At 53.3% G+C, this 68,262-nt stretch overlaps 3 protein-coding genes across 8 annotated transcripts; 1 reads left to right on the forward strand and 2 right to left on the reverse strand.

Annotated features, from left to right (window-relative positions):
- Window positions 1–995: 995 nt before the first annotated feature.
- Window positions 996–9,361, reverse strand: DNAJC27 (DnaJ heat shock protein family (Hsp40) member C27). 2 transcript variants are annotated; one of them, XM_062618604.1, is made up of 7 exons: window positions 9,088–9,361; window positions 7,740–7,822; window positions 7,112–7,181; window positions 6,012–6,176; window positions 5,448–5,570; window positions 4,737–4,897; window positions 996–3,435 (listed from the first exon to the last, which is right to left on the reverse strand). In XM_062618604.1, exons 1-7 carry the CDS (start codon window positions 9,172–9,174, stop codon window positions 3,303–3,305), a joined length of 822 nt encoding a protein of 273 aa, XP_062474588.1. In that variant the 5' UTR covers window positions 9,175–9,361; the 3' UTR covers window positions 996–3,302. The 2 variants fall into 2 exon arrangements, with proteins under 2 accessions (XP_062474588.1, XP_062474589.1); XM_062618605.1 differs by lacking the exon at window positions 9,088–9,361 and adding an exon at window positions 8,274–8,654.
- A 7,863-nt stretch (window positions 9,362–17,224) lies between these two features.
- On the forward strand, window positions 17,225–57,846 carry EFR3B (EFR3 homolog B). 5 transcript variants are annotated; one of them, XM_062618613.1, is made up of 23 exons: window positions 17,225–17,338; window positions 29,870–29,946; window positions 30,946–31,073; window positions 34,584–34,734; window positions 39,720–39,841; window positions 42,835–42,984; window positions 44,239–44,373; window positions 44,719–44,797; window positions 46,398–46,533; window positions 47,053–47,214; window positions 47,832–47,943; window positions 49,752–49,803; window positions 50,004–50,176; window positions 50,856–50,931; window positions 51,735–51,896; window positions 52,231–52,362; window positions 52,474–52,541; window positions 52,874–53,001; window positions 53,408–53,499; window positions 54,035–54,083; window positions 54,420–54,526; window positions 54,715–54,764; window positions 55,086–57,846. In XM_062618613.1, exons 1-23 carry the CDS (start codon window positions 17,332–17,334, stop codon window positions 55,189–55,191), a joined length of 2,454 nt encoding a protein of 817 aa, XP_062474597.1. In that variant the 5' UTR covers window positions 17,225–17,331; the 3' UTR covers window positions 55,192–57,846. The 5 variants fall into 5 exon arrangements, with proteins under 5 accessions (XP_062474597.1, XP_062474598.1, XP_062474596.1 ...); XM_062618614.1 differs by lacking the exon at window positions 17,225–17,338 and adding an exon at window positions 18,458–18,606; XM_062618612.1 differs by lacking the exon at window positions 17,225–17,338 and adding an exon at window positions 26,189–26,661.
- Window positions 57,847–59,825: 1,979 nt separating this feature from the next.
- POMC (proopiomelanocortin) lies at window positions 59,826–63,234 on the reverse strand. Its single transcript, XM_062618525.1, has 3 exons — window positions 63,180–63,234; window positions 61,341–61,529; window positions 59,826–60,687 (listed from the first exon to the last, which is right to left on the reverse strand). The coding sequence occupies exons 2-3, from the start codon at window positions 61,467–61,469 to the stop codon at window positions 60,064–60,066; spliced, it is 753 nt and encodes a 250-aa protein (XP_062474509.1). The 5' UTR covers window positions 61,470–61,529; window positions 63,180–63,234; the 3' UTR covers window positions 59,826–60,063.
- Window positions 63,235–68,262: the final 5,028 nt, after the last annotated feature.

Below are 68,262 nucleotides of genomic sequence, written 5' to 3' on the forward strand. Positions count from 1 at the left end.
CGCAGGCAAGTGGGGTGCATGCAGGGGCTTCTGTTGCCCAGCCTTGCTCGTGCCTTGGCCAGCACGAGACAGGGACAGGAGTGCTGGTCACCCACCCTGGGACATGTTCTACCATGGGGAGCCCAGGCCAACCCATTCCAGGCTCCCCATGGATAGGGCACCCTGGTTGGGAAGGTTAACTGGTCTGAAGGCCAGCAAGGGGACCTTGCTGGTTTGTGAAGCAGGATGAGTGTAGCCTTGTTCCAGAGGAGGGTTAATTCCTGGACACATTACAGGGTGAACGCGCCTAGAGCGGCAGCAAGGAGCAGACAGCGGCGGCTGGGCATGGGCCAGACCAGAAATCCTTGTGTCCTCCCTGCCTGTCGGCTCCATTGAGTGCTGAGGGGCAGGCAGAACACAGGCAGGGCAGCACCTCTAGCACATTGAGGGAGGTTTCTCATTCCACAGATCTTCAGGGGTGGCTCCTGGTTGCATTTCCGGATGCTGAACGGGAAGCGCCTTCATCTGGATTCAGATCCTGGTGCTTTCACAGCAGGACACATGCTTCAGAAGTAGGACTTGCTCTTTGCATGAGGCAGAAGGACACAGGACTCTTGGGCCTGAGGCAGAGCCTAGATGGTGGCAGCTTTGCTGCAAGGACCTTGAGCTTGGGGTCCTGATGGAGCTGGCACGGAGTAAGCGTGCTACAGGGGCTGCTGGTGCAGAGGCGTGTGTGCATGGAGCAAGGATGGTGCTACCCTTTTGCCTCCCCTGCCCACAGCCAGGCTCTAGCACAGCTGGGTGCATCCCACATCACATCCCTGTGGAACTCCCAGGCCTGCACAGATCTCTTACCCAGCTCCCACTTCTGTGGAGTTGATTCACAACCTCCATCATCACCCTCGAGGGCAGCTCTTCACCACCAGCCTTGGCCAGACCCAGCTGGGGAGGAGAGAAATGAGTCAAAGGGCAATTAAACATTAACAGCAGGCGGGAGGACAGCTCACAGGGCTTCCTTTGTTCCAAAGGGGGGGTTTAATTTATAAAAATAACACAACTCAGAAGGTCACTGACATGGCTTGATGTGACATGCATGTGTAATGGTCTCCAAAGGTCCAGTCAGCTCTGTAAACAGACAGCAGAAACCCCAAGACTAACAGGCAGAGTCACCTGAGGAGCAAATAGGAGCGACCATGCATAGCACAAAAGACCTGGAGAGCCCCTGAGCAGCAGGAAGCCTTTAAACCACTCCAGGCACTGAGATCTCACCCTCGAAATGAAGTGCACCATTCAGCAAAAGGATTATTTACCTTTCTCAATGGGGGAAAAAAATACAGAGAAATAGGTCTGAAGCCAGTATTAAGTGGTTTCCTCCACCAGACAAGCAGGGAGGTTTCCAGTGAACTCCAGAGCATTACAAAATGTGTGGAACGAGACCCTGTCAGCGTAACTTGCCACAGCTGCAGTGCCTGCCCTGCTGACCTCCCCCAGTCCAGCTTTTTATGCATCTAGGAGAGGGAAAATGGAGCTATTTTAAACATTAATCTCTTGTAGTAACATATCCCCTTGGTCATTTTTACACTGGAGGAGCAAAAAGTGTTTCCCAGCAGGATAGCTTACTTCTTCCCAACGCCAGAAACCAGAGCAAGAGCAAAATGATACTGGCTTTAAAGTCCATTAATGTTTGCTGTCAAAAAGTGTGTGTGGGATCTACTGTTGATTTCTGATGTATTTTGAAGGGGAAACACAGAAAAGCTGCCTTGAAGTGGAAAAAAACAAACCAAAACATATTGCACTGACCACAGGAGAAAACACTTGAACAGGGTATCTGTGGGGTGAGGTAAGGACACACATAGACACACTGAGTGACTTTCATTTCATGGCTTTGTGTCCTGACCATACCTGCCAAGCTCATGCGGCAGCAAGGAGATAAAACTGGGTCCTGAAAAAAACACTGAAGCCCAAGGAATCTCCCATTTGGTCTCTCCTAAGAGCCTGGCAGCCTTCACAGCTCTCACCTCCCTCAGGATCACAGCAGCCGGGTCTCAAGCCTCTGCAAGCCCTTATTGGGGTGACCAGCAATGCTCCCATCTAAATCAACAAGACTATTCAAATCAAACAGCAGCTGTGACAACAAGGGGGCAACCTGCACCTACCTGCTGATCGGCAACCTGTAAGACAACCAGCAAAGCAGGGTGATATGCTACTGTGAGAAGAGAGGGTTGGGGGAGGACACAGCCCTTCCACCCCTCACTTAACATGAGAGTGACATGATGCCAAGTGAGCAGGCAGCTTGCAGACACCCACACAGCTCTGCAGTGTGGGTGAAGCTCAGGAGATGAAGTTGGCCAAGGGGAGGAAGGGCAGAGCTGACAGGCAACCAAGTGGAGGGTGAACTGCCTCCCCCTTGGGGTGGAACTCTCCTCCTGCCTGCAAATACCCAGGACCACCCACAGCTGAGGACAGTCACCCATAGGAGGTGGTGGCACCTACCCAGAGCTCGCTGGCATGGTGTGAACAGAGGGATGGGAGAGAGGGAGCAGTTGCTTGAGGAAGAGCCTTAGGGGCTCTTCCTGAGGAGTTGAGCTCAGGGAGGTGGAAGGACACAGTGGCAGGAGACTCTGTGTTGTGTGGTAAGTAGGTGGAAGAGCTCCAGTCCAGCCAAAGGGACTGTCCTTGGCACCACAACAGCTTGGGGAGGAAGGGGAAAAGGACACTCTGGGAGCCAGTTTCTCCCTGCAGTAAGCAGGAGCAACCTGCCCTTCTCCTCACTGTCAAAAGCAGTACTGTTGGATGTCAGCTGGCAGAAGACAGCTTTGCCCAGGATGCTGAAGCGCCCTAGTGCTTGGCAAGTGCATCCCAACACTTCCAACCTTGCAGAGGTGGCTCTAGGAGAACCCACGACTGACAATTCACTGCTCTCCTGGGCATCCTCCTAGGTATCCTCCACCCATGACACTGATGCTTTCAAATCAGATCTCTGCCCCTGCTGCATCCACAGCTTAGTCACGCACCCAAACTTCTCCATGGCTGGTAACTCCCTTGAGGTGTAACACAGTAGAGAAGGTGGGAACCTCACTGTTTTCAGCACTTACACCAACCACAACCTGGGGCCATGGATGCAGGGAGGGCTCTGGGGTGCCTCTGCCCTCCTCAGCACTCTGCCCCTTTCCAGCACATCGCAAGGGTGCTACAGCTGATGCAGTCCTGCTGCCACGGCTGGTGCTGGGAGAGCCCGCGTCCATGCCAGAAGTAAGCAGGAGGAGGAAAGAGGTGCCCCATGGGAAGAGGGGAAAGTTTCCAGCTCTGAGCAGCTCTGTTCCCTACTTGATGTTCTTGAGAAGCGCAGTCCGGGCATTCACCACTGCTTTGAAGGCATCCTCACTGCCAGGAGCCACACACTTATCAGGATGGAGCAGCACAGCCAGCTTCCGATAGGCTTTGTTCACTTCATCCCTAGGAGACAGGGCAAAAGTGAGGAGACCCACATGACACACAGCCGGGCTCAGCCTTGTCTCTGCTGGCAGAGCACAGCAGGACCAGGAGCTCCCCTGGTGCTCAACAGCCCTGTGGAGATGCTTTTGAACCTTTCCCTGAATGGCACTAAAGACCTCTGGGCTTTTGAGCTGTTGCTATGAAGAAAGAGCTGCAGAGAAGCACACAGGGCACTTCTTGCTGTGGCTTGAGCAGAGGATGGGCAGCACTCCTCTCCTGGGGCAGATACACCCCCTCCACCACGGGACTATGTGAGCACAAACGCTCCCATCATGCCAGACATGTGCCTGTGACACATGTCCTGGTGTGCTGAGCCTCTGGCACCAGGAAAGCAGAAAGCTGGGAGACAGCGTGGGGGCACATGCACCCTGACTCAGCTTCACATCAAACCGCCTACACGCTCTGGGCGAAGGCATTGCACATCATTTCAGCCCTTTAAGCCTTGGGTGTCTGGTCCAAGGCAGACAGCTCCAGCTGCAGGCTGTGGAGAGAGGAGAGCACAAACTGTCCTGCAGAGCTGCTGATCTCTCCTCATGGATGACAGGGGGCTGGAGGAGTGGTTAGATTTAACATCTACATTTCAGAGAGCCAACAGGAGGAACTGTGAGTCCTGAACGATATGTTATCCCCAGATCTCCTCTCTAGTCCCACTGCATGGAGTACACAAGGGTAGTCCTCATGTTTCTGAGAGCAAGGCATAGCTCTGGAAGCTTGTTTCAGCTGCTCAAGTCAAACAGCAGAACTGGGAGATTCAATATCCAAACTCTTACACCGGCAATGACCACTTCCACCTGGGTAGAGGTCCTCTGAGAAAGACAAGAGAAAGCTTGATTTTGGGAGTACCATTTCCAGGTGGAAGAGCTTTTTAATCAATCTCTTCTTGACATGTGGGCAGCAGCCTTTACAGCAGCCCAAAAGCTTCTCCAGACTGGAGAGCAGGGAAAGGAACTGCTCCAAACACATCTGGCAAGGGAGTGACCAGAGATAGTTTGGCCTGAAGGCAGGATGCAGGCCTGAGGTTCTCATGTTCATCATTTCCCCTTTCCTCCAGCCTGGCTTGTCTGTTAAAAGGAAATTTGGTGCTCAGGACCAAGGGGCTCTTTTGCATTGCCTTAATTTTGTGGCTAGATATTTGTGCCCATTTGCTATATAAACCAACATGAGCTTATCAGCAGGTAGGTCACTAAAAGATCACAGATGGCACCAGCCTGCCAGGTCAGAAAGATTACAGACAGCCAGTCAAATGCTGCAATTTTCCTCACCTCGTGGCTCCAGGTTTGACCCCCAGCATGTCCCAGCTGTCCTTGCTGTTGCGGATCCTGCGGATGGCATCTGCCTGCTCTTTGGTGAAGCCAACACCCATGCTGGAAGGCGGGCGCTTCCCGCCGTTGTCACACAGGTCGATGATGGCAGAGTAAAAAGTCTGCAGACACAGGGAGGAGTTAGCAGGAAGGAATGGTCCCCAAAGGTGGTGGCAGTGCATAGATCCCACTGCCCTTGCTGACTGCAGGCTCATCCTCTGAAGCCTGGGGGAGCATTTGTGCGACTGATGAATGTTCAATTCTCACTGCCTGGGCCGTGTGGAGCTGAGACTCCCAGTTTGGAAGGATCCACTCCTTGCAAGGACTGTGGGACAGACTGAGGAGGCTAAGCCCTACATTTATCTCAAACCCACTTAAGAACAGTGCTAGACCTGAGCAGGTGATATAAGCATCTCTGCTTCGTGTTCCCAGTGCAGCAAGTGGGATCATTAGTTCTGAACAACAAAATGCTAGGGGCAGCTCAGGTCTTGGAGGACCAATACTAATCCTGAGCTAAGCAGCTATAGCTTTCTCAGGGCAACATTTCATTGGGAAGACACCTCTGGGGCAAAGCGCCAAAAGGTTTTGTAGGAAACAATTCAGGGGATACCCTGCCATCACATCCCAGCTCAGTGTGGTGTTTGTGCCCTCCCCACCTTCATTACCCCTCACCTGAAACATCTCATTGATTCCTTCTCCTGTTTGTGCTGATGTCTCAAAGTACAGAAAGCCCCGGCTCTCCGCCCAGAGCCGCCCCTCGCTCTCATCCACGCTGCGGTGCTTGGTACTGTCAATCTAGACCAGGAGAAAAGGCAGAGATGAGAGACCAGCCAGGGTATGCAGCGGCAGCTGGAGGAACACAGCTACAAGGATGATCATCTAACAGCAGGTAAGAGGCCTGTCTGTTTGGAGAGGCTGTTTGCTTACCCTGAAGGGATGGAGGCAGCGTGGGAAGAAAACACAGAAAATACAAGTGAAGAGGGCCTTTGAGTTTAGTCCAGAGACAATGTCACCTCTACTTGATCCCTTCCTGACATGTGGCCACCACATTCTCAAAACCCTTCTGAAATGTGGTCTCCAGTGCTCCTCACACACACATCTGGTTCTTAGGTCTTTCCTACAACCTAACATTTCCCTTGCTGTAGCTCAACAGCTTGGGCTCAGGTAGGAACACAACAAGCCCTGAGGGCTGTTGATCAGGACCACACAGCAGCCTGGCTTCCCCCCACAGCCCACCTTGTTCGCACAGACAACGAAGACAATGTTCTCCATGTTTCCATGGGGGCCCAGCTCCTGCTTCATCTCAGCCAGCCACGTGTCCAGTGCATCAAAAGACTCCTTTTGTCCAACATCATAGACCAGGATGACTCCCTGTGTGTCCTTATAAAACTCATTCCTCACCTGTGGGGACAAAGGCAGGGCACGGGCATTGGTGACAGCCAGGATGAGTGCACAGGGCCTGGTAGGTTTGGGTGATCATCATTTACCTGGCACCTATGTGGCTCTCTGACAAAAATCTCATCTCCTCACAAACAGAAGAGTGAATAAAAATGACAGATGGGGAACCCATCTAACACCTTGAGCACACTGCCCTCAGGCCCACCACAACTGTGACCAACCCATAAAAGATTCATCTCCACAAACACACAAAAGCAGAGGCACAACGGCAGACAAGGTGTCAGACCAGCTCCTGGGGAGACTGGAAGGTCTGTGAGCCCACCAAGAGGCTCGCTGGCATGTGTGTAATACCCTGTGTGTCATAGGCTGTGTGTCAGCAGCAGGGCAAAGCAAAGATCCAGGAGCCAGCCACCTGACCTACTGACTACATGTCTAAGCCCAGCTACTGGAGGGACCTGCAACATGTCTCTGTGCATGCAGGTGTGCATAAGGGGGTCTGTACCAGCAGCTGGAGTGGGGCTGCAGCCTCTGTGGCTTGTATGCCCAGTGCCAGCAACTGGGGAGTCCAAAGACCCCCAGGACAGCTGCTAGAATAGTGTTTACAGTCAGCTACAGGACCCATCAACTCTCCCCCTCTGCTCTGCTGAGAACCCCCTTGGAGTACTGACTAGTTCTGCAGCCCCAACACAGGGACTTGAAGCTGCTGGAGTGAGTGCAGAGGAGGCCACAAAGATGCTCCAAGGGCTGGAACACCTCTGCTATGGAGACAGGCTGAGAGAGCTGGGCTTGTTTAGCCTGGAGAAATATATTTTCAAGTTTCCCACCCCCAAACCCAATTGCAGGCAGATCTGAGGAAAGCTGAGGGGTGCCAAACGCTTCTGAGATGGGTCCGCTGAGAGTAGCCTTGTGGTGTGCTCCCAAGGCCAGGTCTGCCTCACCTCATAGAAGAACGGGTGTCCCGCCATGTCAAAGATGTTCACCTTGATCTCTCTGTCTCTGACCTGCACTCTGAAAGAGAAGCGGGAAATGCTTGAGAAAGGATCTTCCTCAGCCCTTGCACAGTCTGTGTCCCCACAGGAACACCCCTTATGGCTGCCAGCCCTCTGCAGAGAAAGAGCTGGGTGATCAGGGACAGAAAAATCATAGAATCAGAATCATTTGGGCTGGAAGGGACCTTAAAGCTCATCCAGTTCCAATCCCTGCCGTGGGCAGGGACACCTTCCACTAGACCAGGTTGCTCCAAGCCCCATCCAACCTGGCTTTAACACTGCCAGAGATGGGGCAGCCACAGCTTCTCTGGGTAACTTAAGCCAGGGCCTCAACATCCTCAGTAAATTCAGTAGGAAGATCTGAGTGCCAGGGCAGAAAAGAACCCCTAGAGCCTTTCATACAAGGTGGATACCACCAGCTCTGGATGTAACATGGTACTGGGCAGCTGTGCTATCAGAGGAATGCTGATTATGCAGATTATTTTACCAATAGGGCAAAAATTCAGATTATGCTGTGGAAACCAAGGAGCCTTGGCAGAGCCAAGCACTTGCTGCTCCTCACCACAAAGGTACGTACTTTGTGACGCCGTAGTCGATGCCGATAGTTGCCAGGTATTTGGAAACGAACCTCTTCTCACAGTAACGCTTTATAATGCAGCTCTGGGTGAAAAGAAAAGGGACCCTCAGCAGGATGGCAGAATAGACCATAATATTCACATTAACATGGATTTTGCTGACAGCCTCCATCAGCTGGATGGCTGCAAAGACATCAACTCTGTCCTAAGTCCCTAAATGAGCTAATTAACCCACAACCAAAGGACCAATGTTTACCAGGAGCAGTTTTCTTTCTGCAAAAAGAAGGGGAAGCCACTGGTTATCAGTTATTCCTTACCTGTTTGCAAACTGGGAGTGCCAAGAACTCTAATTTATTCCCCTACAGAAAACATCCAGCCTGAAGGAGTCGTGTATTTAGGGGGTCCCTCCAGCCCTGGTTCTGCCCCTGACTGGCAGAGATACCGTTTAGTGCAAGCAGAGGAGTTGGCTGCTATCAGCCATCAGGATATAAATGCTGTAAGGATAAATGTCACCTGCAACCTCTTTGCCCATTCACTCTGTTCTGCAAGATCATTCTGGATTTGCTTGCCATCCGTGAGGCATTTGTCTGCCCCAAGGGAGTCCTTGTGCTGTCGGCATTTGTTTAGCAAATGAAAAGAGCAGCACTTCAGAACAGAACCTGGCTGGGAGAAAGAACAACATCTGGAGAAGAGCCGGGTCATCCACCACCGCAGGAGGAAAGGGGGGTCTTGGTGAACCCCTGACTAAAGGTGAGCAGGGCAGGGCTGGGTCAACCCCAGCAACCTCCGGCTGCCCCGAGGAGGGCACTAAGGGCCGGATGCACGCTTCCTGCCCTCAGGCGCTGCACTACGCCTGCTGTGGCTGCAGCACGGTGACGGGGGCTCCCTCTGAAGGGAGCCGACACAGGAACGAGTGCTCCTCAGCTGGCAGATAGCGGAGAAACCCAACCCCACAGAGAGGGATCGCGGGCCGGGCCCTGCCCGCCCATGCCGGTATGGAGGGGCCCGGAAGGGTACCCCGAGCCCCGCACCGGGCCTGCCGCGGGCACGCAGGAGACCACGCAGGGAAGAGGCCGCCACCATGCCACCCACCGCCAACTCCCCGCCCCATTGCCATGCAGCCAATAAACATCGGCGTTACGGCGCGAGGCCCCGCCCCCAGAGCTCTCAAGCAGCCACTCACCCCCACCTCCCGCCTCGCACCGCAGGGCGAAGCCTGCCGTTGATTGGTTCCCGCCGCCGGCACAGCCACCAATCCGAGGCCTCTCTAGCAGCGCAGAAGGCGGCACCCAGCTCGCCATTGGATAACTATCCTGCCCCCACCGCCCACCCACCAATCGCAGCGCCTACCTTGCCCACCTCCGCGTTGCCCATGGAGATGACTTTAACCCGCAGCGACTTGCGCGTTTCCTTCCGCTTGGGCGGATTCGTTTCCATGGCGGGCCGGGGCGGTGTGGGCCGGGCCGGGCCGGGCCGGGCCCTGTTGAGGCGGCTGAAGAAGGGATGGCGGGAGGGATCCAGGGACGGAGGGAGGGAGAGCAGCGGGCCCGGGGCCGCCTCAGCGCTCTGAGCCTCCGCTCACGCGAGACTTCGCTAACCCCCCTCAAACCTCAGGTGGAGGTTCTCGCGAGATTTGGCTCTGGCAGGTGTTGTTAACGTCCCGCAGGGGGCGGTAGTGAGGTGCGGGCGGGGGCATGGATGTGGTGTAGGCCAGGGTGTCAGCCTTACTTCCTTCCCTCTTTCTTTCCTTCCCTCTTCTCTCCCTAACCTACTTGCCTTGCCCTGGGGTTCGGCAGTGAGGTGCCATGTGAAGGGCATCCTGGCCTAGGGCCCCCTTCCCGCCCCGGGCAGCCACCCCCGCACACCTGCCAGGGCCTGTCCTCAGGTACTGCCTTCAGCAGCACGTCCCCAGCCGCTCCAGGGGCTCCAAAGCAGCACCGTATAGCCTAGTATGGTCCTGGGTGTTCCCAGGGCATCCCACTGTCCTTGAAGGCTGAGCTGGAAGGGTCTGTGTGGCCCTGGAGGGCTGCAGGTAGAGCAGTTACATCTCTTGTTGCCCATGACTTGCTGTGGGAGGTGTTTCACCCCAGCCTGGAGCCTCTGTTGCTTCAGCTGTGTCAGTGGAGGATAGAGAATAGGCCAGGTTGGGGAGGTTGGGTGGCCTGCAGCTCACAACCTGGGGGGGGAGTTGGATGGGAGATGCTGTTTTGGTCTTGGTTATGAGCTATTTGGGTTGGTGTTGAATCAGTTCTTGGAGGGGTAAGTGAACCCCCCTAAAGGATGAGCCCCTTGTGAAAAAGGTTCTTAAGGGGAGGATGCTGCTTATTGCTGGGACAGGGGGCCTTTGGTGACACCAGAGCTAGCAGTGGTCCCGTGGTATCTTGGGACAGGGTCTGAGTACAGGGGGCCCATCACTGTGCAGGGGGTAGCCTGCAACAGGGCCATCCATAGGGACCCTTGTAAGTAATGTCCTAATTTGCTTTCTGTAGTCCAGCAAGATTGTATGAAGAAGGGGAACCTTTGCCTCATGCTTTGGACACAGGGTTTTAGGAGGGGATACACAGGTGAGGTTTTTGAGGTCCTCTTTGCAGGGTGGTCACAGCCACCTCTTGGCAGGGCCTGTGTAGTTTGAGCACTTGCTGGCTCTGAGGACTTCACTATCAAGATAGAGATGGATATGGGAGGGGCTTCCTCTGTCCTCAGCTTGGGGAGCCTATGGCCTCCCCCCATACACACATGTCCTGCTGGGAGCACTGGGTGTTGAGAGGCCCTGTCTGGAGGTGGAGGTGGCTGAAGTGGGTGCTGCAGATGTGTGGGGTCACTAATCTGCTATGGACTGGGGACACTGGCTGTTGGTTCTTTATCACCTCTTCTGGCTTTCTCCTGAATGGCAACCAGATGCTGCTTTTTGACAGGTCTGTTACGGGCTGTTTGGGATCTTCTGCCTCATTATCTGGTCTCATAAATCTTTGCCAAAAGAGTCTCGCCATTATCCATCTCTGGGTGTTTTATGGCTCCAGCTCTGTTCTTCATCTTCATGTCACCTTATCTTCAGCTTTGTTCTCCTTTCTTATCTTCGATTTGTTCTTCATCTTCCTGCTGTCTGGTTGCTTGATGAAACCAGGCACATGCCTCTGTGCCAGTTTAAGCTGATACTTTTAACCCTTCCTCCACTGGTCCTATGCACCCTTGATCAGACAATCCTGGTTGTACGGGTGTTACTGTTTTTTACAAATCCATCTGGAAGCTGATGTGGTGAATTTGGCTTTTTCTCCTCCTTGGGATGCTACTGGGGACATCTCTGGGCAGCTCTTCACCTTGTCCCCCCTTGCAAGCCATCAGGGATCCTACCCACTCAGCAGTAGCGTGGGAACGGGCTTGTAATTCCCACTGCCATGCAGGAGTCAAACGTTGTCCTGCCCTGATCCCAGCGGTGTTAGGGAGATGAAGTGAAGGTTTTCTTTGGGCATTTCTTTCTGGGTCAAGTGTGTCCTTTAGTTTGTTTGGAAAAGAGGAGAAAGGAAGAAGGTAATTTATTTCGTCTCTGTTATGCTATCATATATAAAGCCCCCTGTGGGGTTTTGTCTGGGCTGGGAGGAACAGAGCCCCTCTGTGCTTGGACAGGAGGGTGAGGGGGATATATTAGCACTGTGCTGATTTCTTCACTGAGTTTGGGCAGTGAAAGGGCTTACAGCAGCCCTGCTGACTTGTAGGTTTGGGATATGGCAGACACCAGACCAGCAGCTTTAGGGATAAACAATTTCAATCTCTAAATAACAGTACAGTTATAAATACAGATCAGTAGTGCAATTATCCAGGTCATAATGACAACAAATCCTGTAATTCACTAATGCAGAACTGGACTTAATATCTGAGCATGCAAAGACTGACATGGCGGCAGATACCAGGCAGGCAGGGAGCAGGGCATGGCTTCTTCTCCATACAGGAAACTTGGACCAGCCTGAGGAATCCCAAATTCCCTGATAGAACCATCATTTTTAATTGTTGTGTTGCAGAAGCACCATCTGGGCTTGTTAACCTCTCGTCACCTCCCACCTCCATTCTATGTCTGTGCCAGTTCTGTCTTTCGTATGCACAGGGTCTGGAAATAATGTATGAGGCAGAGCTAGCCTTGCATTTCATCCCTTATTTGGTAGGGGAAAAGGTTATTGTCTTGTCATGGTGGTATAAGGCCAAGACCCACCTCTATCCCTGGGGGTGTCAGACTGAAACCAAAGTACTAATATGTACTGAGGTAACTGAAATTTGGTGGCCTTCTATGATGGGGCCACACTGTTGGTGGATAAGGGAACAGTGACTGAAGTCATCTTCCTGGACTTGTGAATAGCATTTGACACTGTCTCACATGACATGCTTGTCTCTAAATTGGAGAGGTATGTATATGATGGATGGACCACTTGGTGGATAAGGAATTGGCTAGATGGTCACACTCAAAGAGCTGTGGTCAACAGCTCAGTGTCCAAGTGGAGACCAGTTACAAGTGGTGTTCCTCAGGGGTCGGTGTTGGAATGGATCCTATTCAACATCTTTGTCATGACATGGACAGTGGGATCAAGGGCACCCTCAGCAAGTTTGCTGATGACACTGAGCTATGTGGTACGATTGACATGCTGGAGGGATGTAATCCAGAGGGACATGGACAGGCTGGACAGGTGGGACAGTGCAAACCTCATGGAGTTCGACAAGGCCGAGGGCAAGGTTCTGCACATGGCTCAGGGCAGTCTCAAGCACACATAAGGCTGGGCAGAGACTGGATTGAGAGCAGCCCTGAGGAGAGAGACTTGGGGATGTTGGTCAATGCGAAGCGCACCATGACCCAGCTGTGTGTGCTTGAGCCCAGAAACCAACCGTGTCCTGGGATGCATCACCAGCAGGTCAAGGGAGGGGATTCTCCCCCTCTGCTCCACCCTGATGAGACCCCTCCCCACTCTGCAGTCCTGTGTCCAGCTGTGGGGCCCAACATAAGAAGGATGTGGAGCTATTGGAGTGAGTCCAGAGGCGGCCACAAGGATGCTCCAAGGGTTGGAGCACCTCTGCTATAGAGACAGGCTGAGAGAGATGGGCTTGTTCAGCCTGGAGAAGAGAAGGCACCAGGGAGACCATATCCCCAAGTTCCAGTATTTAAAGGATAGCTGCAAAGACAGAGATTCCCTTTTTGCAAGGGGTCCCATGGAAAAGACAGGGGGTGATTGGCAAAAGTTACTCTGGGGGAGATTCTGGTTGGATGCTTTCACTATGACGAAGGACAATTTTTCACTATGAGAACAGTCAGCTGTTGGAATAATCTCCTCAGGGAAGTGGTGACTCTGCAGCACTGGACCCTGTTAAAACTCATCTAGACAGGTGCTAGGACATCTAGACTAGGTCATGTTTTGCAAAGAAAGGTTGGACCAGATGATCCCTGAAGTCCCTTCCAACCTGGGATTGTAGGATTCTCTGTGACACTGCTATCAGCAGAAGCTAGCTCCATGTCAGCCCAGAGCATCAAGGAGATGTGTCTCAGGCTCAGGTGACCTGTTGATTTGCCTGCAGTGTTTTCTGGACCTGGGGTATCTCGGGATGATACCCTTGGAAACACCAGTGTTCCCAGCAGAGATAACCACAGATGCACTCCTTGCAGCCCCTGGCTTTTCAGTGGAGCTTCTCCATGGACTGCTGCTGCAAGTGAGCCACATGCAGGCAGCATCACCTTGCGCTGTGACAGGTCCTCGTTCCTCCTGTGCCACACATGTGCAAGAAATGGATCCTTGTGCAAGAAGTAACACAGAGACTTGTGAGAGGTGGCACGCTCCATGTGTCAGGGCATAGGAAGAGCCCATCCCTGAGAATCATGCAGTGACATGGCTGGCACCAGAGTGGACACAGGTGTGTGCGTGAGCTGGAGCAAACACCCTAAGGCCAGGTGCTGGTATGTAGGAGCAGCTGTGGGAGTAGCCCGGGTTTTGGTTCCATCCCGGGTGGGTGGCTGGAGGAGGGATGCACGGCTCAGTGGTGAAGACCCTGCTGCAGTTGCTGCAGTTGCTGCAGCAGCTCTGTGGCCATGGAAACAGCTGCAGGAGAGCAGGGGGGATGCGAGGAAGGAGGGAGCAGATGGACCAGGGATGGACGTGTCTAACAAAGGAGGTGCCCATGGTGAGCAGCTCCATGCTGTCCCACCGGTGTGATTGTCACAGTTCTGGCTGCTTCCATGTTGCTGCCTTCCCCCTGTGCCCACCATCCAGCTTCCCTTGAGCCATCCCAGAGAGGGATCCCAGGGCTCAGTGGCCAGTCTTGGTGCCCCATGTACCCACCCTGTCCACCATGCTGAGCTCCACACAACATTCCTGAGCCCTAAGCAGGGACACATCCATGTGTCCCCAGAGCATCCCAGGCCACGAGTGATTCAGCAGCCCCCTTAGCTGCTGGAGAGATGAGGGGGAGTGTGCTTTGATCCCTCTGGGCAAGGCCAAAGCATGTTGGTGTCCCTTTTGTGGCGATGACAGGTAGGGGCTATGGGGCAGCAGTGGTGATGGGCAGATTTTAACTGTACACGTTGTCTTACACCATGAATCAGGAGGAACCACGTGCTAAGGGTAGCCTCAACCTCCTCGCCAACCACTGTGGATCCATCCTGACCCTGGGCAGGGATTCCCATGTCCTTCCTTGCTCTTTGAGGGCAGTGATTATGCTGGGCTTTGCCAGTGGCAACAACTTTTGGGTTTCAAACCAGCCCTACGTGGTTTGGGTGTGGGCCAGGTGGGGGGGGTGTGGGGGTCAGGGATTGTTGATGATGGTGGTTTTGGTGCTGGCTGGCCCCAGATCTCTTCTCCTTGGCTGCCCTGCAGCACCATCCTGATAACTGCTGTGTCCGATGGCCTTGCAAATCCCTGTGAGCAAGGGGATGAGGGCTTCTGAGCTGGGAGGGATTTGCCATGTCTGTTTCAGATCCTTCCCTCATCATCAGATTTTACTCTGAGGCTTTTAATCCACAATAAAAAGGACTTTATGACTGCTTCTGAATCTGGACCTGACCAGAGATGCTCAGGAGCCCATCCCTTGGCTGTGGCTGCTGCCATGTCCCCCTTGAAAGCCCCGCAGTCCCTTGGGAACATGACTTGTCATGCGGCTGCTCTGCCACCCGGGGAATCAGCAACCAAATTAACTTCCCAAATGTTTTAATTAAAACGTCATTTTCCTGCGAAGAGGATTGTGAGGCACCAGCTATTGCCTAATTAGACGATCCAGCCCGGGGGGCTTTGCTGTGTGGGAAGAGATGCAGCAAAAAGCCCAGGGAGGAGGAGATCTCCAGCATACTGGTGCCAGCACCTCCCTGGTCCCCTGTCCCTCCCTGGTCGAAGTACCCTGTCACCTCGAGCCTTATCCCCAGCCATGTCCAGGGGCAGCATCTTTTCTTCACTGTGTCACTCATGCTTGTAATGGAGTCTGGCACAGGAAGGGCTCAGGTTTTGCAGTGGTGTCAGTCTTGCCATACGTGGGACATGCTGTGGCTGTGGGGCAGCTGTGGGAGGTACATGCGGCTCCAGGGCATGACAGGCTCCAGCACAAAGTCTCTGTGTTGGTCTGTACAGCAGGGAATAGAGATGGGATGGGTCCAAATGGTGGGATGTAAAGGAGAAGAGCTGGTGCTGTGCCTTGATGTGCTGTGCCATGGCCTTGGGATTCTCTGCCGTGCTGGGCATTGCTGTGTAGTACTCTGCAGTGACACACTGCATTGTGTCATGCAGTGCTGTGCCATGGTGTGTGGCTTATGCCAAACTATGCCAGATTTCCTGTGGCAGGCTGTGCTGTGCTGAAACATGCTGTGCCACAACGTAGTGTGCCGTGAAACACCATGTTGAGTCAGGCTGTGTGATATTGTGCTGCGCTGTGCTATGCTTCTTCCCTATCCTCCCTGCTTGGGGTGTTGGGCAGGCTGGCATCCCACACTGGCATTTGTGGTCTCAAGTGGGAGTTACAGGTTTTGGGAGGTGACAACAACAATGGCACAGCCAGGTGAAATGTGGGAAGTGATCAGTGCTAACCTCCATGGCCCGCAGCTATGCACTTGCACACTGGGAACACCAGGGCAGTGCCTGTGGTGCGGCCAGAGCTGCCAGAGCCTGGACAGGTTGGCTCCCTGCCTCAGTTTCCCCTTCAGCAGCAGGGCATGGCTGCATTGTTTCGCTGCTGCTCAGGGCACTGCAGCAGTAATGAAAACTGAAAGCACCTCGGGGAGGAATTGTCCTTGCTCTGCACCTCCTCCAAGTGCTCCCAGGGCTTTCCCTGGTGTCCCTGCCTCCCCAGGCCTGTCCAAGCTTCCCCATCTTGCTCTCCGGGACTTTCTAGAAGCAGCCAAGCTGACCCAGATCTGTCTGCAGCCCTCATTGCTGGCAGCAGGAGCACACTTCTGTATTTCAGGAGCCTGGCAGAGCTCCCACCTGGCTGGGTAGAGCAGGAAAAGGCTGCAATGTTCACGGTTGTCTCTCAGGAGGCTGCAGATGCCCAGGCCAGTGCTTGATGGGGCTGGCAGTGGGATAGGAGGATCACCTGCCTTGTTTCTTCCCCATGGGGGAAAGCAGCTGGGTGCAACACTCCAAGGGATGCATTCCCGGGATAATAGGTGTGAATGGTGACCATGGGGCACTGCAAGCTCTGGAAGGAAACCTCTCTGCTAGGATTTGGGGTCACAGAACCACAGAACAGTTCTCCAGGTGGGGTCTCACCAGAGCAGAAGGGGAGAATCCCCTCCCTCGACCTGCTGGTCACACTGCTGATGATGCAGCCCAGGACACGGTTGGTTTCTGGGCTCAAGCACACACGGCTGGGTCATGGGGAGCTTCTCATCAACCAACACACCCAAGTCCTTCTCCTCAGGGCTGCTCTCAATCCAGTCTCTTCTCAGCCTGTGTTTGTGCTTGGGACTGCCCCAACCCATGTGCAGGACCTTGCCCTTGGCCTTATTGAACTCCGTGAGGTTTGCACTGTCCCACCTCTCCAGTCTGTCCATGGCCCTCTGGATGGCATCCCTTCCTTCCAGGGTGCTGATGCCCCACACAACTTGGTGTCACTGGCAAACTTGCTGAGGCCAATCCCACAGTCCATGTCGTGACAAAGATGTTGAGCAGCGTCAGTTCCAACACCTGCCGCTGACGGACACCACTCATCACTCGGTCTCCATGGACGGGACTCGGGTTTGTACCCCATCAAGGGCAGGATGCTCAGGGCATCCCTGGTGTGTTACCGATGCCGGCTCGTTGGAGACCCGCTGCCGGGTGTGGAACGAGGCACGGGCAGGTTGCCCTGTGGCGGTGGGGCTGGGGGGTGCCGGGCGGGGGAACGGCGGGGATGCAGAGGAGGTACCGCGCTCAGGGCCCGGGGCCGGTGCCGCAGGGGCCGGGCCGGGCCGGGCCGTTCAGTGCCGGGCGGTTGCTGCGGCCGGGCCGGCGGGAGGAGCCACAGCCGCGGTGCCGCCCCCCGGTGCCGCCCCCGGCCGGCGCCGCTCGGTGGGGCAGAGCCGGGCCGGGCACCGCCGCTTGTATCCGCGCCGGGCAGCGCCGCGTCGCGCCGAGCCACGCCGGGCCGGCGGCAGCGGCCATGTACGGTGAGTGCCCGCGGGGGGCGAGCTCGGCGGGGCGGTGCTGGTGGGCCGGGGCCGTGCGTGCCCCCCGCTTCGCGGGGACTTGGGCTCGTCCCCGCCCCGGGGCAGGGCTGTGCGTCCCCCGAGGCCCGGTTAGGGGCTCTCCCGTTCCGGGGCAGGGGGACCTCATTGTTTGCAGGGCTGTGCGCCCCCCACTTACTGGGGGGTGATTCCTCTTGGGGGTGGGGGGCGTCTCTAACCTATTTAGCACCGTGCACCCGTCGTTTACCGGGGTGATCGTTCTTTGTGTTTGAGCGGACCGTTGTCATTTGCATGGCAGTGCACACCCTAAGTTACTGGGGGGGTCACCCGCCTCTTTGGGTTTGGGGCAACCTTGGTCCTAATATAGACCTATGCATCTCTGTAGGTACTGGAGGTGACCCCTCTTTGGGTTTCGGGGGACCTGGGTCTTTTGCAGAGCTGTGCATCCTCCCAGTTTCTGCAGGGTGTCACCTCTTTGGGGTCTGGGACACACGCTATGGTCCCATAAAGGGCTGCAAACGCATTCTCTGTCACTGGGGCATTTTCCTTGGGCGCCAGCTCCCCAGGCATGGGAACACCTTGCTTCTCTGAGAGCCAGTGACCCCCATACTGCTTGCGATCACCCAGCCCATGGCATAGGCAAGCCTTGGGTCCTGTATAGGGCTCTTCAGCTCCACCTGGTTATTTGGGAAGTGTGTGGGGGGAAGGTTTAGGATGTCACTCCTCACCAGACTGGGAGACCCTGGCCCTATATCCAGCCACCTCCTTGCAGTGGTGGGGAGCTGCCAGGTCCTTGGTGTAGAGCAGACCCCATCCCCATCTGGGCCCATTCACCTTGAGCTGTTTGGGGTTTGCTGCCCCCCTGGTGTCCCCGTGCCGTGCTGTTACTGTTGTCACCACTCTGTGCAGTTTGGGCATATGGGGTCCCCCGTGCATGGCAGGGTGATAGTGGGTGTGTAATGGGGAGCAGCTGGTGGAGCAGCTGGCGGCCCCCCCGGCCGGGACAGAGGCGCATTAAGCTGCTGGGAGCTTTTGGGAAGGGCGGGGGGTGGCCGGGTGGCTCTTAAATCCTCACCACCCGCTGCCCGAGCATCCTTCCCAGGGCTGTCAGTGCTGTGCAAGGGGCACAAGGAGGGAGCCTCTGGCCAGTGCCCTTCCTGGGGGGGGGCTCCCAGCCCGCCGAGGGCTGTGAGGTCACCTCGGTGCTGTTGGCTGCGCCCCCTTCTCTGCGAGGTGCTCTGGTGCCAGGGGTGAGTGCACAGCGGGATGTGGCAGGAGGGAGATGGGTGGGCAGGGTGACAACCCCCCGGGTGATGGGGTATTCATGTGGGGGCTCAGTGGGGCCCCTCTCTCACGCAGATAGGAGGTCGTGAGATGCACTGGGATGTCGGAGCTGGTGGGCTTGGGGAGCGCAGCTCTTTCTAGTGGGGTTGGGATGGAAGAAAGCTGAGGCAGGATGCAAGGGTTTCATTTCTTGTTCCTTTCCTCTCTGCCTCACGGTGCTGACTCCTCCGTGGCCTCCGTTGAGTCATTCAGGTCTTTTAGCTGGTATTTTTCCACCCGCAAAACGAGGGGGATGCCTCCCTCCTTTCCTTGGCTGCGCAGCCTGCGAGGAGCCTGCTGCATGCCCTGGAGACATGGTCCCCCACGGCCCCCCATGCGGGGGTTCTCTCACCTGCTCCCACCACAGCGCCCCTCTGTCTGGTGTAGGATGATTGGTGATGCTTTCCTAGCAGGACAGCAAGTCGCAGTGCCCAAACACTCTGGCCGGTGCCCTTTCCCTCTCTCTTGCTCAGGGCTTTTGCATCCAATGGAGCTTGGGATGATTTTGGCCGCGGGGGGGGGGGGGGGGGGGGTGTGTGTATGTGAGTGTGTGTTCTTTTGGCTGCTGGCAAACAGGAATTTGCAGGGAGCTGTTGTCATCATCCCCACAATTTGCAGCAACCTGGAGCAGGTGGTAACCTCTGCTGAGGCGCTGCAGTGCACCCCAGCCCCTCCACAGCCCTGGGGGAGAGCTGAGCCATGGGACCCCAAACGCCCCACCAGCCCCCCTGATGTCACTTTAATGATCTGTCCTGAGGAGTGTGATATGCTCTGGTTGTCCCCTGGGACCGTGGCTGCATGGCCAGCCTGTCTTGCCAATGGAGAATGCCACGTTGGACCATGGCTCCTCTTACCCGCAGGTGAACCCTCTGCTAGCATCTTAGGGAAGCCCCTGCTCCAGAATACCCAGTGTCTCCTTAGGGTGGGAAGGGCAAAGCATCTCTGGGGATCTGAATGTGACTTTGAGGACAAAAGCCAGGCTGTCCCTTCCCTGGTAGTGCTCCTGGCCAGGCACTGCTGTTGCTTGTGATCCTGGAAAGCATCCAGGAGCTGGAAAGCTCTGTGGGATACTTCAGATGAAAGTTGCATTAGGAATGCACAGGATTATCGGTATCTTTTTAATCTCTCTTTTAATTGTCTCTTGGCCTGGGCAGAAGGGTTAGATGGGTGAGCAGGGATGATTTTTTCTCCATGAACAGAACAAAGCAGTGGAGGACACTTGTTCATGATGGGGGAGAACCACTGCCTCCCTGGGAGGTGGTCAGAGGGGCAGCATGGGGGGCACAAGCCACCCTCCTGTCCTTCACATCCCCTCTAATCCTGCAGTACTGGCACCTCACACTAGGCTGGTGTTTGTGTGTGCAGGGCAAGAGCGGTGTGCTTGGCATGGCTGTACCTCCACCCGTGTCTTGTGGTGTGATGTTGTGGTGGTGGCCATGCACGTGGAGCGGGGTTACTGAGGATCATGTGCCTGGTTTCAGCCCAGGTTCAGTTACCTTTTGTGGTCACCAGTGAAAATGCGGGAGCCAAGGTTTGACCACCCTGCTGGGTGGCTGGAGTTGTGCAAACTGCAGTTTTGTGAGCTGAGCCTTCAGGTCAGTGTTCCCATCTCTGATGGGAGCCCTGTCCTGAGCTAGGCTCAAGGATTAGCTGCGCCACAGGAGATTTAGCACCATGGGAACTGGGGTACTGTGATCAAGCTTTGGCTGTCAAGAGAACACAGTTGCCCCATGCTCAGGGGCTGTGCCATGGCCCTGGCTGCAGGAGAAGCCCAGTGCTTTGTGTACTCAGCTGCCAGCAACCTTCCCGCGTCTCCAGGAGGCTGGGCTTTAATTCAGAAATATGTGCAAAAGGCAGGGCGAGCTCCTTGGACTGAAAACACTCCAGGAGCAGGGGCAGGGCTGTAGGGAGATCATAGCGGGGAGAAAGGAAGCTGCGGAGATGGGATGGGGTTATGTTTCCATGGGGGCTTCCCACTGAGGCTTGTCTTCAAGACCCCTGCCATGCTTTTGGCACTGATGAGAAGGCAGCATGCGTCAAAGCAGCATCAGCAAGTCTCTGGGAGCTGTATCCCAACTGTCCGGCCCCGCAGCCACTCACCACAGTTTGTTTCCTCTGTGCTTCCTCGCTTTGCTTTCTGGTAGCCGGCACGAGCTGTCTCCTCCCACATCAGCAGAGCTGGAAATAGAGAAGGTTCCCTTTTCTTTCTCTTGGCAGCAGCTGGAGCAGGGGAAATGAGGTTTTTCGGGTACCCAGGGAGGAGGTGGTGTCGGTGGTGGGTGCCAGCAAGGTCCCTGTGAGCTGTCTGAGTGCCACTGAGTCACAGCCAGCAGCCGCGCGAGCGGATGGGTTTTGCGCTAAATAAATAGCACTTGGTGGGACTGGATGGCTCAGCAGGGGAATGTGAAATGCAATTAAACTGCTTTTTTCTTTTTTTTTTTTGGCTTTTTTTTTCCTTCTATGCTTTTTTACTAATTGATCTGCAAATTAATTCAGTGCTCGTAAAGGAAAAGGGGCTATTTATGGTGCCGGCAGCACTGGGGGCTTTCCTGAGGCACCCAGCTGCAATTCTCATGCAGGTTTATGTTAAACCTCAATGTCTGTGGCTAAGTCCAGTTTGTTTTTTCCTGGTTCATTTCCAGGTGGTATTGCTGTATCCAGGCAGGATTTGACCCCTGCAATGAATCATATAATCATAGAATCAGAGGGGTTTGGCTTGGAAGGAACCTTAAAGCTCATTTAGTCCACCCCTCCTGCCATAGCCAGGGACACCTTCCACTAGACCAGGTTGCTCAAAGCCCCGTCCAACCTGGCCTTGAACACTGCCAGGGATGGGGCAGCCACAGCTTCCCTGTGAAGATGAGGACTCCTCTGTCTGGAGCAAATGCTAGAGGGGACTGTGCCAGGCCAGGAACTGGCATTGCTCACCTCAAAACTGATCAAGTCTGACCACTTAAGGACTCTGGAAATCGCTTGCACCATCAGAAATCACATGAGAAAACACACTTGCAGAGATGCTCTGCTCTGGGCTGAGCCCTTTGCAGTGCTGTAGCTCTTTTGCTTTGCCTTTTGGATTGGAGTTGCTCGCACTTGGCAGGGAGTGTGAACAGCTCAGATAAGGCTGGAGAGAAAGTGTGTCCCATCACATTTCTGTCTATCTGTAAATGAGGGTGTTCAGTCAGATTTTCTGCCAAAAACTAAAACTGACTGTGGGCTTTAAAGTAGCCTATCTTGGGGAAATAGGAAACAACAGAAATGTATGTGGTCAGCATCTCACAAGTCTCCTTACTGTGTTATTTATTTAATGTGCAAAACTGGACAGAGGGTGTTGCATGGCTATTTTGGTTTTTATTCTCTAAAAACCTTTCAAAATTGCAAGCATTCCCTGTGTTATCATAGAATCACAGAATGGTTTGGGTTTGAAAGGACCTTAAAGCTCATCCAGTTCCAATACCCTGCCACAGGCAGGGACACCTTCCACTAGTCCAGGTTGCTCAAAGCTCTGTGCAGCTTGGCCTTGAACACTGCCAGGGATGGGGCAGCCACAGCTTCTCTGGGAAACCTGTGCCAAGGCCTCTCCACCCTCACAGGGAAGAACTTCTGCCTCAGATCTCATCTCAATCTAACCTCAGTCTCAACCTCCCCCTAAAGCCGTTCCCCCTTGTCCTATCCCTGCAGGCCTTTGTCAAAAGCCCCTCTCCAGCTTTCTTGTCAGCCCCTTTAGGCACTGGAAGCTGCTCTAAGGTCTCCCTGGATCTCTCCTTCTCTTCTCCGGGCTGAACAAGCCCAGCTCTCTCGGGCTGTCTCCATAGCAGAGGTGCTTCAGTCCTCAGAGCATCTTTGTGGCCTCCTCTGGACTTGCTCCAGCAGCTCCACATCCTTCTCATGTTGGGGTCCCAGAGCTGGATGCAGGACTGCAGGAGGGGTCTCACCAGAGCAGAGCAGAGCAGAGGGGTGGAATCCCCTCCCTTGACCTGCTGGTCACGCTGCTGGTGATGCAGCCCAGGACACAGTTGGTTTCTGAGCTCAAGTGCACATTGCTGGGTCATGGGGATCTTCTCGTTGACCAACACTCCTAAGTCCTTCTCCTCAGGGCTGCTCTCAGTCCAGTCTTCCAAGCCTGTGTTTGTGCTTGGTACTGCCCTGACCCACGTGCAGGACCTTGCACAATGTCCTGAGCTATTCTGTTGCACCCATCGCTGCATGGGGCAAGGCCCTTGGCTTGCTAAATGAACCTGGTTCTTAATTAAGGAGTTTTCAGAGGCTGGCCCTGGTGCTGGGTGGACCCTCAGACCCACCAGAGCTTCCACACCTATGTGGTTACATGGTCCAGATGGGACACACCATGTCATTGAGACAACAGGTGAACGCCTCACATTGAGGAGCTCCGTCAAGGCCAGAGTTTGAGTGATTTTCCTCCTATTTATGCTCGTTTTCTCTGCCATGTGTTGTGTAATGAAACTAGGCACCCATTAAGGCGCTTAACTCCCCTTCTCCCCTCATATTGGCACTGCCGGCACGCCAGATATGTAACACAAACCTCACAGCACGCAGCTCAGACCTTAATGGGTGGTTTTCCCTCTGTGTCCGAAAGGGCCGGTGTGGTCTTAATGCTCAAGTCTAATCACTGCTGTGAAATATTAATTAATCTGGCTGCTATTGAAGCTCTGTGTGTGTGCTGTGGTGTCGGAGCGGCAGGCTCAGCCGAGCAGTGGAGTGTGAATAATGGACAGCCAAATCCATTGCTGGTATAAGCTGGCAGCGGGGCTGATTTACATCCCACCACTCACCATGGAGTTGTTAAAGCTAGATTCAGTGCTGGTGTGCCTCAAGCTGTTTGCATTCGGAAAGGGGGTGATGGCAGGGTGTTTGAGCAGATCCAGGCGGGATTCAGACCTGCTGGCACCAGCATGAATTCAACCTCCAGAACAGCTCCCATTTGGGGGGTCCCTGCATGGGACTGGGGGAGCCCCTGCACAGAGCTGTATGCTGGGGCTCTGCATGGATCTGTTTTGCACCCCATGACTGTGGTGCCTGCCCCAGCGAGCCCTGGCTGCGTTGGTGGAAGGGAGGCGAGAGCATCGTGTGGAGATGTGCCAGGGGGAAGCTGTGAATTTAATTGCTGAGCTAAAAGGCTGTGAGGTGACGGCTCCGAGTGGGCTGCAGGCAATGTCTGGGTGAGTTTCCCTCTCCAGCATGCTCCTGTCCATCCTGTTCAGCCACATGAGAAGTACGTCCTGGCAGTGGCAGCCTTGGCTCGCCAGTCCCCAGCGTCTCTGCTCTTCCTTTGCTGTTGGTGCCTTGAACTATTTTGCTGTACTTTCATGCTGGCACCAAGAGACAGAACTGCCTGTGACAAGCCCTCAAAGGTTTGGGTCTTCTGCAATGTCCTCGGAAGTGTCCCTGCTCACAGCTGAGCTGTCAGCTGTTACAACACCCCCACTGCAGATGCTGACTCTTGCCAAAGGACACTCGGATGAGTGGCAATTAATGACTGGGGAAGGGAACAAGCCACAGCCATGCAGCCTGAGCTGTTCAGGAATCATGGAATCACAGGATGGTTTGGGTTGGAATGGATCTTAAAGCTCATCCAGTTTTAACCCCCCTGCCATGGGCAGGGACACCTTCCACTAGACCAGGTTGCTCCAAGCCTCATCCAACCTGGCCTTGAACATTGCCAGAGATGGGGGAGCTACTAACATCAGGACATTGTTCTGATATACAGAGCTGCAAGAGTGAGCTGGGTTTAGCCACTTCCCCAGTTCTTCCTCCCCTGCTAGAGGTGGTAAAGGTCCCACATCTTTTCATAGCTTCTCTTTTCCAACAGCTCTTCTTTGCACTGGGCTGATCTGAACTGCTCGATCTAATTCCCCTCCTGGCTTGGGGGATGCCGTTGCCCTGTTCCCGGCACCACACGCTGCAAGGAGGGTGCTGGGCTGCATTTTAATTGGTGCCCAGTGTGTTTGGCTCTCTTAAACACGATTAGAGAGAGATTTACTAGCTTGCTTTACAGCTCTGCCTGCCTGTGGGGTTGCACTGATTTACATGGGGATATGCCCTGCCTCTGTGAGGGTGCACATGGATGCTGGCTGGCACAGAAGCTGGGTATTTAATGTAGAGGTTTTCCTGCCTCTTAAATTGGTGGCAGGAGCTCAGAGGAGCCTGAGCGAGCCTTTTCCTTGAGGACCTCCCTGCCATGCTTGCTTATGGCTCCAGGCTTTCCCCTGGGAACAGCTTTCAGGGAGGAGGAGGTCTGCAAGCAGTGCCCTGCATCTTTCTCAGTGCCTGCCATCCTCGCAGCAGTGAGCTTGTCCCTTCTCTCTGCCAGCATCACTTGTTTCATCCCTTGGCTGATATTTTTCTCTCCTTTCCCATGGTCTGGGGCTCCTCACTCCATCCCTCTGCTCATCCTGAGGTGTATGGAAAATAAAGCTCATTGGTCTCTGGGCCAATTTGAATGTTGCTCAGTGGCATTTCTAACACATAGCAGGGAGACTTCATCCTTTTCCCCAGGCAGGCTCACCCACTGGGTGCTAAAGGGCTGAAGGAGTCAGAGGATGAGTATGAAGGAGACTCTTGCATAAATGAGATTTTGCTAAGCAGATTAGGGAAAGGTCTCTGGTTCAGTGCAGGGCTTGGAGGATGCCAGGGCTGGGCTGGCAGTACAACCCCTACCTTCAGGCTGGTGCTTGCCTAGGGTTAAGAGAGTGACCTTCATGGGATATTAGGTTTAATGAGGGATTTTGCATGATTTAATTAAGATTTATTTGCAATCAGCTGGAGTGCCTTTATGAAGTGAATTCTAGGCATCAAATAATATGGCCATAATGTTTTCCAGCCATGCTTATTGCCAGGATGCTATTAAAATGGTAAGGGGGGAGGGGTATTAATGAGGAAAGGTTTAAGGCTGGAGCACTGGGAGTGCAAGGTCATTTTGGGAGGTGAGCTGAGCCTGTGTCCTGTTCTCATCTGGTCATGCTGGATCCCAAAAGTCCCAGTTACAGCTGGTACCAGTGAACCACCCTCCTGGAAGCACATGCAACGAGTTTATCTGAACGCCCTGGGGCTTAAGCCAGTTGAGCAGCTAAGTGGGGGTTATAGCAGTGAGCAGCAGTCGCTGGGACTGGAAGAGTGTCATTATCCCCAATTAGATCGACTCTCTCAGAGCTGCGGTATCAAAGGAAAAGACCCTTTTGGCTTGCTTTGTCCCCCTGCAAGAGCACAGGTGTGACCTGCTGTGGCTCAGAGTGGTGGTGAAGAGTGGGGTGCCCCAGACTGAGGTGACACATGTACCATGGGTAGCTGTGGGAGCCAGTGCCGCTTCTGGGTTTCCCACCTTACTCCCTCCATAGGGAGAGGGTTGAGTCACGTTTCTCTGTGCCTCTATTTACCTGATCTTTAAGAAAACCCTTATCCTAGGTTCCCGCTGCCAGCAGGAGGAGAGCGTGACGCACCGTGGTGGTCCATGCCTGCGTCTCTATCGCATCCCTGATGCTGTTTCGGGGTCGGCTCCGACCTGCTGAACCTCCCCACCTTGTTAGTGCTGCCCACAAACGACCGATGCTTCGTGTGCCCAGCGGGAGAGCTTTGGGCTCAAGGGACCTTGAAAAGCTGCCCCCATTCCCTCGAAATTCCCAGCTCCGCGGCCACCCCCGCGTACCGGTGCAGACGCGGGCAGAGCAAAGCCAGCGCCGTTCCCAGCTGCCATCGGAGCCGCCTCGGTGACTCAGCAGCCGTGCTGAAAGCTCCCTTATTTATTTAAACGGCTGCTCCCGCTCGGCTGAGCATCTCCTGCAGGGATGCTGCCGCTGGGCCGGCCCCGGCCGCCGCTCGGCGAGGAGGAGAGCGGTACCCGGCACCCCGCGCCCCCCGGTTCGCTCCGGACGCGATGGCTTTGACTACCTGGGCTCTCGGCCCCGCGCTGCGGCTCTGTGCCGCCGGCCCTGTCTGCTCCTGGGAGATGCTGCACGTGGCCGGAGCAGGTACCTTCTCCTGGCTTTGCTTTTCCATAGTGTGTGGGGTTGGATTTCCTGGGAGGGGGAAGCTGCTGTGGCTGCCGATGACCTTTGGTGTCATCTTTCTATTGTTTTAAATACCTGGTGCCAGGTTGGGCTGGAGGAATGCGTTGTGGCTGCAGGGTTTTGTCCTCGCAGGGGGGATGCTGCCAGTCAGTGCCTTGCTCAGGGCTGGAGCTGTGGCTGCAGTGGTGCTGCTGCAGGGGTACAAGGTGCATGGGGTCAGTGTGGTGGGTGCTAAAGGAAACCAGTGTCTGGAAAAAGAAATGTTCTGTCTGAGACCTTTGTCAGTAGCCAGGCTGGGGGGGGGTCGTTGCTAGCCCCAGCATTAGGGTTTGGTGCTGGGGGTGGTCCTGTATAGACCAAGTAAAGGGCTGATTTCAGCTCTGGCATCGGGACCAGACTTAGGTTTGTTGCTCTCTGGAGAGGGCTTGGAGTGGGGGAAAATAAAACAAAGGAAAATCTTCCTCTTTCCTCAAGGTCTGTGTCATTTATACTCTGCTTTTTTAAGGATTTGCAGTCTTCCTGTCTGTGCCTACGTATGTCTGTGCTGGGCAAAACCAACAGAAAGCAAGGGTTTGGAGCAGGAAAGTTTCTCGTTTGTCTTGGTTTCATGCAAGCAGAGTGAAAGAGACCCTTTCTGTGCCTTGCTGCAGGGAGCTCAGCCCTCTTACTAGACATCAGAGAGTCTCACCTGGAGACATTGCAATGCAGGAGGAGCTCTGTCCTTCTGCTGGGCCATGGTGGGATCCTACACACCAGTGTCCTGATGTGTTTTGGATTGAACAATGTTCCTGCCTTTCCCTGTCTGGACCATGTTCATCCTTCTGCCCTATGGAACTAATGGGGCACCTGGGTCCTCTTTGCAGGCATGCACTTCAGGTCTTCACCTCTCCCCTGCTGCTGCTTTCTTTAGGAGAGACCTTAAAAATCTCCTACTTCTGGAAGAAGAGGTCTTGTTAGGTGAGAGGGAAAGCATTACATTTAATTATGCAATTATTATTGATGGGATCTGTGCTGAGTCTGCTCTTCAGATTCATTCATCAGGGTGAGGGTGATGGATTGGGAGTGTGGCTGGGCTCTTTGCTCCTCTCCCAGGGCTAGAAATGTGCATTAATCCCAAAAAAACTCCAAAGTCACATTTCTGGAGGTGAGATAATTACCAAGGAGGCTGCAGGAGGTTGAGGGGATGTTGCTTTTTTGCTAATAGGATCCCTTATGGGGAAACTCTCCAGCTGTTTTGCAGGGAGAGCTCCTGGTCCATGCTGAAGCTTCATGCATGTGGCCTGGCAAGGTGAGATGAGCCATGTTGCCTTGGCTCTCTTGGCCAAGGGGAATTCATTAACAGCATTCAGGAGATCATCAGGTGCTTGTTTATGTGAATGACAAACGAGAATTTATTAAGAGGCCAGATTAAAGGTACTTTTGAAAAAGAACAAAATCGATTGGAGGCAGCGGAGAAGGGAGGAGAGAGAGCAGTGGGTACGAGACTTAGAAACACTGGAGAGTGGGAAGGTGCGGAGGAGTTGGCAGGGAAAGCATGAGAGATGGAAGGAGCTCTCTGCCACCGCTGTGTTGCCAGGATAGTGCTGGTGTTGGAGACGCCAAGGGGACCCCAAAGCAAGCGGAGGCAGCGTGTTCAGGAAGCGAGCGAGCGCATTGCAGGAAGTGAGCGGTGCCGGTGCCAGGAGCTGGCGCGAGCAGGCGTGAGCTCATGCGTTCCAGTGGGAGCGGTCGCCGGCTCCCACCAGCACAGCCTTTGTCCCCCTGGCTTCTGCTTCTTGGTGATGGCTGCCAAAGAGCAGCCCCGAATTACTCACGCTTCCCTGGGCTCGCAAAGGCTGGTTCTTTGGGGTGGCTGACATCAGTGTCCTTCCACAGGGTGCAGCACCCGAGTAACGCCAGACCCTGGAGAAAAATGCATTGTGCTGGAGCAGGGGGTCCTGGTGTGCAAAGTCCTTGGAGCAGTGCTGGGGAGGGGAGAGCATCCAACAATCCTCCCTCCCCCGCTTCCCTTTTCTTAAATAAACAAACTCTGCAGATATTCAGCAGCATCCAGGAGACAGGGCAGCACTGGTACAGCTTTATTCAGGGTGGAGGTGCCCACGAATGCTGAACTCTCTGGTGTTCCCATGCTTGGTGCATGTGGGAGCACCATGGATGCTCTAGAGCCAACCTGGACTGCTGGCTGTTCCCAAGCTGAAGATGAGGCGATCCCCAGCTACTGCGGAGGGTGTGCTGTGGTTCTGAGAAGCAGGAGATGGCACAGGGAGAAATATCCAGGTTGCAAAGGATCCCTTCCTCCCTTGGCAGCTCCCTGAAAGCGAAGCAGGGCGTCACAGCCACATTTGGGGTATCTGGTGGCTATGGCTGATTGCATTGCTTGGGGTTGGGATGAGGCTGATGCCTGCCTTTTCTGCCACTTGCTGGCCTGTGGAGTTGCTGCTGTGAGGGGTTTTGGGTGTTGAAGAGGCTGCGCAGGGCATGACTTGTGCATGGGGGAGAAGCCACTGCCAGGTCTGGGTATGGTTGTGTCGGTGTGCTGCGAAACACAGGTCATTTGATGGTCCCCATAGGGGCCAGGGATGGTGGTCCAGCAGCCCAAAGGTAGGGTGGCAGTCAAAGGTGTTTGGTGTTTCTCAACAGCTCAGCTTTGGAGATGCAAAGAGAATGCATTTTCCTTTCATAGCCTTCATAAGATGCTCTCTTGTCTTTTTCTGTCTTGCTGTTTCCAGCAGTGTGTGCTCTCTTTATCGCTGCTGGCTTGATGGGGAGCGTGGGGCAGGGTGTGAGGAGTGTGTCCTCGGGTGAATGGTAGGAGAAAAGAACTTTTGGTCCGAGGACCTGCAATGGAGGACCTTGTGAGATAGAGAGGCACAGATTTAGGGGAACTTTGGACATCTTGGTCTCCGGGGGCTGTTTTCTTGGGTGAGAAAAGCAGATAACCCTGCCGTCCTACGTCAGATGATGCTGGTCACCAGCCAGTTCCCTGCCTCTCAGCTGTAACTTTCTTCCTTGTTTTTTTTTTATTGGCTGCAGAACTCTGGGATGTCACCAGCTTGGTGCCCTGTCCTCTTCCCAGGCTTCCTTGTTGAATCCAAGGATATGTTCTCCACCAAAGGCACCTTTGTGAGGATTTTGTCCAAGCTGACCAGCTTTGTCTTTTCTCTTCCAGGTGTGTGCGGCTGCTGCGGCGCCCTGCGTCCTCGCTACAAAAGACTCGTTGACAACATCTTCCCTGAGGACCCAGAGGTAAATGAGGCACTGCTTCATGTGCTGCAGCTCTGGTGCAGGGACATGGTGTGACCTGTCCAGAAACAGCTCCTGGGAGGCAGGTGATCTTTGACATAAGACCATGCCTGCAGGGTTGAATTTTCCTTTAAAGCTTGCTTGTGAGCAGGAATACAGAAGCAGCTCCTCCAGCCACATTGGCCTGGAGGGACAGACCTCCTTTCCCAAAGGTGCTGGGAGGGATGGGAGGATGAGGGACTGGACCTGAAGGTGTACATCCTTCTCTTTGCAGGATGAGGAAAGCAGCTTCTAACAGCAAGGGCTCTCCTGGGGCCTCATCCAGTCTTTTGAGTTCAAAAGCTGCTTATGCTTCCAGGATGTGGGGAAGCTGGTGCCCTGTTTGCTGCCTTGCTCAGCTGGTGATGGTGAATGCCCTGCCAGCTGTGTCCGGAGCATCCCAAATCTGACCTCGTTTTCACAGCCAAGATGGGAAGGCAGTGGAAGAGAGGGGCTCCTGACTGAGGATAGCAGGACTAGGGTCACCCAGGGAGACAGTGAGTGCCTGTTTTGTTATGGCACTGGCAGCAAAGCTGAACAAGAGAAGAAGCTGATGCTGAGCCATGTAGGGAGGAGGAAACACTGCAGTTTTCCATGTGCAGGGGATTGGAGCTGGCAGCTTGGCACGTTTGTGTTGTTTGGCCACAGCAGCCTGGAGGTGTTGATGTCCCTGTCTGTCCCTGTCCCCCTGCGTGCTGGGGCATTGCTAGACAATAGCAAATGATTCTTGGGGTACTCAATGGAGGCTTGCACTGAGGCCACCCCTGGATGTGGAGCATCAGAGAGCCCTCAGCCAAGGCTAAATGCAGTCCTCGTTTGCCTTTCCTTGTGTACAAGGTGTGGGGAAGTGCTGGGATCTACTCCAAACCTCTGGCACTGCTGCCAGTGTTTGCTGCATAAATGTTCCTGATGATTGCTGGGTCTGGGTGTGAGGCCATGATGCCCTGTGTGGTTCTGTTTCAGGATGGGCTGGTGAAGACCAACATGGAGAAGCTGACATTTTATGCCCTGTCTGCTCCGGAGAAGCTGGATCGTATTGGTGCCTACCTCTCCGAGCGGCTCATCCGAGATGTGAGCCGGCACCGATATGGGTAAGGCCTGGGAGACTGTTTCAGTCACCCCAGTGACTGGCATGATGATAACAGAGGAGGCCCAGGCAAGGGGTGGGACATGTGGGATATGCAACTTCTGCTTGCTCCAGGCTGTCCTGAATCTGTGAGCACACTGTGACAGACTTGAGCATGTCCTGTCTCCAAAAGGGAGACATGGGAGCATTCAGGGATGTGCATACTCCTTGCAAAGCTGCAAGGGACCAGTCAACCTGGGAGCCATGTTGTATTTCTCTGGCATTGTTCTGTCTGTGCTTGGGGAGCCTATGTGTGTATGGTGTTTGTCCCCAGCAGCAGGACTGCCATCATCAGGAGCCTGTGGCACCCTGCCGGCCTTTAAAAGCCCACACTCTTCCAGAGCCAGATGGAAGCCTGGCTAGGTGTAGGCAAGCACCTAAACTGTCTGCAGCTTGCTGGGAGTTATTTAGGACAAGCTTGGGTGTGTTGCACCCCAAGCACATCTCTACTTGCATGGTGACATGGCATAAGTGGGAACAAGGATGAGGGGCAGCATGCTGACACTTTTCCAGTAAACACATGGCAGGATGTATTGGGCTGGATGGGGATTGATGTGTTTGCTCTGTCTGACTGTATGGTCCTGGCTGCCCTATTGCCTTCATCTGCCTTCCCCCATCACTTCCAGCAAGGCTTTGCGTGTTTACTGCAATGAGGGCAGCACCTGTCTGGAAATAGCTGACTGCCCTCATTAGAAACTCTGGGGGAGCTTGGGAGGGCTCCTTCCCTTTGAAATAGCTCCTGGATTGATTCTTGTTGTCTCCTGAACAAAGCCGTGGTAGACAAACACAGCTCAGCTTCATGCCATGATCTTCAGCCTGCCTTTTATCCTGGGGGAAGAGGAGCCAGCAGCCTGCCTAAGAAGTGTTAAAGTTGGAAAACCTTCAAAGCCTCATCCGCATCTCCCGTCATTGGGAGTGACAGGACATTCAAAGCTCTGCCTGATGTTCTGCGGTTAAGTGGATGTTAACAGGCTCTGCTTGCTGTGTTGGGAAAAGAATGGCTTTCAAAGATTTTTGACATCTAATGACAAGCCTCGGTGGGTGAAGGGGGGAATATATTCCTTCCTCCACTGCCTGTGCATATAGGCACATAATTGGGTTGGAGCACCAGCTAATTTTCAAAGTCTAACTTTGAAATGCCTGAAATGGGTTTGGATCAACCTTTTGCTTGTAGGTTGGTGGTGGCTGGAGCAGCAGAGCTGCTGCAGAGACCACGTCTGGACTTCAGAAGAGCAGCAGAGCACGTGGGTTCCTCTCCTGCATGCAAGATGAAGGTAGCCTTGATGTCAGGCCTGTTGGTTGTCACCTTTTTGTTACCTTTACTGCTAAAAGGAGGAAGTGCTCCTGTTTGAGTTTGTAGCAATGCAACCCACCATCTGTAAGAGGATGGTTAGGGTAGGTCGGAGGTGACAACTGCACAAGTGTTGGTTTTCCCTCTTGGTGGCCTGTGTCCAGCTGTCCCCAAAAAGGAAGCCATGCTGTTGCAATAATATTGGGCACAGAATGTTGTTTTCAGCCTTGTTTCCTATGAGAAAGGAGCTTGATGCCTCATGCTGATTGTCAGTCACCTCTTTGTACCTTTTTTCCCTCTGGGTCAGATTTAACCCAGTTTGACATATGGGTAGTTGCTCATGGATCCAGGAATAGTTGACTTATTTTGCAGTGTCTTGAAGAGCTGTAATGGTGCCTGAAGGACAGACTGCAGTGTGAGCTCAACTGTGCCACAAGACATCAGAGAATCTACTTAAGACTAGAGCCAGATTTCAGCAGTTCTGAGGACTCAACGGATCAATCTTTCATGTTTTTACCAGCTGGAACTTGGAAGTTCAGGGGTTTATCAGACCCCTCCTTTTACCCTGAGAGGGCAGTTGCCTCCACGGCATCCCTTGAATGTGCAGATAGAGCTGGTGCAAGTAGATGGACAGCTCCTGCTCATCTTGCTGTTGGTGAGCTTGGTACTTTCGGGTTTCCCTCTTGCAGCATAAACTGGTGGCTGCTTCATGTTACCCAGGCTGCAAATCCAGCTGTGCAAGGAGCTGGCTCAAGAAATGGAGCTTAGAGGAGGAATCATGCTTGATGTTAAGGGATCTGGGATTTCTACCTCCTGCTTTCAGACATGGTAGGAGATTGGGTCTTGATGTGAGCAGCCAAGGTACAGAGATTCACAGCTGTGTGGAGAGCAGAAGCCAAAGGGAGGTGGTAAGGAGATGTAAAGCTTGTTTTATTCCCAGTGTCCTGGTACCAGGTCCTTGTCAGGTGTTTGGGTACTCAGAAGTCTTGTGAGAAGAACGGGAGCTGTGAGACTCGGTCCAATGACCATTTGTTGGTTTTCTATATTCTGGGCATTTCCTGCCCAGAGTGCCCAGAGGCCAGAATTTGCTTCTCCACTGGGCTTTGTGCAGTGGGTGAGCAGCAGCTGGAGGTCAGTGTGATCACTGCCAAATTTATCTGCCACTTTGCTGGCAACAGACCAAATGCTGTTGATGTATGAAGAGCTGCCGGACCAGTGTGCAAACAGATTTTGCCAGAGCAAATGAACCAATTTGTCTTGAAAATGTGAAGTAACACCTGACAAATTCTTCAGTCAGCCCATGCAAACCCCGTAAAATTCAACAAGGCTAAGTGCAAGGTCCTCCATCTGGGTCGGGGCCAATCCCAACCACAAATACAGGCTGGATTGGGAGCAGCCGTGAGGAGAAGGACTTGAGGGTGTTGGTTGATGAGAAGCTCAACATGACCCTGCAGTTGATGAGAAGCTCAACATGACCGTGATAGTGTTCAGGGCCAGGCTGGATGGGACTTTAAGCAATCTGGTCTAGTGGAAGGTGTCCCTCCGCATGGAAACTTGTCACCTCTGTATCAGGCACCCAGCTGAGATTCATCACTGGGCACAAGGTTTTCCAGCTTTCTCTCAGAGGTAAGCATTGCAGAGATGGTTTAATAAATAGCCTGGAAGTGCACTGTGGCAGCTTGCAGCATAGCCAGCTGCCAGAGGGTGGGTTCTGCAGGAGCTTCCACAGATATGTATGTAGTTTGGTGATATGAATATGCTTTGTAGGGTTGCTTTCTTTAGGCAGAGCTTTTCTGGATCACATCTGTCTAATTCTGAGTTATCCCTGGCAGGACTAGGTGTTCTGCAAGAATAGTTGCCTTTGATGCTGAGTCCACCCTGTACAAAGTCCACTGTTCCCTCACAGGATATAAAGACCAGTTCAGGCAAGGGAAGCCCACAGGCAGTGTGGGGGTAGATGCAGGGTGTTGCTGGTGACTTTGGTCCCAAGGCTGTTGGATCCTTGCTAGGCTGGTGCTGGGTGCAGCAAACACCATCTAAAAATATCCTGAGAGTGTATTGGGTGTAAAAGCGGTTGCTGTTTTGCTGGTGGGCACCCAGGTGGTTTGGAAGAGGGGAGGAGGAGGGATGACCGCGTGCCTAGTCTGCTGTCGGGAAGTTACCCTGGCTTCTGCCCACTCCCAGGTATGTGTGTATTGCCATGGAGGCCCTGGACCAGCTCCTCATGGCCTGCCACTGCCAGAGCATCAACCTCTTCGTGGAGAGCTTCCTGAAGATGGTGGCAAAGCTGCTGGAGTCAGAGAAGCCAAACCTGCAGATCCTGGGGACCAACTCGGTGAGTAGCAGTGCAGCAGGAGGTGGCAGTGCCCTCTCCTCTGCTTTCAGCCCTGCTCGTCACCACTGTCTCTTACAGTACCAGGGCAGGAGACCTTGTTGGGGAGGAACGGGGAGAAGTAACAGGGGAGGATTTATGGGGTCCCCTCGCGTTTCCTGCCATGCATGAAATTTCCAAGGCCCTGGCTGTGCTGCGTGTGTGCTGTCCCTCCTTTTTATTGTCTGCAACCAGTTGCTGGTCTCTGATCTCTGCCATGCCTTTCTTCTCTTGAATTCAGCTTTTCCTAAATGAGCATGAGGACTCGGGGGCTGTCAGCAGTTTTGCACAATAGACCAACTTAGGAGATGATCCCCATGGATTTTGAGAGCTATGTGTGCTCAGAAAAAGGCTGGCTTAAACAGAGCTGCTGCTTGAAATAAATGGCTTAGGTGGACTGGGGATGTGACAATGACACACATAAAATGAGGGGAAAGACGGAATGAGCAAAGTTGAGTGAACAAAGTTGACATCCTCCAGCATCCAAACTGCTGATCCTGGCTGAGAGCTAGCTGCCACTTGTGCTTGGCCTTTCTGTTGTTTTTTACTGGGAATACTGGGTGTAAATAACAGCCTGGCTTGTGAGGGCTCTGCCAGTGCCCAGTAGCTTGCCGTGGACAAGCAGCATCTGTTGTTGCTGTTTTATAAGAGGTGGGGTTTAGATGGCGCAGATCATTCTGTGGGCAGGAGGGTGGACTGGGTTGGTGCTCTCTCTCGTGCCTTGGAAACATGTAGACAGCTCAGCCCTGAGCTTTTACCAGTTGCCAATGGCACCAAACTGAGTGGAGAAGAGGACATTTTGGAAAGGAGAGTCATCCTGCAGGATGAGTTGGACAGGCTGGAAGAGTGGGCTAACAAGAGCCTTATGGAGTTCAACATGAACAAGTGTAAGGTCTTACACCTGAGTACACACAATCCAGGAGTGCAGTACAGGCTGGGATCTGCCTGTATGGAAAAGGTCCTGTAGGACACAAGCTCAGTGGAGCTGCATCTCAATGGGAGCTGCTGGCATGGAGCTGGGGAAGGGGGAGCCCTTGCTGCAGGGCCTCACAGTGCTGTGGCAGAGGCTTCAGCAGACCAGCCCCAACACAGGCATTGGGTCAAGGCAAGACAGAGCCCTGCCTCATGTTTCCTGCACATATGGAACAAACCTCCCATGTTCTAGCACACATGGAGAGGAGGGATGGTCATGGAATCATCACAGACTGGTTTGAGTTGGCAGGGATGTCAAACCTTATATAATTCCAACCCCCCTGCCATGGGCAGGGGCACCTTCCACCAGACCAGGTTTCTCCAAGCCCCGTCCAACCTGGCCTTGAACACTGCCAGGGATGGGGCAGCCACAGCTTCTCTGGGCAACCTGTGCCAGGGCCTCACCACCCTCACAGGGAAGAACTTCTGCCTCAGATCTCATCTCAATCTCCCCTCTGTCAGGTTAAAGCCATTCCCCCTTGTCCTGTCCCTACAGGCCCTTGTCAAAAGCCCCTTTCCAGTTTCTTGTCAGCCACTTCAGGCACTGGAAGCTGCTCTAAGGTCCCCCTGGAGCCTTCTCTTCTCCAGGCTGAGCAAGCCCAGCTCCCTCAGCCTGTCCTAGGCCACAGATAGGTGTTTCCTTAGCACTGCTGTCACTGCAGTCAGGAATTGGGAGCGAGTGTTTTAATGAGGAATCCAGATCAGGAATGACGGTTTAGTGATGGTTTGGTGTTTTTTTTTTCCCTTCTGAAGCGTGGCGGCATTCACAGGGCAAATAGCACAGAAAACTTGAGGGCTTTTGTAGGAAAGTGACTAATGATAATGAGACACTTCTTCCTATATCTGCTAATGAGGAATGTGCCTCAGGCTCGTGCTTAATTAGAGAGTGCTGTCTGAAGCAATCTTCACAATAATGGAGCTGATGGCAAAGGCAGGAGGAGGTTGTTTATAGAAACCTGCTCCAAGTGAGTCATTCTCCGTGGTGTGAAATCTCGCCTGAGACACATCTCCCTCCTCACGCAGAGCCGAGGCTGATCCCAAGCGGCTGTGGTGGGGCTGATCCCAGGACCAGCCTTCCGGGCTCCACGCTTTAAGCGGCAGCGAAAATCCAGCATCCCATGATCACTGTAACCCCATCCTATAATCCCCAGGGTGAACATATGGAGCTGGAGTTTAAATCCACTTTGCTTTCTCATCCTCGTTAGGAGTCTGCTGGGCAACCTCCCCTCTTTGGGTAGGAACCATCTAATTTCCAGCTCGATGTCATTCCCATTTTATTTTTCCTCAAACCACCATTGATCTTTCATTTAAACAGCTCTTCCCCCGCCTTGATGTTTCTCTTCTGATGTATTTATGTCTGATGTATTTATAGGTAGCAGCGTTATCCCTTCCCAGCCCTTGTTTTGCTTCTCCAAGGCAGCCACGCTCCTCGCATCTCCCCTGCGCTTGCTCCCTGCTCCCAGCCGTGTTTCAGTTGGAGCTTGTTGGCTTCAAGCAGGGGAGCCCTAAGCTGCCCAGCCCTGCACCCCCTCAAACCACAGCAGAAATCATGTTGTGTTTCAATGTTTTAAACAGTTTTCCCAGTGGAAATCCCACGTGAAGCTGTAGAGCAGCTTTTCAGCTGAGTTGTGGTGCCTGTTAGTGAAGGTTTCTCTGAAGGTTCAGTGCCTTCTTTCCTGCTGGCCCAGCTCTCCCTGGGACATTTCCATGTGTCCTGGTGCTGCTTTTAGCCACTGGGTATGGGTTGGCAGTGGGACCAGGGTGGGCATCTCCCGTAATTGCTGCTTGGTACAGCATCCTTGCAGGGACAGCCAAGTCTTGGAAAAATCCAACAGTCTGAGCAAATGGGAGACTCCTAAAAATTTCCTATAGATGGAGGATGAAGAGGCTTTGGGGCTGATTTTTTGCTGTTCTAGGATGCTTTTTACAAGTTCTGGCCCTGCCAGAGGCTGTGAAAATGGATGCAGAGAAGGCAGCTGCCTCCAGCTGTTGGCAGATGTGACCAATGTGCTGCATCCAGTGTCACTGGGCATAGCTGTGGGAAGTCTGTTGCCCCAGTACAGAGGATGGCAGGGCTCACTGTGCCTGGGAGCCAGCTGGAGAAGCTGCCCTTGGGGCAGGGAGCTGAACCAAGGGTGCTGCTGGTGTGGATGTGTGAGCTGGCAATCCTCAGGGCCTTGGCAGATTCAGGAGCTCTGATGAGGTGACCCTGTTTGGTGTCCTGATGGCACGAAATGAGCTCCTGTCCTCCATGTGACTGTGTGATTGATACCTGCAGATACTAGCTGCAGAGAAGCTGTTCCCTTCCTTGATTTCATGATGCTTCATAGCCACGGGACACTTGGAACAGCTCTCCTGGGATGCTTGAAACAGCTCTCCCAGAGCTGCTGTGGGGAGTCCCATTACTGCTCCTGACTCTGCACCCTGCCTTCGCCTTTAGTTGCACGTGGAGTTGCTATGAGCTTAAAATAGCCACTTTGTGCGCTGACTGATACAGAGGTTTCTTATATAACAGCCCTGCATTTTTCTGGTGAGTAAGAAGAGTTTATCAGTTGGAGCCAGTCCCTGTGCTCTGGGAACAATTCCTGGCGGGGCTCAGCAGCTCCTTTGCTTGTGCAGAGCCAGCCCTTGCAGCTGACATTATTAATAGCCCGGCACAGCGGGTGCATGATAATCAGTGTCTGTGTGATGCACTGTGATGCTGGGCTGGCTTTGCCAGCTGTGGAGGGGCACTGGTGGGCCATTTGCCTGCTGCTGTCCTGGTGGGGCTGGATGCCAGCAAATGCAGAGCAAGAAGTGAGAAAAGCCTGCAGATAGGGTTAGGGTAAAGAAGGAGCTCCTGTGCAGCATGGCATGTCCAGAGGGTGCTGAGCACCCTAAGAAATGCCAGGTGGACAGGTAACCCCTTGTAAGTGGGCTAGGTCTTCTAGTTGGAAGAGAAACCCAGCAGTTATAGAATCATAGAATCACAGAATGGTTTGGGTTGGAAGTGACCTTAAAGCTCATCCAATTCCAACCTCGCTGACATGGGGGCTACTCTGCTTTTATCAGAATAATGATATTCCTGAGAGTCATGTTAGGCTACTAGACTTTAGATACCTAATTCTTTGTGTATAATATGATACCCATCTTGCCCAGCTCTACCATCAGGACCCACATGAAGTTACTTTTCACCTCTCCTTTCTTCTGTGGCTGTATGGTACAGAAGTGGCACCTCTCCAGTCTCTCATGGAGTTCGGGCCTTGGCAGAAGGATGTGGGTGCTGCCTGGAGACCCTGCTCCCATTGCAAAGGGCTTTCCCAGCTCTGAATAAGTTAGGGAATTAAGAAGAAAGCTTGCAAACATGTTTATCCTTTCTTCCTCCTAAATTCTTTCCCTGAAAGCTTAGCAGCCAGATCTGTTGGTCAGCTGGCATTTCTGGCAAGCTCTGCGCCTCTTGGAGCAGCTGTACTGGAAAGGAGCAATGGGACCTTGTGCTGTTTGGTGCTGCAGGCGAGATCTGGGATGTGGTTAAGAACCTGCTCACGGCTGGTTTATCCACTGGCACTTCCAAGGCTGTTTTCACCCCTGCAGCGGTGTTTAGGAAGTGTTGGCTGGGTTTTATTGCCATCTGGAAGGACTGAAAGAAGCTGGGGGCAAATTTATCTCCTGTTACTAGTGCATATTGCATATTAAGGATCCCTAACTCAGAGCCTTGTTGCACCTCTAAATGCCCTTTACAGGGGTAGCTGAGGCTTGCAGTGATGTTTGGTTGGGCCTGGGTACTGTTGGAGGTCAGTGGGGCTCTGTGGTGACACTTGGGGACACTTCCCACTTGGGGACCTGTGTCCTAGATGCAGCTAGACAGCCAGATTTGTTATCCATCGGCACACACCAAGCTGCTGCAGTGAAGCCCACAAAGGTGGTTTGGAGATGAATTGGAAAAATATTTTTGTTGGCATGCCCTAAGGGATGACCTCCTTTTTCTTCTCACCCAGTTTGTGAAGTTTGCCAACATAGAAGAGGACACTCCATCTTATCACCGCAGCTATGACTTCTTCGTCTCCCGCTTCAGTGAGATGTGCCACTCCAGCCATGATGACCTAGACATCCGGACAAAGTGAGTGCTGTGAGCAGGGTGTCCCTGGTCCTGCTGGTTCTGTGAACATACCCTGGAGGATTTCCTATGCTCCCAGCCTCTGCCTTCCCTGGAGAAGCACCTGCTTTTGGGGACAGGTTTAATGCAGGCTGCAGGGCTGCTTTGTGCTGTCATGGAGATGCACAGTGATTCCCTAGAGTTGGGTGCACTCAGGCTGCTGTTCTCTATCCTCCCTTATTTACTAAGTATTAAAGCCTGCTGACTGTATGGGAGGATGAAACGGGAGCCTAGAAATCATGGTGCAGCACATACCCAGCCTCTGTTGCTGTGTGGGAATACAGAGTCCTAGAATGGTTTGGGCTGGAAGGAACTTTAAAGCTCATCCAGTTCTAACCCTCTGCCACAGGCAGGGACACCTTCCACTAGACCAGGTTGCTCCAAGCCCCATCCAACCAGACCTTGAACACAGCGAGGGATGGGCAGCCACAGCTTCTCTGGGCTGGCTGTGCCAGAGCCTTACCACCCTCACATCTTCCTAAGACCTCATGTAAATCTCCCCTCCGCCAGTCTAAAGCCATTCCCCCTTGTCCTGTTCCTACAGGCCTTTGTGAAAAGTCACTCTTCAGCTTTCTTGTTGGCTCTTTTAAGCAGTAGAAGCTGCTTCAAGGTCTCTCTCCAACAGCTCCACATCCTTCTTATGTTGGGGCTTCAGAGCTGAATGCAGGTCTGCAGGGGGAGTCTCACCAGCGTGGAGGAGAGGAAGAGAATCCTCTCCCTTTAATCTGCTGGTCACACTGCTGCTGCTGCAGCCCAGGACATGGTGTGAGAGATGTTGGTTTTCATTTGCAAATGTCCTGAGAGCACAGCAGCTGTGCTCAATCTGACCACAGCCAATGACATGCCCTTAGGCTTCCAACTTCTTTTCTTTGGGCAAAATATGAGCAGGTAACCCCTGGAGTCTGCCCATTACAAGGCTGCCTCAGTGCATCTTTAAGCATTCATCGTCTTTGCTCTGGGGCCATGGCCTGTGGACAGCTAGGAACTCAGATTAGGAGGTAAAGAAGTTATCCTGGCCCCCAAAGGAAGGATGATGATGATGGGAAGAGGCTCCTGCTCTTAGCAGAATGAATGCTCTCTCACAAACTTCCTCCTGCAGCCATGTGGTCTGTTATTTTCCACATTTAAAGGTGGCTCCATCTCTGTAGACAGCGTTGAGGACTGATTTGCTTTGCTGTGATGGGAAACATACCCCAGAGGGATTAATTATGACTAAAGCAGACAGATTAATGTTGTTTACTGCTGCCAAGGCCAGGCCTGTTGGTGGTGTATTTAAAAAGATCCAGCGCTTGAAATGGCCCCATGAGGCACCGATGGCATAGAATCTGTGGCTCCCACCAGGAAGCTCTGGGCAGGAGGCCACTGCTGCCATGGACTAGTTTTAAGTAGAGCCCAGCACATCATGTTGCTGCTGTTTCCAGAGCTACTGCACCAGGGACTGGTTGCTTTGCAGAGCGGTGAACCCTTGAGGTTTGCCAGTTCTCATGGCAGCTTGTCTCCAAGGACCAGGCTTGCCTCTTTTTAACACTGCAGACTGACAGGTTTGGGTTTTTTTTCCCCTCTTAATAAGGAAATAGTGCAGAAGGCTCATTATTCTCACTTGACCTTCAGGGCTCCAGTGATGCTGGCTAAATTGCATTGGAGACTGGAAGAGAGAAAATCTGCAGCTCCTGTAATTAAAAAGGAGCACGCTACTTTCCTGGGCTCTTGGTCCTGCTCAAAGCTCCTTTCTCGAGAATTGTGTGTCAGTCAGATTATTGCCTTGATTAGATCTGAAAAATACATTAGGGAGACCTCAGAAAAGGTTATTTAATGTGTTTTTTCCTGCAGATCAGGACGTACTATGTTTCTTGTGCATTGAGCGGGTGTTGAGAGTTGGTTTCAGACCTGGGAATCCTGCTGTGTAGGGAAATTTTAATTGATGACTTTATTGACTAGAGCAGAGTTAGGATCTTTGGACCCAGAAAGGACACAGGTGTCAAAAAGCACTGTCCTTAGCATCCAGAATCCCCATGGGTGCAGCTCACCTCTACAGCTGCTGGGAATGGGGGAAATCATAGGATGGTTTGGGTTGGAAGGGACCTTAAAGCTCATCCAGTTCCAATCCCCTGCCATGGGCAGGGACACCTTCCACTAGACCAGGTTGCTCCAAGCCCCGTCCAACCTGACCTTGAACACTGCCAGGGATGGGGCAGCCACAACTTCTCTGGGCAACCTGGGCCAGAGCCTCACCACCCTCACAGGGAAGAACTTCTGCCTCAGATCTCATCTCAATCTTCCCTCTGTCAGTTTAAAGCCATTCCCTCTTGTCCTGTCCCTACAGGCCCTTGTCAAAAGCCCCTATCTGGGTTTCTCTTCGGCCCTTTTAGGCACTGGAAGCTGCTCTAAGGTCTCCTGGAGCCTTCTCTTCTCCAGGCTGAACAAGCCCAGCTCTCTCGGGCTGTCTCCAACCTTCAAGGCATCTTTGTGGCCTCCTCTGGTCTCACTTCAACAGCTCCACATCCTTACTGGATGGACGTTGATGGCCCAGAGCTAGACACAGTATTGCAAGGGTGGGGAGGGGGTGTCTCACCAAAGCAGAGCAGAGGGGTAGAATCCCCTCCCTCAACCTGCTGATCATTCTGCTGGTGATGCAGCCCAGGGGTGTCCTGGGAAAGATGATTGATGGGAGCTGGCTACTGCTGCCAGGATGATTTTAGCTGGTTCAGAGCCTTTCTTGCTCATGTATGTTGGGCTGTGGGAAGCCACATCTCTGGGGGACATGAGGCAGGAAGACTGCCCTGGGGTATAGCAGGCCTGCAGCTGGGAACTAGGGCATCACCTGCATGAATCCCTCTGGTAACATGTAAATCAATATCTTCTCTCCAAGTTCTTGCACATTTTCAGCTGTCTATGCAGATGTAAAATAATGTATACTGTGTAGATACGTGCCATTTTGGTGTAAATTTGCTGTTCAGGATCCGAATGTCTGGCATTAAAGGCCTCCAAGGAGTGGTGAGAAAGACTGTGAATGATGAGCTCCAAGCCAACATCTGGGACCCTCAGCACATGGACAAAATTGTGCCCTCGCTGCTCTTCAACTTACAGCATGTGGAGGAGTCTGAAAGGTAAGAACTTGATGCTGCATTGACCCACTTGCTCTGCTAGCAGCTTCAGGGTCCTTTTCAGCAAGGTTTTGCAGGGCAGAGGCATTGCAGGCTGATTTATGCCTGCAGCTCATGGCAAATGCAATGAGTGGCCAGAGGGGAAACCTTTTATGTACCTCGGTGAAGGATGCTGCAGGTGGCAGGAGCTCTGCATGTTACCCAGTGCTGTGAGGGTTATTACTGTCTTTACCGCTGCAGGACACCATGGCTCCCATGGAGCAGAGATCTCTCTGTGCCATCCCTGCAGTTAAGGGATGCTGTTTGCAAAGGCTCTGAGCTGCCCTTTCAGTGGGCTGACCTTTGTGAGGGATTTCTGCTTAAATGGTACTGAAGAGCTATTTTAAAGCCAGACAAGAGGGATTTCAGGAACTGAAATGTGTCTTTGCTCGCTGACCCTCCATTCTTCTGGTGTAACCCTGTGCTGGTTGCCTGTTTGCCACCAGCTGTGTGTTTGATGGGGAGTCACTTAGCTGAGAAGCGAAGAGCAGAGAAGTAGGTGTGAATTCCTCCTGAGATTTTCCTTTTGAAAGTTAAGAGAGCTATATCAGCCTTGAGAAGCTGACTTCTGGCCAGATGCCTATTCCTTTTTTCTTGTAAACAGAAGCATCAAGGTGATAAAAGCATTCATGGTGTTTGTGTGATGCCAAGCAAGTTCGAATGTGGGAAAAGGGGATGGATCTTCTCTGGGGTGTTCGTTTTCAGGGTGATTTGTTCCAGGCCGTGACTGCTTTGCTCTTCCTCCCCTGGGAAGATGTGTCCACCCTGGGAGGACATTATGTCCTGCATCCTCGCTGATAAGATCCTTTCCTGCTCCAGCGCTGAGCACTGTGATCATCCTCCCGGTCCCAGGGATGCGGGGGCTATCCCTGCTGCCTGGCACAGCCTGGTGCTGCAAGCAGGGCCATCCTGGCACATCCCCCACCTCTACAATCCATGCACCATGCTGCTCTCTGGTCTGGCTCCATTCCAGCAGCGCTTTATCATCGGGCTCTGCTGGGATGAAGGTACCCCATCTGCCTGGCAGGGTGACATGTGGCTGCTGCGGGGTGACTGCGGGCTGTGCAAGGGGTAGCCCACAGCCCTGTGCTGCATGGGGTGCAGGCAGATGCCACGACCATTTTGCTCCAACCCTCCCTGTCCGGGTTCTGTGTCTCTTCTCCCCCACTGCTGCTGCAAACTCAGCACCGCTCTCATCGCCCTCCTCTGCTTTCACAGCCGCTCCCCCTCCCCGCTGCAAGCCACTGAGAAGGAGAAGGAGAGTCCTACGGAGCTGGCGGAGAGGTGCCTGCGGGAGCTGCTGGGCCGAGCAGCATACGGCAACATCAAGAACGCCATCAAGCCTGTCCTCATGTAAGTCATGCGTTTGGCATAAGGGAAACTGAGGCACGGGGAAACAGCCAATGCAGGCCAGAGCTAGGGTGAAGGAATGGACTCCTCTGGCTCCCCTCGGCCTGGCAGTGGAGATGGGGACTGCATTTCAGGCTGAGCTCTCACTTTTGGATGCAGTGAAGAAGATGGCATGGGATAGATAGCTGTCACTGAGAAAAGTCACTCCAGCAAGGAGTTTGTGTACCTGCCCTCTGCTGCAGTGCTAGATCCTTGCTGCCTCTGGCTATCCCTGGTGTTTGCTTTGCACCCCTGCAGGCTCTGGGGGACTGACAGTTACTTTTCCCTCCATTTCCATCTCTTCTCCAGCCACCTGGATAACCACTCGCTCTGGGAGCCGAAGATCTTTGCCACGTGCTGCTTCAGGATCATCATGTATTCAATCCAGGTAGGGATTTGGCGGGACACTGACTGGGGACACACGTGCATGCTTGGGAGTGCTTGCATCTGCCACCATGACTGGGCTGAGTCAGAGCAGCTGCCACTGCATTGCCGCATCCCGGCAGTGCTGGGTTCCAGCGCTCACCGAGCGTGCCCCAAAGTGGCTGGAGACAAGCAGAGTCCATGTGGATGGCAGTGTGGGCTGGGGGGTGTACAGGGACGTGGCTGGTAGGTGTTAGTTAGCTTGGCTCTGTGCCAGCTGTGTGTGGTGTGTGATACAGCTCATGGAGCTTGTATCTAAGTCCCGAGAGCAATTCCCTCCCTTTCAGTGGAAAGCAAAGCCCTGCTGAATCGGACGGGCTACTGGCTTCCTCCAGAGGAAGCAGTTGGGCTCCAATGGAAAGCTGCCTCTTTCAGATCACTGCTATGTAAATCAGTCTGAGCTCTTCATTCCTGAAGAAAAGGAGAGGGGCTGTCAGGGGTAAAACGTGCCCTAGGCAAACCAGGCATTGTTACAGTGCCTGCAGCCCAGCATCTCTGTCCTTAGACCTGGGTATGCTCAGAGACAGACCCCGCCAGGCTCTTCCTCTTGACAGGACAAGGGGGAATGGATTTAAGGTGAAAGAGGATAGATTGAGATGAGATCTTAGGCAGAAGTTCTTCCCTGTGAGGGCGGTGAGGCCCTGGCACAGGGTGCCCAAAGAAGCTGTGGCTGCCCCATCCCTGGCAGTGTTCAAGGCCAGGTTGGATGGGGCTTGGAGCAACCTGGTCTAGTGGAAGGTGTCCCTGCCCATGGCAGGGGTTTGGAGTTAGATTAGCTTTAAGATCCCTTCCAACCCAAAGCATTCTGTGATTCTACAGTTCTATGATCCCCTTTTCACTGCGGACCTTGGAAATGCAGTTTAGGTAAATCACAAAGAGATGGGAAAATGTCCGTCCTTTCTTCTTTCACATGGATCTCAATGCAGCTCTGTTTGCATGAGTCCCTGTGTGCTGTAGGGCATGGTGCTGCCTCCCACCCTGCTCCCAGTCTGCTGAGGATGCCCCAGACCTGCTGTCCTACTTCATACCTTTGGGAGTTTGCTTCACTTGTGGATTCAGCCAAGCCATGACTCTGCTTGGAGAACTCTTACAGTGAAAAGCAGATCACGACCCCCTGTTCTTGTTTCTTGTTTTTAATCTTGTAAACTGCCTAAACCCCTTTACACTGCTACTAGATTTTATAAAATCCTGTTAATGCATACTGGAGGTGTAGGGTCACGATAACTTGAAGTATAGATGTGTTTGGGAAACCCTGGCAAAAGCAAGTCCTTTCTCTCTGAAATCCCTGGGATTAATTGTCACAATTTCCTTAGATCTATACAGCTCTTTAGATGTTCTTTTACTGTGCAACTTGCTCCAGGCTCTTGCTCAGTTATGTAAAACAGGCTGCTTCCTGCAGCCTCCTCTCATTTTGCATCTGGAGCTGTCTTGGAAAGAGCCAGGCAGGGACTTGGTGCAGCTGGGTGCATTTGCAGGGTCCATCCCTGATAGCTGTGAGGGTCACACGAACAGGCTGTCACCTCTTGCATGCGGCACCCATGCTGACATTCACACCCTCTTTCCAGCCACAGCATTCCCACCTCGTGATCCAGCAGCTCCTGGGACACCTGGATGCCAACAGCAAGAGCGCAGCCACCGTGCGTGCGGGCATCGTAGAGGTCCTTTCAGAGGCAGCAGTGATCGCAGCCTCCGGATCTGTTGGTAAGTAGATAAATTTATTCTCTCCATCCACCTCTTTGCCCTTTTATTGCAGTGGGAATTGTGAAGGGGTGCCAGAGGTTTGGGCTGGGTTCTGGGTTGACCCCAGGTATGAGCTGGTAATGGGGGATCCTGGAACGTCCAGGAATGCTGGGGATCTCTTCAGTGCCATTTCAGCACTCCTGAAAGCAGCACCCATGCCCACATGCAGTGACCTAAACCTAGAGGGCTGACTGCAATGGCAGCCTTTGTGACAGGAGGAAAAGGGGTTTTCAAGGCTTGCTGTGAATATGATGAGAGTGCTCCTGGAAGGACATTTCTCCATTGTCTTGACTGAGGAAGGTGGTGGGGGTTAGAAGTCACTATGTGTGTGGCCAAACTGTTTTTTAACCTGCTTATGGGGTGTTGGGATGCATAAACCATGCTGTTCTGGGGGAAACAGCCTCCATCCCTCCATCTCCATGGGGAAAACTTCTGCTCCCCTCCGGTGCTGCTCCATTCTTTTCCCTCTCACCACCACAGGCCCCACGGTGCTGGAGGTGTTTAACACCCTGCTGAGGCAGCTGAGGCTCAGCATTGACTATGCTCTGACGGGGAGCTATGACTGCGGTGCCGGTGTCAGCACCAAGATCATCAAAGAGCATGAGGAGAGGATGTTCCAGGAGGCTGTCATTAAAACCATAGGTGGGTGTCCTGCAGTGCCCCACGAAGGTGCTGGTGGGTGGCCCCCCTGTGTCATAGGTTTCTGCCTTGAGCATCTGCAGGATTATCTGGGGTGAAACTAAGTCACTCTCATGCTAAAAGAGGTGACAGAAATCAGATTTCTCTGTGGTGTGCTGCAAGCGTGGTGGTGTGTTATCAGCAGGTGGCATTACAACCCCGATCATCCCCAGCAGAGCTGCTGTGTGCGGCCAGAGTCCTGTTTCTCCATGGGCAGGAGACCCTGAGGAAAGGAGGGAGAGGAGGGAAAGAGAGCAGGTGTCAGTTTGCTGCAGCTGCTGAGAATGGGGATGCACCCCAAAAAAGAAGGGGCAAAGGCAGGGGTTGGCATCTCACAGCCTCACCCTGCCTCAGCCTGGGGCTGCCACACCTGTGAGGTGTTTTGATGGGCCTTGAATCACCCTGAAGGTAAATCTGCCTGCGAGTGCCGGATCCAGGCAAGCCTTGTCCTATCCCAGTCTGGCTATAGGGTCCGGCAGCTGCCTTGGAGCAGGGCAGGCAGGCAGACCCCATGTCACTGTGTCCTCCTGAGGATGGTGGGTTGTGCCTTACACATTGCCAGCTTGCTCTTGTTCTCACAGGGTCCTTCGCCAGCACACTGCCCACCTACCAGCAGTCTGAGGTGATGGTCTTCATCATGAACAAGGTGCCACTACCCTCCACACAGCAATCCATTGAGGCTGGCAAAGCTGGGTGAGAACAGATGCCTTCTTCCCTTCTTATTCTACCCCCTGCCCAGCTTTTCCTGCCACTGTTCTGTGTTAGGGCTTTAAACACATCGCTGAAAGTGCTGGGAAGCTCCTGAAACTGTTCCCACCTTGAGATGAGTCTTTGGGATTTGGGCATGTTATTGGAAAGTGTGAGCATTGAGAGCTTCACTGAGGGGAAACTGAGCAAGGGAAGCTGAGCAACGTGCGATTCCTGTTTCAAATGCTTTGCTATCTGCTGCAAATACGATGACAAATGCCCCTTGAAACACCAGAGCATCAAGGGGGAAAGATGTCTGCAGGCAGTTATGCTGCATGAACTCTGCATTCCTTCAGGTACCTGCTGTTGGGAGCTCCGTCCTGGCGTGTCACCCAGAACTAGCCAGGAACTGAAAATAACATTCAGGGGAGTGACTTCAGATGTCTCAGGGCAGTGGGATAGCTGCTGGTGAGTGGGGGCTGCCTGAGGCTTTTGAGAAGCTTGAGTATGGGCTTATGGGACCAGCTGCTCATCCCTGCCTCCAACCACTGGTGTGTGGCCCCTTTGAGCTGCCTCAGAGCTTTTATTAGCACTTAGCGGGAGGTGATATTTATACCCAGCAGTGGAGAAAGAGGAGGAAGGGAAAACACCCAAACAACAGAATTGCTTAAGAAGTGTAGGAACAGACCATGAGAGCTATTTGGAGCCGGGTGTCAGCGCTGAAACATGTAGGTAAGGAGCAAACAGATTTTCATGCTATATTTATCTTCTAAGTATGGTCAGGCTCTTCCCACTTGTCTCTGATGGGAGAGAGACTTTGTTGGCTGATAGGAGACACGCTCTGCTCCTCTCTCACACGGAGGTGATTCCTGACTCCTGCATTCAATCCCAATTCACACGGTGGGAGACACAGTAGGTGCTGGGTGCCATTCAGCCAGGGCAGCTTTCCTTGCTGCAGGAGTAGAATTGGGCTCATAGCTCCAGGGTGGCAGTCACTTCTCAGTACCAGGCTGGCTGTGCCAGGCTGTTTGTCACTGCTCCTTTGTCAGCTCATGAGCTTCCTTCAGGAGAGCTTTTAAATCTCATCTGACACTGTGTGAAGGATGGTGCTTGTGCTGCGTGTGAACCAGGAGTTTGCAGAGGAGCGGCAGCCTTCAGCTCAGCTTACAGGGATGCTGCTCTTTGTGGGGTAGCTCAGTCCCTAAGCAGAGATAGGCAGCACATGCAGTGTGTTGTGGGGCAGGCTGGAAATCCCTTGGGAGCTCCCTGTGTGTCCCCCGGGGCCAGGAAAGACTGAGTTTTCAAGATTTCCTTTTTTGCATAACCCGTTCCATGCTGCTGAAGCAGAAGTGTGGTTCGTAAGAAGTAAGATGGGAGCAGGGAATAGGGGTACCTCCATGGACAGGAGAGTTTGGACTTCATCTCGCCAATTTGCAGCTGCTTTAAAGTAGGGAGCCTGTTCAAAACCAGTGCCTGGTGTTCCTTGGGAGTCACTGTGGGATGGGGATGGGAACATCCAGATCTCAGCTCATCATCCTGAGCTCAGCTTGTGCCTGCCCAGAGATGCGAGTGATGCCTTGTTTCTGATGTGTGTGGCAGGATGTGGACTGTGGTATTCATCATTTCATTGGCAGTCTTTTGCTGGCTGTTAAATCTGGAGCTCATCTGCTAGAGACCTTTATGGCATAGCTCTTTGTGGTGGTGACTCATGGGAAACTGGTCCTGCCCTTTCTGAGGCTTTTCCATCCTTGTATGGAAGGAGGGTTGTCTTGTTTTCATTTGGATTTACCATTTCTTTCCTCTCTCCATGGCAGGGAGAATCGGAATCGGCTGACACAGATAATGCTCCTAAAGTCCCTCCTCCAGGTATGAATCTGTCACTAGCCCTGCAGGTGCATCCCTCCCTCACAAGACCTGTGGGTTCTCAGCTGCTGGCATGGCAGCAGAGAGGGACTTTTTGCAAGGACCTGGAGGGATAGAACAAGGGGGGTGGATTTAAACTGAAAGAGGGTAACCCTCTGAAGTGACACTGTCACATTGCCACCATTTTTCTTTGATGCTTGCAGGTCTCTGTGGGCTTCCAGTGCAGTAACATGCTTACGGCACTTCCCAGCGTTTTCCTGGACAGGCTGCTCTCTGCAGCCCTCATGGAGGATGCTGAGATCCGCCTCTTTGTCCTGGAGATCCTCATCAGCTTCATCGATCGTCACGGAAACCGGCAGAAATTCTCCACCATCAGGTATGTCCTGGGGACTCCTCAACAGCTCTGGGACCTGCAGACTCTGCAGAGCAGGCTTGGGAGGAGATCTGCTGGGTTGGGGGCACTGGCAGGATTATTACTAAATCTGGTATCAGTTCTGGGGTAGTTTAATACTGCATATTAGTGGTCTAAGAGCCATATGGGTGAGGTGTGCCCACATGTGAGAGACTGTGCCCAAGGGAACATGAGACAACATTGCTGAAAGTAACTGGTTAGTCAGTGGTCCCAGGAGGTTGTGCAGGTGCAATGGCTGCATTGCATTGCCATGGATAGGCCTGCTGGGCATTCATTTGGTCTGTGAGGCTTTCTGGGCACTCATGTGGTCCATGCTGTGTTACCTTGGAGGAAGGTGACTGTAATCCCAGATGGAAACATCTCTATGGGTTTTGCTGCGGTTCTGCTAACCCGCTTTGCTTTCACACTTCTTTGTCAACTTGCCTTTGTGTTCCTGAGTGCCGCTGCCTTGAAATCCTGTAGTGATTTGGCTCAGTACTCCTGAATATCTGAATTGTTCAGATGGGTTTTAAAAGACACCGTTGGCTTTTTAGCAGTTCCTCCCATACATCTCATTCCTGACCAGCAGCTCTGAGGGATGCAGGAATTGCACCTCTTCCCTCCGGTGTCTGAGGTTTTCCTTTCCCTTGGCCTTTTCTTGCAGCACCATCAGTGACATCTCAGTCCTGAAGCTGAAAGTGGACAAGTGCTCACGCCAGGATACTGTCTTCATGAAGAAGGTAGTGTCTGGATCAAGCTGTCCTTGTGCAGATCAGGCCGAGGACTGTGCCTCTGTTTCCCCAAGTCACACTGAGTCTTTGGAGTACCGTGATGCCTCTAAACCTAAGGATGTCCCTGGGAAAAGCCAGTGGGATTCAATCTCTGTCAGTGCTTTATGTGTGGGCCTTTCTAGACTCCTAAATCAGCTATTTGCCCCAAGAAATGAGTACCCGAGGATGTGCTGGTATCACAAAATCTATTTAGCAAGTAGCTTTCAAAGTTGCCTGACTTTATTCCTCCCACTGCCTCCCTAAAACACTTCCAGCAAAACTCTCTGGAGCTCATCTAGGCAAGGTGGGATCAGTTTATTTCCTTGCACACACTGAGGAGCAGCAGTGCAGCCCCCAAACCAAAAACTATTGCAGAGCTGAGTTTCCCTTGTGCCAGCGTGTGCCCTACTCTGTCCTATGTCTTGCTGTCAAGCAGTGTGTTTCGGCTTTTGTTTTTCTGCTGTGATCTGAGCATTTCTCTAATGCTTCTGCAGCAGAGGCCTCCTTTCCCTGGCCGTGGTGCTGTGAGTGCTCTGTGCCTGCCCTGGGCTCTGCTCTTGGACCTGCTGGTGGCTCTTCCCCATCAGGGTCCAGCATCAGATGGTAAAATGCCACCTGATAGTCACACCTTGGTGATCAGAGGAGCTCTGCTCCCTCCTGCATGGATGGAGGCTCCTTTGCTGGGCCCTGCTGCTGTTCTTGCTCTGTGTTGATGGCAGCGTTGCTCACAGGGGATGCTCAGGGGCTAACCACATCCGTCCATGTCCCCACAGCATGGCCAGCAGCTCTACCGGCACATCTACCTGATCTGCAAGGAGGAGAGCAACATGCAGGCTCACTATGAGGCTCTTTACAGTATGCTGATGCTCATTAGCATTGAGCTGGCTAACGAGGAGGTCATGGTGGACCTCATCCGCTTGGTGCTGGCAGTGCAGGTGGGTAGGGGAGCTGGGTGTGCTGCTGGCACTTGGCACTGTTGGGGTGGGCAGGCTGGGATGTGATGGGAAGAAGGGAGCCTCTGGGAGAGATTGTTTTGGAGTTGAGGTCTCTGAGGAAGCACCTCATCTGCTGTAAGCGTCTCCTACCATGGATCAACCCAACACACTGGGGATAGACCTCAGTCACCTTGCCCCAGCCTCTGAAATGCTGCAAAACTCAAGCTCCAAAAGCTGGGATGTTTGCAGGGCAGGTGATGCCGCAAGGTGGATGGGGACAGTGCTGGGACCTTGTTCATCTGTATCTCATCATGGGACTGTGTCTCTGCTGCAGGAGATTGCCCAGATCAACGAGGATAACCTGACAGCATACAACCGCTGCGCACTCTTTGCCCTTGGTGCGGCTTACCTGAACCTCATCAGCCAGCTCACCACCGTGCCCACCTTCTGCCAGCACATCCATGAGGTGAGAGGGAGGGTCTGGGGACAGGGCTGCAGCCTTGTCTGCAGCACCTCTGGCATTGACTCTACGAGCCACCTCTGGGTTTGAGCTTGGCTCCTTGCTTGTCTTCTGCAGGTCATCCAGATGCGGCAGAAGGAAGCTCCCTATCTACTTCCTGAAGACGTGTTTGTGGAGAGACCCAGGTATGAGCCTTGAAAATACCTTCTTCCCCAGTGATGAGGCCCCTTACAGAGACACAGACCTCAGTAAGCATCACTGCTCTCTTGACACATTCCCTATCTCAGGGTGGTCCTCCCTGAGGACTGTATCTGTTGTGGTGGGCTGAGAGCCCTTCGGGGCCTCTGGCTTTGTGCTGGTGTGTGCAGAAATAGTGTGATGTACCTGGCTGTGCTGGAGCTAAGTGAAACCATGAAAGCTCTCTGTTCCTGACCCAAAGGGACCAGAAACCCCGCTGGCACTGTTCCCTAGCAGGAGGGATGCTGCCATCTTCATTGTTTGTTTTCTATCTCCACAGGCTGAGCAAGAGCCTTGACCGCCTGGGCCCAGAGGTCTTCTTCTGGCAGAGCAAGATCAGTGAGGTGCTGGGAGGCAGTGGCTACAACTCAGACCGGCTCAGCACACCCTACGTACCCCAGCTGACAGGTATGCAGTACCCTGGGGCATCCTGGAGAAATGGGAAGGGATGAAACTGGTCCCTTGCTCTGCACAGTTACAGTGATGTAAAGTTCTTGTCCTACACCTGGCCCCGTTGTTTTTTGGTGCTCTGTTAAAGATGCAGCCTTGGGGAAACTGAGGCACAAAGTGGTTAATTGGAACTTCCTGGGGTTGTGACATTCACAGCTGGCTGGGCAGAAGGATCCATGAGCCCTGCTGGGCTTGGCTCACTCCTCAGTCCTGCTGGTTTGGATAAACTTGTGTGAATGGCTTAGATGGACAGATACCCCGGGGAGGAGATGTGAGGCTGTATTTTCTGGGGGCTGCCTGTGCTCATCCTGCTGGCCATGGAGAGGCTGCAATTAGCTCTTCTGCCCTTTCTCTCCCTCCCCAGATGAAGATCGCTTGTCCAAGAGGAAGAGCATTGGTGAGACCATTTCCCTGCAGGTCGAGGTGGAGTCGAGGAACAGTCCTGAGCGAGAGCAGGTACCATGTTACACCAGAGCTGCAGAGGCTGCCTTATCCCTTCAGCACTCCGTGCTTTCAGCAGCCTGGCAGCATGAGGTTACACCCTCTCTAATTCACCATTTGGCTGCATATGTAATTGCTCCTCTGGCTGTGAGTACAGGAGCCTGTAACTGAGCCCTGGCCTGTCTGGCAGTGAATGGGGTCAGAAAAAAAACAACTCCCCCTGATGTTCCCTCCAGGTACTGACAGATCCCAGCCTGCAAGGTTTGCTGCGTAGCAGGAAGGGTTATCCACTGCTGCTTGCGTGGCAAATTTATTTTCCTTCTTTATTTCCTAGCATATTTCTTAGCAACAAGCGCTGTCACTGAGGTGTAAAGCCTGAAAAAAAAACACTTTTAAAGCACAGCTTGCTAGGAAAGGGATCCCTGATCTTTAAGGATAGACTCTTTTGGTGCAAGAATATAGTCTGGGACACTGGTTCTCGGTTGCTGTGATCCCAAAACAGTGTCCTGTGCTGTGTGTTGAGCCTCATCTGCTTCTCCCCTTGCTTTAGAGAGCACCAGCAGAAGAAATCACGTATGAGACGCTAAAGAAGGCAATAGGTAAGGGGGGGAACCAACGTGATAAGGAGAGGTGGTGGCTGGCATGGTGTGTGTGTGTGTATGGGTACCATCACCCCCGCATCTGTGCGTGCATGCCACACATGGATGAGTCCCCTTGGCGGAATTGCACCCGGACTGCAGGTCAACCAGGCAACCTCATAGCTCTGCCTGGCCCTGGTGGTGTCCCTGGGAGAGGCTGGTCCCAAAGCCACATCCTGGAGACCCTCTCCTTGGCTTTCCGGTGACGCCCAAATCCATGCTGTCTGCTGGGGAGGTGGGGATGCGGTGGTCCTTGTGGGTGAGGAGCAGCTGGGAGCCATCTCCCCTCTGCTTCAGCAGACAGCGTCGCCGTGGAGGAGCAGGAGCGGGAGCGGAGGCGGCAAGTGGTGGAGAAATTCCAGAAAGCCCCGTTCGAGGAGATCGCTGCCCACTGCGGTGCTCGGGTGAGTGGGGACCAGGGCAGGCTGCGTCTCTGTGGCTCCTCTGCTTGGGAGAGGAGGACAGTGGCAATGTGGCGCTGCATTTTGCCAGGCCACCTTCTCCCTGCTGTGACTGGGGTGTTTGTGTGGTTTGCGTTACTGTGGTACCTGGGGACAGCTGCTCTAATGGAGCCTCTGTGTCTGTGTTACAGGCGACGCTGCTGCAGAGCAAACTCAACCAGATCTTCGAGATCACCATACGGTGAGTTGGGTGACAGCCGAGGATGCTGTGCCAAGTGTGGGGGGGTCTTGACCACAAGGCCAGCACTGGCTTTGAGGCAATGGGAGCTACTTCTGTCCCTTATCAAGGAGGCTTATGTGCTCGGAAAGGGTGCTAGCCTGGGGTTGGCAAGAGGGGACAAGGGCTGCTGGAGCAGCCTTTGGTTTGTTTGCCTCGGTTCCCTTCTGCTATGGTGGTGCTGTGGAGACCTGCAATGCTGCAGGAATGCACGTTGTCTGCACAAGCTTTCCTTTGTCACCAGACCCCTCTATAAACCACCTCCTTCCACCTCTTGTGTTTCAGACCACCACCAAGTCCCTCCGGCACCATCACAGCTGCCTATGGCCAGCCCCAAAACCACTCCATCCCGGTGTACGAGATGAAGTTCCCAGACCTGTGCGTGTACTGAAGGTGGCCGCGCTGGTAGGGCAGAGCCACCGCTGCACAGCTCGCACCAAAGGACCTCTCGGGGAGAGACTGCTGACCCTGCGGGGAGCACATCCTCCTGCAGGACGGGTGGGGACATGGACACTGAGGCCACCCCTCAGATTCGCTGGCACCACAAACACGTCTCCCGTACTTTATTCTGTGTCCATGTTTCACAGCAGTTGGTGGTGCAGGAGGCACAGCAGCGCGGGGAGGTGGGTATTCGCTGTGACCTCCATCGCTGGTTTCCGTTTTTGGGAAGGGGAGAGGAGATGCTCTGGCTCCGAGCAGAGCACGTTGTTCATGTACATCTTCCTGGCATAAAGCAAACTTGGTCTCTGGGGAATCCCCCCCAACATCATCTGTCAGCCATGTCAAGAGCCCCTGGCAAGGGGCAAGGGCTGAAGCTGGAGGGTGGGAGACTGTGAAAGGCAGGAGCAGGGATGGGGTGCAGTGTGCTCGAGCCAGGGCCAGCCGCAAAACCAAAACCTGCCCGAGATGGTGCCTCAGCAAGGTTGCTAGAGGGGATTCAGTTCCTGCATCTGGCTCCTGGCCTGTGAGTCTGGACCTTCCCCTAGGCACATGGGTCATTCCCCTGGGTACCTCACTGTGCCCTGTTGCCCTGGACAAAGGGATTGCTCGGTGCAGCATGAGGATGGTGATTGCCCCATCCCAGTGCGGGCCCGCACAGAAGCCTGGCTGGTCCCAGGTCACCTGAAAACACCATTTCTTTGGGAAAACCCACTTTTTTTCATTTTTTTTTTTTTTTCTTTTGGCAAAATCCACACGAGCCCTGTCCCTCGCCCTGGTCACAGCCGGGCTGCACCTGCGGAGCCAGTGGGACTGGGGGACCCAGGGCAGTGACACAAGGCAGGAGAAACCACCGTGCTGGGGAATATGAAACACATTAACCCCCTGCTTTCCTACTCTTGGGTTGGGTTTTCACAGTTCTGGGATTCCTGTCTCAAAGAATTGCTGAATTATTTTTATCAGCAGAACACTTTGACAAAGCCCAATCTTCAGTCACCTGAGCCATAATCACAAAGACACCCCAGTGTTGTAAGAAATAGCTGTGACAAGAGGCACTTTAGAGGGTCCGTCCTCCAGGCCCTGCATCGTGCCTCTTGCTGTGCAATAGGACAGAACTGGGTAACTGGATTTGGGCTGGGGGGAGATGAGGCCCCATGCTCGAGAGTTTTGCTTTTGATACATGTGGTTGAAAATTCTGCATCCTACCAAACCAAAAGTGGAAGGTGAAGGTGGTAAGGATGGGGAGGAAAGGTCATTTTGGGGGGGTTAGTTGCTCACAGGGTCTGTCTTGCTCTCAAATGTCGGTGCATTAAGGCAAGCTTGGGCTTGCTTTGCAGTCTGGAGGGGGGTCTTTCCTGCCAGCTCAGGCATCCCTTTCCCCTCCGGCTGGACACGCTGCTTCTGCATTTGCCACACGAAGAGGCACAGAAAGATCTAAGGCTGGAGACATGGGAGCTGCTTCTGCATGTGGTGGAGGGACTCAGGTAAACGCAGCTGCTTGGTTGCTTCAGCCACAACCTGTTTCTCTGCCACCTCACTGCAGAGCTTCAGGCTGCTGTTTTAAGCTGTAATTACACACTACCATCCCCTTTTCTTTCCTCAGCGGCAGACACAGTTCAAGATTGCCCCGAGGTCACCGCTTGTTTGTGTGGTCATGCTTTAATCTGGGTTTAGGAAATGATCTAGCTTAAGAGGACAGGAAAAAAACAGGGTTTATTTCGGTCTCTAGGCTGGATCACAGCACTGCCTGTGCCAGCCCTGCTCTCCTCTTGCTGCTGCTTCTCCTCAGTGTCCCAGTGTGTCTCTGTCCCCTGTTCCTGAGCCCTTTTTCCTCTCTGGGTCATAGCTGGTCCTGCTGAAGCCTGAGTTTTGGCTGGGGCAGGTTTTGGGATGAGCAGCAGGAACACAAACCTGGCTGCCTGGGGAGGAAGCTTTTGTTCCTGTGGCTGTTCCCATCTTTTAACAAAACACAGTAGGCAGAGCAACGCCCAAATTTGTGTCAGTGCGGAGAAAACACCCCAAACCTCTTCAACAACCACAAAGAAGGTAGGAAAATGAGCACAAGGTTTGCTCACACTGAAGGAAGGGAACCACAGGGCACATCTCGGGGTGCCCATTGTCCTGAGGGGTAGAAAATACCCCTGGCCTCTGCTTTGAGGAGCTGTCCTGCGGGTTATCCTTGCACAGCATCCTCCTGTCCCTCCACTCGCAGTGCTTCCCCCTTGTCTGCTCTGCGGGACCCTGCAGCAGGGCCGGGGCCATCACCTCCTGGCTGGCTGCAACCCCGGCATGTCTCACCATGTCCCCTCCATGTTTTGGGACCCAAACTCCACCTGTAAATGCCCCCCACCCATGGTGTAAGTGACCTGTTTGTACATCATGTTTAGTTTAGATACTTGTGTGCATATAGATGACAAAGTATATTTCTATGCAGTTGGCAGTTCCGGTGCATGTGTGCGTTTCCATCTCTGTATTTTGGAGCACTGTGGCGTTTCCGTGTGTAGCCAAGAGCAGGGGAGGAGAAGGCAGGTATAAAGGGCCGTTGATGTTTTCAAACACACCATTTTAATGCCCTTTTCCAATAAATGTTGATGTTGCCACCTCTGGGGCTCTGCTGTCCTGGCATGTCTCTGGAAGAGGATACATGGCTGGTTGCTTAGGGCTGGAGAAGGGAAGGCACGGTGTGAGGAGGAGGATGGTCTTGGCTATGGAGAAGCTTCCTTCCCCCAGCTCTGTGCCCAGGATCCAGCTCAAACTGGGCTTCATCCTTATCATCCTTTAGAATTATTTCCTCAATTTTTCCCCAGTCCCACATAATCTCCCTGCAATGATGTGGCTGTGGAGAAAGGTCCTGGGTTGCTGCTCATGGTGTGTGTGTCTGAATGTGAGCAAACCACATTTGAGAGTCAAAATGGGAATTCAACCACTCAGATGGAGATTTCAAGAGCCAAACCATGCACTGAGTGCACTGTGCCATGTGCAAGCTGCCCCTGCACCATTACAGGGTGACCTGGGCCATCTTTTAGCTAAGGAGTGGGGGAAAATGCCAACATGAGCCCTACTTTCATAGAATCACAGAATGGTTTGGGTTTGAAAGTACCTTAAAGCTCATCCAGTTCCACCCCCTGCCACAGGCAGGGACAGCTTCCACTAGACCAGGTTGCTCCAAGCCCCGTCCAACCTGGCCTTGAACACTGCCAGGGATGGGGCAGCCACAGCTTCTCTGGGCAACCTGGGCCAGGGCATCACCACCCTCACAGGGAGCAGCTTCTGCCTCAGATCTCATCTCAATCTCCCCTCTGTCAGGTTAAAGCCATTCCCCCTTGTCCTGTCCCTACAGGCCCTTGTCAAAAGCCCCTCTCCAGCTTTCTTGGCAGCCCCTTTAGGCACTGGAAGCTGCTCTAAGGTCTCCCTGGGGCCTCCTCCAGGCTGAACAAGCCCAGCTCTCTCAGCCTGTCTCCATAGCAGAGGTGCTCCAGTCCTTGGGACATATTTGAGATCAGCGTTATGATATTAATGCTGGTGGTTTGCTGCCTGGGAAGTATACAAAAGGGGGAAGGGGCCTGGTTATGCTTTGGCAGCAATGAAGTTTTCCATGGAACTTTGTGTGCATTTTTGGTTCCCGTTCTACAAAAAACATGTGGAAGGGCTGTAGAAGGTCCAGAGAAGGGCACAAAGATGATCCAAGCACTGGGCAGCCGTGTGAGGAAAGGCTGAGAGAGCTGGGCTTGTTCAGCCCGAAACACGAAGGTTCAGGGGACATCTTACCCCATGTTCCAGTATTTAAATGGTGGCTACAAAGAAGACTCTGTTTTTACAAGGAGTCCCATGGAAAAGATGAGGGGCGATGGGCACAAGTTACTGCTGGGGAAATTCTGACTGGGCACAAGAGGAAAATTTTTCACCATGAGAACAGTCATCTACTGCAATAATTTCCCCAGGGAAGTGGTGACTCCCCAGCATTGGACACTGTTAATCTCTGGCTGGACAGGATGCTGGGACATACAGTCAGTCTTAGGTCATGCTTTGCCTAGAAAGGTGGGACCAGATGATCCTTGAGATCCCTCCCAACCTGGGATTCTGTGATTCTATGATTCCCTGGTACCCAGGCTCTTCAGCATTATCATCAATTGGCTTTACCTGGGGAAGCCCAGCTCAGTGGCTTTGCTCCCTGTGGCAGCACCCTGAGGGTGCTGCATTGCTGCCAGCAAGCGCTGCCATCACATCAGTGTGGGGCTCCTCTCTGAGATCAAAACACTCTGCTGGGGTGAGCAGGAGCTGGACCTTTCCAAAACGCAGCCCCAGTGCTTGCTCTGGCCTTGTCGGAAACCCACAGCCGGCTCCTATGAAGCCCCCAAGCTGGAGGTGCAAGATTGTTCTTTCCCCCTCTCCCCAAATCCCGCTCCATATTCCCAGCCATGTCTCTTTACCCCACAGCTGCAGGTGTTTACTTTGCAGTTATTTTTCCCACCCCTTTGCCCTCCCCAGAGACACTGCTGACACCTGGTTAGCTTGCAAAAAAAATGTATTATTATTTTTATCATTCTTATTATTTTAATCTATCATTTACAGTATTGTACAGCTCAGTGAGGATACCAAAACCATGCAGCGCGCTCCCAACTGGGCATCATCCCTGCTCCCTGCGCGTGTCCAGTGGGAGCAGCGAAGCAGTGGATGGCTGTATCCCTAACCTGTTCCCAGCCAGCAGAACCCGGGAGCAGACCCCTTGGGAGTACTACTTAAGAAGGACACAACGAGTGATCTCTAAGTGAAACACATGCCAGCGGGACACTAAAGCTATGGGAGGGGATTGGGCTCTCCCCAATCACTGCCCCTTCTTGTAGGCGCTCTTGATGATGGCGTTTTTGAAGAGAGTCACTAGAGGGGTCTGGCTGTGCTCCGAGGTCATGAAGCCCCCGTAGCGCTTGTCTTTCATGGGGGTGTGCCAGCGGAAGTGGTGCATGCGGTACGAGCCACCGTTCTTCTTCTCCTCCTCGCCTTCCTCCTCTTCCTCCTCAGGCGGTGCCACGGTGCCATCGAGCACCAGCTCCCGCCTGAACTCCAGCGGGTAGCTCTCGGCTGACTCTTCCTCCACCCCATTGGGGTAGACCTTGATGGGTCTCCTCTTGCGTCCCACTGGCTTTCCCCAGCGGAAGTGCTCCATGGAGTAGGAGCGTTTGCCTTCCTCCCGCTCTAGCCCGATTCCCTGCTCTTCCTCGTGGTGGGACAGTGGGATGGTGGGCAGGGATGCTGGGGGTGCGTTGTCCCCCGTGGCCTCTTCCCTTTTGTGCCCCCCACCGCTGCTGCTGTTCCTCCGGCCAAACTTGTTCCATCGGAAGTGGCTCATGACATACCTGCGGATGCTCTCGGAGAGGGGCTGGAGGTGCCCATTGCCTGGGTAGACAGGCGCCTCGGCTGACAGGTCGGCTGTACACGCTGCAGCACACGCCTGCATGGGGGTGAGATATGCAGGAGGGGTTTGTAGGGGAGCTGCTTGCATGGAGCAGGACCTGTCACAAGTTGGTTTCATGCCTGTGCCCTGCTGAGGTCCCCATGCGGGTGCCAGCCCCTTGGTCCCCACCACCCTCTGCAGCACCCTTGGGTGGAGGTAAAGCCAATACCTAAGCTGCTGGTTCATACGATAGGATGGTTTGGATTGGAAGGGACCTTAAAGCTTACCCACTTCCAACTGCCACAGGCAGGGACACCTTCCACTAGACCAGGTTGCTCCAAGCCCCATCCAACGTGGCCTTGAGCACTGCCAGGGATGGGGCAACCACAGCTTCTCTGGGCACCCTGTGCCAGGGCCTCACCACCCTCACAGGGAACAGCTTCTTCCTAAGAGCTCATCTCAATCTCCCCTGTCAGTTTAAATGCTGCAGGCTCAAAAACTTCCTTCAGCATCATTCCCCAGTGTGAAGCCGAGGCATGATCATACCGAAACCTGCAGGTCCAGGGTCTGAAGCGTTCTCCAGCATTGATGTGATTCATTCCATGGTGTCAGCATCCCCATCCCCTCATCTCCCAGCCCACCCTCGGGTCCCTGTGGAAGGGGGGTCAGAAAGCAAACCAGACGGATGCAGTGCTCATCCCCAAGCTTACCGAAACACCGGCCTCGCTGGTGATGTCCTGGCATTTGTTGCTCTCCCAGCAAGGGCTGATGGCATCAGTGGGGTGCCAGAACAGCAGCCCCAGCACCACAGGCAGGCAGCTCCACAGCATGCTCCACATCCTGGCCGGGGGCTCACACAGGGGATACAAGGGGCTGTGGGCCCAGAAACCGTGCACAAACTATGGGGAAAAACAAGAAAAATAGAAAAACATCACCCTTTTCTTGTTCAGGAGATTCTTTCCTGATTCCTTTGATGCACCCACCTTAGCGTTTTCCTTCTCTATGCTACTTCTGTTTGGGTTGCAGCAGTAGGGTCCCCTCCTACGGCACTGACCTGCCTCCCCCAGCCCTACCCTTTGCCAAGGCTGCAGCTTTTCCCCTGGGAGATACCTTAGTGCTGCAAACCCTTCATTCTTCAAAGCTTTCCTCCTGCTTCAAGCTCCTTAAGCAGGGATGCTCTTCTCCATGCCCCAGGAGCAAGGGGCTGATTTTGCCAGAGGAGAAACTGAGGCATGGGAAAGGGAAGGGAACACCTGAAGCTGCCTCCTGCATCACTCTGCTCCTGCTCAGCCGCTCCAAATAATGGACAACGTTTGCTTCCTGCCTCTTCCTTTTGCCTTCTGAACCAAAAGGCATCTCTCTGGAGCCTGGATCTTTTGTCACTGCTCCCATGGGTGACAGTCCCTGTCAGCGGGGATTGCTGCTGCCTCCTAAGAACCCCATAAAGGTGAGTGATGCTGCAAGGGGAGCATGTTAGGGAGTTGTCTTCAGGTTTCAATCTTCACCAACCACTTGCTGCTTGCAAGCTGATTCCTCTAAAAAATATGTGTTCCCTCCTACCCTGCCCTGCCCTGCCCCTGGAGCAGCTGCAGAACTCCTGCGTGGTGGGAGACACAACATAAGTATTACTAAATGAGCATTAGAAGAGTAAGGCATGAATATTTTACATTAGGTAATATTGAAGTGGCTTTTGTGAAGGGCTATGGCCAGTGCTGGTGGTGTTTGAGATGTGGTGTATGCCAGGGGCTGCCAACATTAACCTGGATCCAACTGAAACCTGGGGGTTGAAGTGGCCATGGCTGCTGTGCCATCAAGGATGAGGTTGGGGTTGGTTCCTGGTCACCAAGGTTCCAAGCTCCCCAAGGATGCCCAGGTTGCTTTCCCTCTGTAAACCCCAACTCTTTCCCAAGCAGCTGTATTTAACTCAGGATGAACACATGTTTCACCTCTCCCTGTGCTCTATGGGAGGAAAACTCATCTCATATTGAAAGGAAATAGAAGAAAAATCTGGTTTTGGCCCAAAATGTGTGTCTGAAGGGGAGAGCTGATCCTTCTCTCTGGTGCAAGAGCCACCAGCTCAAGCCTGGATGCAGGGGGACTTTCTTCAGCAGCACAAAAAGGACCCTGATGGGTATGACAGCAAACAGCAGTTCAGAAAGGGGCATAAAAGAGCGAGACAGCTCAGGTTCAAACATAAAGGTTGTCTTTCTGTCTTCTGCCTGAATCTGCAGGTATCATTGCCTGGATCCCCCAGCACAGCAGCCCTGACAGTCCGGACAGTAACACATGAACACCCAATAGTGCAAATAAACCTGATGGTGAATGGAGGTGCAGGGGGCAATAAGTCAGAGGCAGGGAGGGAAGAGGATGTGTTATTGCCCATCCCGTGCTGGGAAGCCCTCATCCATCACAACCTGTAACCCCCTTGCAGCGACCAGTCCCCACCATTCATCAAACCTGTATTTTCCCAAACTTCCTTTCCCTCCCCAGGCACCCCAGAGCACACCAGGGAGCCCCATAGAGCCGGGTCACTGATTTTCGGGGCTTACCTGTGGCTGGGGTGGGAGCCTGCCCGCTGCCACCGCACACCCTCCGTCCCCCTCTGCTGAGAGCTCCCGGAGAGCATCCGCCACTCGACCGCTGGTCCAGGCGGGCTTTTATACCTGATCACATCCACTGCGTCTGCCGGAGGGAAGGGGAGGCCGCGGGGGGGCGAGAGGGACCGTTCCAGGTACAAAAGATGAGCAAGCGACAGGCGTGCTCCGGATGCAGCCCCGCGGGGTGTGTGCGTGTGTGTGTGTGTGTGTGTGTGTGTGTAGATTAGCATCTCCGTGCGAAACAGACAGCAAAGTTTTCTTGATGCTGCTGCTAATTGATTTTGCAGCTTTGGAACTGGAAGGGGGGGGTGTGGATGGAAAGTCCTGCGCCAGGTACCCGGCGGCCCCGACCGCGGTGGGTTTGGTACAGGTTGTTTGTTACTGGTGTGCAGGACAGGAGCATCCATCACTCCATGGGCTCCGGCGTGGGAGGGCTTCATGCTTCGATGGGTGCTGAGGATTTGGGGTTGTCTTTCCATGGGATAAAAGGGGATTTGTTTAAAAGCAAATGTCTCAGGGTGGCAGTGGATCCTCATCATGGGCAGGGCAGGTGGGTGCAGCAGCGGATATCGCTGCCTGATGTGCCAGGGAATCCTGTGCCCCTGGCTTCGAGGGAAGAAGCAGTGGGAGAGTGTTTTCCAGCCTGGGGTGGCTTTTCCGGAGCACGGACGTTTTATATGGCTTGGCCAAGCTCACTGCTCCCTTTCTGTGTACAGCAGACCTTGGCCTCTCCATTCCATTCAAGCTGGATCAGCTTTGGGCTGCAGGTGTTTTCCCTGTTGCTCAGCAGCCCAAAGCCCAGCAGAACTTGTGTTCTGGCGGGTTGGCCTTGGCAACTCTCTATAGAGCAGTTGCAAGCTCAATGTGAGTGAACAGTGTGCAGCTTCATCAAAGAAAGACAACAGGATGCTGGGGAGCATCAGAGAGGGCATCACCAGCAGAGATGAAGCTGTCATTGTTCCACTCTACTCAGAGCTTGTCAGGCCACACTGGGAATACTGTGTGCAGTTTTGATCTCTACTGTACAAAAAAGATGTGGATGGGCTGGAGAGGGTCCAGAGAAGGGCCACAAAGGTGATCCAAGCACTGGGCAGCTGTGTGAGTAAAGGCTGAGAGAGCTGGGCTTGTTCAGCCTGGAGAAGACAAGGCTCTGGTAAGACCTTATCCCCATGTTCCAGTATTTAAAGGGTGGATAGAAAGAAGATGGAGATTCCCATTTTAAAAGGAATCCCGTGGAAAAGACAAGAGGTGATGGGCACAAATTGCTCCCAGGTGATGACACCAGTCCTCAGCTGTGCACCAGGATCAGTGGATGATTTTAAGGTTATAAAGTCTTTTTTTCCATCTCTGGGCTTACTCAGGTGGAGAAACACATCTTCATTGGGATTTTCCATCCCCAGGATGTAATGCCAGGGTGGCCCTTGAAGGCTGGACCATCCTCCTGGAGCCCCTAACACTGATGTTTGTTGGGTTTGGGCTCAATCAAGAGCTGTACATGGAATGTGAGCACCCCTCCCGCCTGCCTGCAGGAATCACAGTGGCTGATCTGAATGCTTAGGAGCAGATAAACCACAGGGCACAGCAAAGCCACATGTGAAGTTTTGCCCATGATCTTACCAGCAGGGAGCAGATGTGGTCCTGCCTTGGGCGGGCGAAGGCTTTGCTCCTGTTTTACTCAGCAGTCTTCAGAAGGGAAAGAGGCCAACCCAAAGGCAACCTCCCAGGGAGAACAGCCCATAACCAGGAGGCTGGAGCTGGAGGAACCCAGGATGGAGATGCTCCATCCTGCAGGGATTTCCTCTGGAGATGCTCCTCTCTTCCCAATAGCCAGGGAAGAAGCTGAGGAAAACCAAAAGGAGGTGGTCTATCCTTCAATGGGCTGCAGACATGTGCATCTCCTTGACAAATGATACTGGGGTGCAACAGATTCACCTGACTACCCCCAGACTGGATGAAACCTTCCATAGCCGGTTATTAAGGCAGCAAAGCACCATAGGTTCAGGGAATAGCCTCTGTAGCGTTTCACACCTTCTCTGGACCCCTGTCATACCCACATCCATCCCCAAACCATCCACGTCTCACTGCAGTGCCCACAACTGCGTCAGCTGCCCCCGTCCTCCCTGACAGATCCCTCAATCTGCAATATTTATCCCTGATGGAGAGCTATTCTGAGGTACTTTATAGCCCAAACTGGAGCTATGATTCCCACTTTAAAGGCTTTTCCATCTTCATTAGGCCAATGTGAGCAGTTTATGTTTATAAAGAAGGTGGGAAATCTATTTAGAAAACCTCACTGGGTTGAGCAGCTGCAGGTGAGGGCTGAGATGAAGCATCCTCTGCTTTGTCAGCCCTCGGTGCTGGATGCCTCCCTGATCACCGGTCCTGCAGCCGGTGCTTTCAGTCCTCCTTCCAGGAGACGACTGCAGATGGAGCTCAGCCTCCCTGCTCCCAGTGCTGGGAAGCTCGGCATCTCCTGGGGACCCAGCATCTCTGGAGGATTCAGGAGTGCCACCTCTGTAATTGGGGTGCTCCTCCTCCCAGCGCAGGGCTTTTTCCCAGTGTAAATACACAGTACTCATTATAGTTTATTACACAGCTTATTTGTATTTTCCAAGGAAGGTGTGTAAATGACCAGTGGGTGCAGCCAACTCCCAGGCAGATGAAAGAGGAGGCCAACAAGAAAAGGACCCTCCAGCAATGAGAAAACCCATTAGGAGGAACCTCTTCCTTCTTCTTCTTGAGCAGGGGAGAGATGAAGACTATCCAGGACCATGTAATCACACTGTACACATGCTTGCAAGTGCAGCATCCTCCAACCCCAGCACCGCGGCATGGCCCCAGGGCTCTGCTCCAGCAAACTGCTCAGCTCTGGAGAGTTTCTAGAGGGTTACATTGAATGAGACCTGGTGGTTCCATCACAACCTGTCCCTGCAGAAGCCACACGTTCAGGACGTGCAGACCTTTCCCGGCAGGGCTGGACAGGGGTGAGGCATCCACGGGCGAAGGGGTGCCTTATCTGTGTGACTTCTGGCCTTTCTGTTTTAATTTGGAGAACAAGGTCACACCTGGGTGTGAATCAGCTCCAGGTCGAGGTGTGAATGTCACAGCCCTGCTCAAATCCCACGGGATGCAAGGTGCCCGTCCTGCCAGGCTGTAAACAGCCACGTCAATGGGCAAGATGTGCTCTGGGGCTTGCAAAAACCTTGTGACGTCCATGTAGGTTTGTTCTAGGACCTGCATGTCGCTCCAGCACAGACACGTGCCCTTGGATGCAGTCAGTCCCCGTCCCTGGAGAGATTTCCTGCAGTGCTCTGCAGACAGTTCATAGAATCACAGACTGGTTTGGGTTTGAAAGGACCTTAAAGCTCCTCCAGTTCCAACCCCTGCCACGGGAAACCAGGGTCACGAAGAGCAATTAGGAGTTGTTACCTAAGGCAAGCATCCTTTTGAACTCTCGTGTCATTGTAAATCATAGAATCATCATAGAATCACAGAATGGTTTGGGTTGGAAGGGACCTTAAAGTTCATCCAGTTCCAATCTCCTGCCATGGGCAGGGACACCTTCCACTAGACCAGGTTGCTCCAAGCCCTGTCCAACCTGGCCTTGAACACTGCCAGGGATGGGACAGCCACAGCTTCTCTGGGCAACCTGGGCCAGAGCCTCACCACCCTCACAGGGAACAACTTCTGCCTCAGATCTCATCTCAATCTCCCCTCTGTCAGGTTAAAGCCATTCCCGCTTGTCCTGTCCCTAAAGGTCCTTGTCAAAAGCCCCTCTCCAGCTTTCTTGTTGGCCCCTTTATATGCTAGAAGCTGCTCTAAGGTCTCCCTGGGCCTCCTCTTCACCAGGCTGAACAAGCCCAGTCTCCATAGCAGAGGTGCTCCAGCCCTCGGAGCATCCTCGTGGCCTCCTCTGGACTCCAACAGCTCCACGTTCTTCTTATGTTGGGGCCCCAGAGCTGGACACAGGACTGCAGGGGGTTCTCACAAAAGCAGAGTCCATTCGACCATTCGACCAGGTCTCCTGGGCTCAGCACCCACTTCTGCTCCTGCCCAGGTACAGCACTCAGGTGGGGTGAGGAAGGATGCTGAGGACTCTGCTCCATCCAGACTATCTTCATCTTGTGTTTGACGAAGCGGATAAGGATGGATCTGCAGGGCAGCTGCATTAAGGGCTTGTGCAGGATATAATGCAGGAGACATCCAGATGAAGAGATTCTTGGATCACCACCATAAAATAATCTTTCTCCATTGCCTGGAGATTTTGAATCCAGAAGAGACCTATTGATCTTAAATCTGAGCCTTGGAACCTGTGGCTGGCAGGTCAGTCACAGGATTAGGGCTTCTCCTGGTGCATAAATGTAGGTTCTCACATCTGCAGCAGTGTTTTCCAGCTGGCTTTGATCAAGGCAGCCCTTCTGAGCCCCCGTGCCCACAGCAGGCAGTGAAACACAAGCCCTGCACCTTGCTCTTGGAGGAAAATGCTGGTGCTTGCTTGGTCATAGCCTCTCTGTAGGAGCAAGAACAGCTCTGAAATCAGGGACTGGGAATCCCACCCCTGATTCCTTGGCCCAGCAGGCACCTGTACCAGGCTCAAGTTCATGTGAAGGTGCTGAGCTCCAGAGCAAGAGCAGCCCAGGGCAGCCTCCAGCAGAAAACAAACTCCCTCACTGCACACATGAGTTTCATTGCAGAGAGAGGGGTTCTTTTCCTTTCTACTGCGGTCAACTGGTTTTCCTACACCTTTAATAAAAGCAGGGTCAGACTTAAAATGGAAGAAATAAAGGGCTGTGTGGCATGTGAACTAATAGTGCTTTTTGCTGCTCTACTTCAGCTTTCTGATGCCAGTGCCTTCTCCTCAGCCCTATTTATACACTAAGTTCTATAATTATGTCTAATTCTGATTCGAACCAAAATTGAGCACTTCTCTAAGAACAGCCAGCTGAAGGCATCTGAGGACCTGAACGCTGTCACTCTGGTATCTTTGCCTGTAGGTGTTTTCTGGGATGACTTCTGATACATTTCATTGTAGGTG

The sequence above is a fragment of the Pezoporus occidentalis genome, unplaced genomic scaffold (genome assembly GCF_034315485.1).
Source record: "Pezoporus occidentalis ecotype Australia unplaced genomic scaffold, CSIRO_AGI_Poc_V1 ctg201, whole genome shotgun sequence".
In the NCBI taxonomy this organism is placed as follows: domain Eukaryota; kingdom Metazoa; phylum Chordata; class Aves; order Psittaciformes; family Psittacidae; genus Pezoporus; species Pezoporus occidentalis.

What these genes read in the sequence shown, in the direction of transcription:
- EFR3B (XM_062618610.1), top strand. Translation starts at nt 28,827, where the DNA reads ATGCTTGGTGCATGTGGGAGCACCATGGATGCTCTAGAGCCAACCTGG. An exon ending in ATTGAGGCTGGCAAAGCTGG is followed by an intron (nt 47,944 to 49,751) that starts GTGAGAACAGAT and finishes TCTCCATGGCAG; the next exon opens with GGAGAATCGGAATCGGCTGA. An exon ending in GCTTGGTGCTGGCAGTGCAG is followed by an intron (nt 51,897 to 52,230) that starts GTGGGTAGGGGA and finishes TCTCTGCTGCAG; the next exon opens with GAGATTGCCCAGATCAACGA.
- POMC (XM_062618525.1), bottom strand. Translation starts at nt 61,469, where the DNA reads ATGTGGAGCATGCTGTGGAGCTGCCTGCCTGTGGTGCTGGGGCTGCTG. An exon ending in CCAGCGAGGCCGGTGTTTCG is followed by an intron (nt 60,688 to 61,340) that starts GTAAGCTTGGGG and finishes ACCCCCATGCAG; the next exon opens with GCGTGTGCTGCAGCGTGTAC.
- DNAJC27 (XM_062618604.1), bottom strand. Translation starts at nt 9,174, where the DNA reads ATGGAAACGAATCCGCCCAAGCGGAAGGAAACGCGCAAGTCGCTGCGG. An exon ending in TCGTTGTCTGTGCGAACAAG is followed by an intron (nt 5,571 to 6,011) that starts GTGGGCTGTGGG and finishes CTCCTGGTCTAG; the next exon opens with ATTGACAGTACCAAGCACCG. An exon ending in GTCAAACCTGGAGCCACGAG is followed by an intron (nt 3,436 to 4,736) that starts GTGAGGAAAATT and finishes CCTGTCTCCTAG; the next exon opens with GGATGAAGTGAACAAAGCCT.